The 72,089-nt window shown below is 36.4% G+C and overlaps 3 protein-coding genes, 1 long non-coding RNA gene and 1 pseudogene across 6 annotated transcripts in view; 3 read left to right on the top strand and 2 right to left on the bottom strand.

The window, feature by feature from the left end:
• Positions 1–5,752, bottom strand: part of LOC113687804 (uncharacterized) — a 6,716-nt gene extending 964 nt beyond the window's left edge. Inside the window, exons 1-3 of the mRNA XM_027205326.2 lie at positions 5,342–5,752; positions 3,765–3,838; positions 1–1,256 (exon numbers count right to left, since the gene is read on the bottom strand). The exon at positions 1–1,256 is cut by the window's left edge and continues 964 nt beyond it. Of these exons, the coding sequence (XP_027061127.1) occupies positions 1–1,246 (1,246 nt within the window). The 5' untranslated portion in view covers positions 1,247–1,256; positions 3,765–3,838; positions 5,342–5,752. The remainder of the gene's footprint in view (positions 1,257–3,764; positions 3,839–5,341) is intronic.
• A 34,611-nt stretch (positions 5,753–40,363) lies between these two features.
• LOC113743341 (uncharacterized) lies at positions 40,364–42,990 on the top strand. Of its 2 annotated transcripts, XR_003461081.2 has the most exons (4): positions 40,364–40,608; positions 41,009–41,075; positions 41,539–41,610; positions 42,836–42,990. It is a non-coding gene; the product is annotated as an uncharacterized lncRNA (long non-coding RNA). The 2 variants fall into 2 exon arrangements; XR_003461080.2 differs by lacking the exon at positions 42,836–42,990 and having other exon boundaries at positions 41,539–41,639.
• Positions 42,991–43,123: 133 nt separating this feature from the next.
• LOC113687252 (uncharacterized) lies at positions 43,124–45,484 on the top strand. 2 transcript variants are annotated; one of them, XM_072048119.1, is made up of 8 exons: positions 43,124–43,307; positions 43,417–43,487; positions 43,619–43,795; positions 43,904–44,125; positions 44,216–44,308; positions 44,401–44,487; positions 44,606–44,949; positions 45,182–45,484. In XM_072048119.1, exons 1-7 carry the CDS (start codon positions 43,139–43,141, stop codon positions 44,942–44,944), a joined length of 1,158 nt encoding a protein of 385 aa, XP_071904220.1. In that variant the 5' UTR covers positions 43,124–43,138; the 3' UTR covers positions 44,945–44,949; positions 45,182–45,484. The 2 variants fall into 2 exon arrangements, with proteins under 2 accessions (XP_071904220.1, XP_071904221.1); XM_072048120.1 differs by lacking the exon at positions 43,417–43,487 and having other exon boundaries at positions 43,158–43,307.
• A 4,470-nt stretch (positions 45,485–49,954) lies between these two features.
• On the bottom strand, positions 49,955–53,394 carry LOC113687251 (disease resistance protein RGA2-like). The gene is made up of 2 exons (XM_027204907.2): positions 50,469–53,394; positions 49,955–50,132 (listed from the first exon to the last, which is right to left on the bottom strand). Exon 1 carries the CDS (start codon positions 53,361–53,363, stop codon positions 50,520–50,522), a length of 2,844 nt encoding a protein of 947 aa, XP_027060708.1. The 5' UTR covers positions 53,364–53,394; the 3' UTR covers positions 49,955–50,132; positions 50,469–50,519.
• An 8,448-nt stretch (positions 53,395–61,842) lies between these two features.
• On the top strand, positions 61,843–65,771 carry LOC140006344 (pentatricopeptide repeat-containing protein At4g16470-like; annotated as a pseudogene).
• The last annotated feature ends 6,318 nt before the right edge of the window (positions 65,772–72,089 follow it).

The raw sequence follows: 72,089 nt of genomic DNA, 5'->3' as shown, positions 1-72,089 counted from the left end.
TCCGTATATAACTTGGGAGATAGTATTCTTCACTGTCACTATTAGACATGCTGGTTTGCTGACTTGTCCAGTTTGAGGAGTTTGAACTAAAGGATGTATCTTCTGATTCATCCTGATCCTGAATCTTTGATGGAGGATATTTGCAGTCAGCGGTTTTTCGAACTCCAACCCGATCTTTGTCCATCTGTTGTGAGTTTGAGGTTAACAATGCAGGAAAATCTTCAAACTTGTGATCCAGCAAAGGACACTGCTTGTTTATTCGCAAAGGCAAAGCTCTTTTGCTCCAAGACACCGAGGTCTTATCCACCTTGCATCTAGAATCAATTCCCTGAATATTTTCACGATTCATGTAATCTTTAGATACCCTAGATAGTTTAGGCGTTTGGCATGCTCCAGGCTTGATGATATAATTCTCCGTGCCCATTTCATTTTGATGCAGAATTTTCTCATTAATCTCTTGTTGTAAGCAGGTGGCCAAAGGTTTTGAGATCTTGTCCCCATCAGTCCAAGAACCGTTACATTTATCAATTTGAGTTGAAATTAGACAATTACCACTGGATGTTTCACTCAGTGACTCAATTTTGGCCACAGTGGGGTTGACTTTCTGACTAAATACCAAATCTGCCATCTGATGCTGCCCCTTGATTTCTTCAGATACATTTCCAGTTCTAGTTGGAACATACTGAGCCGCTGCAAGGCCAGTGCAGCTCCCAATTGTTTGACTACTAACTGGGCTTGCCATGGTTTTTGTAGGAAGAAGCAGGTAAACAGGCTGAGTAGCAACCAAATTCTGTAGCTCCATTTCTGTTGGCAAACCTGTTGATTGGCCAGGCTGCTGATACTGTGGACCAATTTCTTCACATTTTCCATTCTCCACTTCACTCAACAGGTCATTTCTGCACCTGGCACATAATACAGTCTGACGGGGTTCACTTCCTGTGACTATCAGAGATTTTGCCAATACAATAGAAGTTGACTCCACCTTCGGAACAAAATCAGTCACCATATTAGGTAATTCGTTTGGAGCTTCACTGTGCATAGGAACTATAGTATTTTCAGAAGGGGGTGAATGTCTAGAACCTCTTTTCAAATCCAAGATGCACATTTCGATCTGTTTGATGACATCTGAAGCTTCGTTGGATAATTTACAAAGATCCTTAGATTCCTCTGTGCTTACTGCAGTCAACTCAGGTACAGATTGTGATTCAATGAGAGCAGTAGCTGGCCCGTTTGAACAAGAGTCCATTGATCTAATGCTACTTGAGGAATAATCAAGATCAGTAGGTCCTCAAACCAAAGTACAACTTAAATACAGAGCAAGGTACGAATTCAAATGCTTCTAATATAAAACACAAAAAAACATTAGAGAGAAAAACTAGAAAGGGTATTATCATGCATATTATTATTCAACACCAAAAAGTTGACATAACTTGGTTTAATTGTGAAAATGATGGAAGAAAATATGCCCGTGCAAAACAACATAAAATAGGTAACAATAGAACTGAATATGAAGTGCAATGTTTAATTCAATTTCATTTTTCTTGGTCGTCAATCCTACTATTGCATATAGTTTACTTTCCAAACTCAAATATTGAGTTTCAGCATTTTTAAGCAATTCATAGTATAAATGCATCTTTTTAAATTTACATGTGCGTGTCTACACATTTGTTCTAACTTTACAGGTCTTAGGTACGTATGCTTTACCTTTCTCATATAACAAATTATTTGCACTAGGTGAAGCTAAAACTATGAAGGCGTTTAGCTAGCTGCGAAATTGCATGGAAAAAATCCAAACTTTTAGGACCCAAGTAACAAAATTATGCCCCAACTGAAAGGAACACAAAAAAGAAAAATTATGGCTCCACCATGGTACTTGTATATTCTCCATATGTACAGTAAATGTACACTGGGTAACTTCACTTGTGCGTGAGAAATGTATAAATAAAACCTCCATGATTTATCCTGGGCATTGCCTCAGAAATGTATAACTTATTCACAAGTTTAAATTGATGAGTATTCTCCATATGTACAGTAAATATACACTGGGTAACTTCACTTGTGCGTGAGAAACGTATAAATAAAACCTCCATGATTTATCCTGGGCATTGCCTCAGAAATGTATAACTTATTCACAAGTTTAAACTGATGAGTATTGTTCACTGAGCTTGGAAATCGGCCGTAGCTCTCTACTGCCTATTGTCCATAGACCGATGGGCAGACTAGAAGGTTGAACAGAAACAGTTGAAGTTAAATTAATTGTTCAAAAACAACCTAATTAATGCCCAAAACAGAATGAAAGAGGCAGCAGACGTGAGCAGAGCTGAGAGAAGCTTTCAGAGGAGTGATGTAAAATTACTGGCAGAGTTCAGTGGCTGTGAGGAAGAACCTTAGGTTCTCATCTAATTAATATGGCCCTCGGATATTGCAGAGAATTGGGAAAGCAGTCTATAGTTAGGAGCTGCCAGAGTGGGCACAAATCCATCCAGTTTTTAATGTTTCCATGTTATAAAACTCACAAGAAATACTCTGTTTGACCTACATTACCTCAAGTGACTGATATAATTAACATTGAACTTGAAGTGATTATGGCCATGAGGGGTCATCAAGCGGAAATACAAGATGTAGAGAAGTATCAATCAGGACAGGCCACAGGGGAAGATTGTAATGCATTACACTCTCAATTTCCAGAATTTGATCCTAGGGATTAGGATAATGCTAAGGGGGAGGAAATTGCAAAAGTAATATCAAGCCACTATAAAAGTTAAGCCATCAGAGAAAGAAGAGAGAAAAAATAATGTTATGATAGACAAGCAAAAATTTATATAATCTACGTCATGATCAACAAGAACAAACACTTAGCAAATAATGGAGCAGTTAAATATATATAAAAAAAAAGATAAGAAACACAAAAAACATGAAAGCCAAAAATCTAAACAAAGTTTAATGTTCTCTCTAATCAAACACATGCAAGCACACACACTTTTGCTCACACGCACGCACACACAAAATAAGAGGGAAACCGGCCAGTAGTGAAGAGAAAATGCAACTGATGGGATTCCCTATGGGGATGCTTCAGCTAATAACTAGGTTGCAGACTTAAACTAGTAACGAAGATAAAAGGTCACCTCTGGCTTTAGGCAAGAGAAATGCAACTGGTGGGATTTTGCTTGGACATTACGAAAAAGAAAAAGCTTGTGTGATTTTGTTTGGGGTTGTATGAGAGCAAAACAAGAAGTGTGATTGCATGCGGTACCCCAAACTCATTTGCAAATAATCCAGAATTTTACACAAACAGATATGAGCTGAAGGGAAGTAATCAAGTCAAATCATACTGAACTTTTCAAGCTCGACTTGCCAGAAAATATGGTTACTCAAAACTGAAGCTTGAGCACGTCAAATACCTTGTCATGCAGCTCCTTGAACGTGACTTTACTTGAGCTCAATTCCGAGTTCAATGAAGCCTTCTTCCTTATTAAATTAGATAAAAGCCAAAAATAATTAACTAGTTGCATTACAATCATCAACCATCCATTGTGCATAAAGCCAAAATTCCATCTTTCACACAATTTTCGAACAAAATATTGATTACAACTAATATACAAACCAACAGAATACTAAACTTGATACAATGGAAGTGAGCAAATTTAATATCAAACTTAGCTGCCAAAAACAAACTGAAATTCAACAATTTGCATCACTTAGCTATACATTTATGTCAATTGGCAGAAATTGAAGGTCGAAAAGAAATGAAGTTAAAGAATTACCTTAAAATACCAGTTGAGAAAGATAGAAATACTTGAGCCTTCACAAATTGCAATGAAGAAGCAAAAGTTGGAACCTAAAGTGAGCAACAAAGTAAAGTTTGAGTTTAATATGCAGAAAGCAAAAAGACATTATTAGTTTAATGGTAGAATCTTGTTCAAAAGGTAACCGGTTCAGCAAGAGAATTTAATGAATCTGACGCAGAAAGACTACAAAAGGGCAAAAAGCCCAAAACCAATATTGCACTTTCATCTGATCAAGTGACATATCAATTGCATCAAACTACTTCAACATAGTTCATTGAGGAATCTGCAACTGCAACAGCTAAATCATGAAAATTTCATCTAAAGACAGCAAAGATGGCATGCAGGACGCAAAAAATCTCCAAAAATATCATATGAGCTGTTTGGTCAAACAAAGAAATAAAAGAAAAAATAATTTTAAAAAAAAAGCACCACAAATTTAGCAATTCACAAACCAAACATGCAATGAGAAAGTTATCTGCAATTCATCTAGACACAAGGAAAGATTGCATCCACGATGCTGGAAGAGTAAACATCCGCAGAAGACCTAATTGACCAATAGATAATAAGGAATCGAACAAGAACAAACCATCACTAAAATAGCAGCCAACAGGCCAACCACGCAATGAGCAAATATCAGCAATTCATGCAAAGACGGCCAAAATTAACATGTACAATAGTGAAAAGATTAAAAGACAAAAACTTTAAAGAGCATAAACAAATAGACCAGCATAAGGAGTCGGAGATAATGGAACCTAAGTAACAATCACAGGCAAGAATAGCTCAGGCGCCGGTCTAATTTGAAAACTGAACGAGCAAAGACAAGCCACGACAGAAGAACTTATCAAACTCAACTGTTCGCATAACAGCAAGCGAGTGACAACCTTTCTATATCGTGGTTTGCCAACTCGGCTGAGTCGTAACCGGCGGGACAGGTATACCATATCCTATTCGAATCAGCTGATATTGACCGAGTTATAACCGTGTAACAGGATACCAGCCAAAATCTCAGATTCGACTCGGATATGAATTGGCCAAATTATGAACAGCAAACAAAACATCTAATAATTCACCTTTTCTTTTTTAACTTTTACCGAAACCAAACAAAACATGAACAGAGAACAAAAGGCCACAAAAGGCCTGCACCAAGCCAATTATTGTCCTACAACTACAAAGGACAAGGGACAGGAGCAGTTGCAGGTGCAACCATTTTTGGCGATTTTGATCATTTTTAACGACGCATTACTTTGGTTGCACACAGCGTAACTTTATTTGTACAATGTGTAATTTTAGTACAAAATTTTGCAGGTCCCACATACGTTGTGAAAATCGATGTACAACTAGTGACCTGGACGTACTGTTTTTTTGGCCAAAATCTGGCCGTGAACAGTTCAGAATGACCGCTCCTGCCCCTCATCCAACTACAAAAGGCCGTGCACCCACAAAAGGCCGTTGCAGAGAGTCCTTCCTCTCATGCTTTCTAGTTTTCTTTTTCAGCCAAAAAGACAAGGGAAAGGGGAAGGGGAAGATAAGGGAAGATAAGGGGAGAAACGTACCGTCAATTTCTGTGTGCTTTTGCAGAGAGGGAATATCTTCAGGTTTGCAGAGAGGGAAGGAGAAAACAGAGCAAAATGGAAAGGGCAAAGAAAGAATGAGGGTTACGGCTAAATATGGAGTGATTATTTGGAGAAGCGTACTTTCAATTTCTTCATCGTCTGGCTGTGAAGGAAGGAGAAAAACAGAGGGTGACGGCAGGGAGGGAAGGAGAAAACAGAGCGAAAGGGAAAGGGAAAAGAAGGAATCAAATCTGAAAAGGGATCAGATTCCACTCAAGAATCAAATCTAGTGCCTTTTTTTGTTAATTTTCAGTCCAAACTAAGCACACCAAGAAGAGATTTGACGTTACAAATGATCCTTTTAACTAAGATAAAAGAACATGCCCGATTGGAAAAGCACAAAAAAAAAAAAAAAAAGACACATGGATCAAAGGAAAATATGACTTCTAACATTGATTAAACGTGACAATAAGTCAGGAACAAGAGCAAAACCGGATCAGAAAGGGTAATCGATAATAGCAATCTGTGCAGAATAACAAGGAACAGCACAATGATTATTCAATGCAAAAACCAGAATTAGAGAACAATTTCTGAACAATTTCCGCAAATTTAATTACAAGATGGAAAAAATAAAGAAAAAAATTACCAGAGGAGGACAGCGGGAAACTGAAAGAAAAAAAAAAGAATTTAGGAATTTGGAGGAATGTTAAACGGTCACGAAGAACAGAGGCGCCCTTCAAATTCTTGGGAAAATTTCTTTAAAAAAGGAAACGGGAAGGTTTCAAATTTGAGAGGCGGGTATTGGGTAAGTTTTGATAAATTTGCAAGGGGTTAATTTTAGAAACCACCCCTAAAGTTTCTATCAATATCACTAGCCTCACCCAAGATTTTAGACATAACCTTGCATCCCTAATTGATATATTTCTGTAACATATTAGCCAAGTGAGATTAAAAAGTTAATTTCAAGAGAAAAAAGAAAAATTTGACCCCCAAATGCCATTTTGGCATCTTGAAACAAATGGCTGTGGAATTTTTTGATGTGGAAGAGTAAAAAGCCAACAGTCATTGCATGGTCGAACAGTTGAATATAAGAGTAAAATATAGAGCGTTTTTGAGTTTATTTGGCTTCAAATCTTATTAAGTGAGCTCAGAGTTGATGTCTCTCCTCTTATGAAAATAAAGCATCACATTCCCTCTAAAATGGCTTTTCAAGTATTGATTTTTTTACAAATCTAATTATTAGCTTAAACAAATACTATCCCCTGTAATTAGGGGTATGTAGCAATTGCTACATGTATTTCATTTTTATGTGATACTTCTTTTTTCTTTCTTCATTGTGCATATAAAAAATTTCTTTTGATGCTCAAACACATGCTTTTTTCTTCTTATTATGGAAACTTTTAATCGTCATTATCGCCTTAAATTGAAAAGTTTTTAGTATGAATTATATATAATTTCTATTGGCAACCCCATATTATGGGTTAGATGTCAATAAGAACAAAAGTCATATATTCAACTAAAATATTTCACTTTCAATTTTATTTATTTTTTGTCCAACTTTCTTGTCAACATTTAATTTCATGCTTAATTGTATATTACAATTTTCTTAGGGAAATACTTGTAAATTAATATAAAAATTTGAAATTATAGATTTAGCACAAAAATTATTAAATTTTTTTATTAATGTTATTTATTATTAGTACATCAAGAAGTTATTATTTAATTTCAAATAAGAACTAAGTCAAAGATAAATAGGTTATTAATAAAAAAAATCAAAATGACATAAGCTACATTAAAAATGAGAGAAAATGCTAAAGGAAATCAGAAGTTTATTTTGAACATGTTCACTGGAATAGAAAATAAGACTCATAGGCAGCATCAAAAAAAGAATAAGAAATAGAATAAAAAAGAACGAAAGAAAGAAAAAATTTTAAGTTAAACTTATAAGAAAAAAGCATATAGCCGATTGTTGGTCTATCAATTGGACATAACTATGAATAACAAAATTCAACAAATGAATTTGCAAGTTAAAGATAGAGAGCACAAATGCTTATTATCAACAAAAAATTAAGTCAACCAAAAAAAAAGAAATGGTAAAAAATCAACACAAAAGAGAAATGAAGAGAAAAGAATCTATTTCTTTATGTTAGCCATTTCTCACACCATAGAAATTAATAAATCCATTCCATTTTCTAGAGCATTCATTTGCACCCTTATTATCATATTTACAAATATATAAATTCTTCAAATGAATTTGAGAAAAGAAGAAAGGCAAATAAAACTTATAATTCACATTGTATTCAAAAAAAAAATATAGCCCATAGAAAAGAGAACATCAACTTCTATGGTGAGCAACTTGATTGTGTTCACCTTCTAAAAAAGACATTATTTAAACCATTTCATCCATTTAATTAGTCAAATACTTATCATTTCCTAAACAACGCAGTCTTTGCATACCGATAAAACCAAAACTTTGAGCATACTTAAGTCATTAAAATATAATACAAGGCTATCATAGTAATTTTCTTCTACTAGCTTTTGTACTTGTATCGGCAGCCAAATAATAAATTTAAACATTGAGAAATCTATGTATATAGCATACCAAACATCTTACTAATACAAATATCGCATTGTAGGCGTAAATCAAACTTACTAATATAAATCTAAGAAAAATAGATCCCAAGAGTTAAATTTCACTCACTTCAACTATAAAAATGTTTTCTCAAAAAGTGTTAAATAGCTGTCTACAAAAGATAAATATGGCAAAGTAATGAGTTATTAACGAAAAAGTTTATTAAAAACAGTCAATCCACATCATTTTGCTATAAATTTCTTACCTCTAAAGAGTTGTTGGAAATGTCAAGTTGGAAAATGAAACTACCTAAGCAAAAGAAAGGAAAAAAAAGTTAACTATTTCAGCTAACTCACCATATTCTGACTGAGTGTTTCTAAGCAATTCTCACAAACTTTAGGCTCTGTTTGATAAAACTGAATCTGAATTCTGAACTCTGAATTCTGAATTCTGAATACTGAAACAATTAATTTGCTGAATATTAAGCACTGAAAAGAGATATATGAATATCTGAATCTTAATGCTGAACATATTTATACTGTTTGATAAACATTTATAACTTAATGCTTAATAAGCTAAATTGTACAATTTTGCCCTTCTATCTTTTAATCCAAAAAGGAAATAGAACCTATGATTTAATTAGCTTAAAATTGTTAGGTATGAAAATGACAATATTTATATTTAAATCAAAGTACTATAAAAGAAGAAATATATTATGGAAAGTCCAAATATCGGTGCAAATATATTTTTAAATCAAAGTTTGATAAGAAAAGTCCAAATATAAGCAAAAGGAAGCTGCAATAAACAAGTTTTAAATTCACACCAAATTATATAGAAATTTAATTACTTCAATGGAAAAATGTTGACGCAAAACAACAAATAATCAATTGGAAATAATGAATTTGAGATCGGTGAGTACGGTAGCAATAAAAAAAATTGGGAGGAAAAAAATGACAAAAATATGAAAGAGTAGAAAGATGGAAAAAGATAAGGAGTAGACAAATGTGAGAAGCATAGAGAAATTGTAAAAAAAATCATTAAATAGAGAGAAAATAGAAGTAGAAAGCTATTAGACAGAGAATGTCAATTGTTTAATTAGATAAGGATTTTGAATGTAATTAACAAACAAGGATAGATTTGGTAGATAAGATAAAGTAGTTGAAGTAAATCTCTTGATTCTTATCAAATTAAGCATTCAGTTATGATTCTTGTGCTGAAAAAAATACATACAAATTCAGCACCACTTAATAAGTTCAGCAGAAAAATTTTTATTTATCAAACACCCAAAACATCTGAATGTCTGAATGAATTCAGTTTCAGCACTTTTTTATGTTATCAAACAGACACTTAGTTTTGAAATACAAACCCACTAACTACACAGTAAGAGAATCCACAAAATATTTCACACCTAAGGCCTTTAAAATAATAGTTAAAATGAAACTCCTGATAATTACCATCCCTTTTTCCATCTTTAATAGAATAACCTTAAAACATATAAGTGTAATTTTTATTAGAACAATGATGGAAAAGAATGAGAACATAAAAAATGCAATAATTTGTATAGTAGTGGTGAGAACTTTTACACTAAGATGCACCTAACCTTTGGGCACCATATTAGTATTTTAATTATGTCCTCCAAAGTTGGAGTACAAGAGAAACTTGTACACAGAAATTTATTTTCATCCTCGCAACATTCATATAATTGAATCGTGCCATTGATGTCCAATAAAATTTATATTAGTAGATTTTTCTAAGTATGCTTAAATTGTAATGGGATGATCTGCAAATCTTAATTAAAATACATCTTGTTCAAGAAAAATGTAATATCTAAGAATGGACATAATCATATGCAAAAATAAATACTAGTCTCTATTCAAATAAAACTTTTCAAATAATTTGAGACGCAAGTAACACACTACTTTAAGTTCTCCTTTATTCATCCACATCACAATGTTTCACTTTGGATTTGGAGTTACATTTTATGTCACAAACATTTGCGTTAGTGAACTTTTTAGTATCTAACTTGTTTTTTGGTGTACTCTAACTTTTGAAAAGCATGGTTTGGCTTTTGATTCAAAGAGAAAAAGAAAAAAGAATGATTCGTTCTGTTCTCTCTCTTTTTTTAATATGGTTTACAATTGAAGGAAAATGTTGATACTTGTATCTATAAAATTGCAATAAAGAAGGTGAATTCATAAAATCATATGCAAGAAAAGACAAGAAATGGAGTATCATAAAAGGGACAAAGAGAGCACATAGAAAATTCTTCAAAAGTAATTTACAAGAACAATGTGATATTTCTTGTAACTTACTTTTGGTGGACACCATTTTCCTTTCAGCAACTCTTGAGAAACACCTCAAAATAAAGAGAAATCAAATATATTTTGGGAAAATGATTTCAATCAAAGACATTTTCAAAATGAAAACATTTTAAATTGAACCAAATACACCATTAATGAACTGTAACATGCATTGCATGAAGTTTCACATCTATTCCTTCCCTTGGAGCTCTTTTTTTTTTTTTTTTGGAGGAGGGAGGGAAATCAAACATGTACTATATCATAGCAAAAGAATTCGACAAACTCATTAGAAGAATACATAGAGATATAATATATAGTGAAGATTCTTTCACTTTTAGTAATATGTGAGAAACAAAAAATGTGAATGTAAAGAACAATCTAATTTCCCAAGATACCGCATACAATATAACAAGATTATGTTACAGAGATTAAGGATATCTAAGTTCATCATATATAGATTTTTTTATTTATTTTTTCACCACACATATATATATATATATATATATATATATATGCCTTTTATGAGTCAAAACTGAACAACAACCCACGTAGAAGACTCCAATTAAAAAAATGAAAAGAAGACATAGGAAAGTCCAGAGCGAGAATAAACCTTTGAATCGGATGAAAACTCAACTTAGAAAGTTTCTCAATTTTTTTGGAAACAATTTTTCTATTGTTACTCGCAGGAAACAGGACATGAATCTAAAGTAGAAAATGATTTTCAAAAGAATGGAATGAAGAAAGAGTGGAAAAAAAAAGAAGAAATACTTAAAAACAATGAGAGAGATGTCAACAATCATCGATCATAGATTTGAATTGTACCTTAATTAAAAGATTATTCCTCATCTCACATAATAATAAAAACATTTTACTTCTTGTTGCAAAGACCACAAAAAGAAAAAAATATAGATAAAAATAATAAGAAAGAAAGTGAACAGATAAAGGGAGTGAGGGAAGAAGCATAATTTACAGTAACTGTGTTCTTGAAGTAGTTTAGATTATAAAGGGATCTTAAATCTTCCTCCTCTTTCTTATCTTTGGTCAATTTTCCTTTCTCTATTCCAAATGAGAGTTTATGAAAGGAGAGATCTATGATGATGAAAAGAAATTTGGAGAAATTTCCAAGTTTGTGATGGATTTCAAAAAAATTCTGTAAAAGGGGTAATTTTTGTGTGGGATTCTAACAAGTGATCTTCGCAATTAGAAAATGCAAAATAACATGAGCTCGCATTTCATGAATGCGAGCTCACCTGGAAATGGGTTTTAAAAAAATTGGTTTTAATATGGAGCTCACACTTAGTTAATGCAAACTCCTAGAAAATTAAATTAAAAAAATATTTTTTTGGAGCTCTAGTAAATTTTTATTTTAAAAACATAATTGTTTATTATGAAGTGTGAGCTCTTATAAAGTACAAGTAAAATCTTTTTATTTTGGAGCTTGCATTTAATAAATGCGAACTCCTAGAAAATTTTATTTAAAAATTCTTTTTTTGTTAAGGAGCTCACAATTTTTTTGTTTTGGCATTCACATTTATCAAAAGCGAGTTGCAAGAGAAATCTTATTTAAAATTCTTTCATTAGCAGAGAAATAAATCTTTTTCATTTTAGAAGCTCACATGAGCTCGCAATTAGCAAATGTGAGTTCCCAAAACAATTATATTCAAAATAATCCTTTGTATAGAAATAACTACACATGTACACTTCTTCTATATTAAAAAATTTGATAATTATATGGTTGGAAACACCTAATTTTATTCTAATACATTTTTGTAAAGAAATAACTACACATGTATACTTCTTTATTTACATGGGTTAATATAAAATAAAATGAAATTGTTAATATGCTAGGCCTTAACTTTCGTGAATAAAATTCTCTTTTTTTTTAACTTTCTCGTAAGAGAGTATTAAAATATTTTTCCTATGTTTAATAGAAAAAATATGAATAAGAAAGGTAAAGGATAACATTATATAAGTATATCATAAATCGTAGGTCTATGTTATTTTGCAATAACGAGAGGAGGTACCTAATTTTTTTGTATGAACTAGAGGAGATATTAGTGTATTTTACGCCTTTTATATTGTTTTGGTCATGGAAAAAGAGCATTTTTATAATTTTATGAAGGTTTTTGGTTTTGTATAAAGGAGTACCTATATGAAATGAGAAATAAGATATGCATGATTGAATTATTCTGCTAGCATTCATGGAAGTAAAGAATATAAACAGAAAATGAGATGAAAAAGTATTCAATTCGGATATAAGTTATTTATACACAACTACATCATTAGTGTGTCATCAATGCTATCCAAGTTTTTCATGAGTACCACATCCTCTGCGTTTGCATATGCTTTGTGTTCGACGTGGATAGTCTAGCATTACTGTACTGACTTGAGTAATTTGTGACTCTAGTATAGCTTCTGTGACGCCCCTACCTCTCCCTAGGGTATCAGCGGAATGCCTGCCCAACTCTCGTCAGGACTCACGCACTCATTCAAGTTTAATAAAGGATCGCAAGTCAACCATCAACTTAATTAAGAAATACTTCGAATATACAACTCCAAAACTCCCAAGTATACCATTACAATTACAATCCAAAATACCCAAATATAACGAAATTTATACTTTAGCGGTCTCTAATAACATACAAAAGTATACTAGTTTCAACCAAAAGTCGCTAGTATAGAATCTCCAACTTCCACCTCCAAAGTCTGTTAAGGAAAATAAACTTAAAGAGATGAGCTGACGCTTAGTGAGGCCAAGAAAATCAAGCAAGCAAGCAAGTAGCACCAATTAATCAAATAGCATTCTTGAAAACAACTTTAACATGAATTTTCATTTAAGTGCACAAGTAAGAAATAAACACACGTAGAAGGATACAAGAGCTCTCAGGAACTATTTCCACGTTTCGATCGATTCAAACCATCTGGGGTTGACTCTCCATTAACTCAAGTAACAACAAGACCGTAGCGCTCCACTTACTTCCTCCATCCAATATAACATCCACTCGGATTCGGAACCAAACACGCATGAGGTGGCAATATTATTCGACTATGCCAAGCGAGATCTTAAAAGATCAAATTATAAAATTTCTCAAGGTTCACCAAGCTTCTCGACCAAGCCCTTGCCGGCTTGAGTTACAAGGTTAGCCAATGGGTTGGGGCATCCCCACAAGCATGATGGTCGACGAGACAATGCTCCTATAGATTTAGAATCGTTCATAGCACTGAATCGAGATGAGCGGCACCTCCCACCCGAATAGGGCATGGTACATTCTACCGCTCAGTGCTCATGAGTGAAAACATGTTCATGTACAAGTGCAAGTCATATACATTCATTCAACAAGTATCATTTAATCAAGAGAGAGAGAGAGAGGGGACGAGGGCAGTAAAGTACTTGGCAAGTTCACGTATCATATAGCACTTGTACAAATATCATTTCAATCATAGTAACATTGAACATGCACTTGACACTCACCAAAAGTCAAGGCAAAACAAGAGCAAAGCGAGAGGTCAGACAAGCTCCTCGGCTCCCTCATGATCACCTGAGACATGTACAATCACGATTACCTAGGTACTCGACCAAGATTAAAAAGAAAAACATCTTCTTGCTACCCACTCTCAAGGTCACAAGTTCGAGTCAAGTTAAAGGAGCTTTTCTCACTAAATCATTGAAATAATACTCAAAGGGAACTCAAAGGTTGTTTTCAATTCAAGTCATGGCAAGTAATCTCAATTCCAAAAGAAAGTATCATATATATTTTTGGCACAAAAATCGAGAAAAGGATAGATGGTTTTCATCTCTCAAAACTTCTAATCTCATGCCCAAGTTTTAGAATATAAAGGAGTGTCAACATTTTCTAAACTAATGGAGTCAAAATCCATCAAAACTCCACTCATTTTCATCGTAAATGTCAAAGCTAAAGGTTCCAAGTTTCGAGTATAAAACTAGTGAAATTCTCCAAGAATTACTCTAGTTAAAACGCTTCATTTTTAGAGTTAAATCTCATGGAAATCAAGGGCATAAGACTAGGGGTTGAAGTCTATTCTCAAGTATGAAATGAGCTGCCATTAACCAAGAAAGTTAGGCAACCAAGAAAACGTATCAAGAGAAGTTTAATCCTTTGGCAAACAAGATTCAAAGTGAAGGTTTAAAGTTCAAAGAAACCTTGTATTCATCCATGAAATCAAACTTAAAACGGGCTAACAATTTCTAAGGAAAGTGGAAAGTTCTTAAAAGAGCATTTTGTTTGAAACCAGAAAATTCCAACTTTGTGCGACACCAATTGGAAAAATCATATCTCGAGTTTTGTAAGTCCAAAAATTGGAAACTTTATTGGAATCTAGATTCAATGTACTAAAACTCTCTAGAAGACACTTTTCCCATATTCAAATCTGAAATCATTCAAATTTTAGCTCCAAGTCACTGTTCTAGACAGAACAGAGCAAAACAGGCTTGCAATTTCAGTAAATTTTGGAAATTTGGAAAAATTTATAGAAATAGAATCAGCCCTTGAAATTTATACCACTGAAAAAACTCCAAATCTAATTTCAAATGCAACAAACGGAACTCAATTCAGACCTTTCTACACCAAGATACAATAGTTTTAGGAAAGCTGCTTTTTGGAACCTGGTTCACAAAATTTCTAGTTTTGGGGCACTTGACACAGTTTCAAAATCAGATCATAACTAAAGTTACACAACTCAAAATTTAGTGTGGTTTATGGCGATGAAAACTAGATTCAAAATGCTAAAAATCACTAGAAGGAACTGTCTTAAAATTCGTTTGGTAAGATAAGGAAAAAGGAGCTAAAAACTGCAGCTACACTTGTTTCTCGGATGAAAATAGTGAGGAAAATCAGTTAACTTTGCTGGTTCACTACAGCTCATAGAAAAAGAATTAGAAAGTACGTTTTATACCGTTGGAAAGCCCTCAGAGTCTAGTTTCAGATGCCACAAATGGCACTTGATTTTGACTCTTGGACGAAAAGTTATGGACTGAAACGTATACACTGGTTTGGTCTCCTAATCAGAAAATTTTACATATTGCATCCTCACTTTCCCCCACTTTAACTCAACCAAATGCAATACTTTTTGGGAGATATTTAACACCCATGAACACCAACATATAACAAGCATTATAGCACCAAAATAATAACAAAATTCAAAATTAACATGAGGGACTCAACAAGCAAAATTTTGGACAGCAAGCCTCTTCCTTTTTCAAGTTTTCTTTTCAACTTCCCAACCAAAACTAAGCCATAATTCATCAAAACAAGCACCAAACAAACAAGTAAACACACAATAATTCCTCAAAGCCTCTACCTATGAAGCCACCTCAAGTCCTCTACCTAGTGTCAAGGTTCAATGAACCCATCAACAACCCAATGATTAACTAGATAGAACTAACTAACTACTATAAGTTGAGAGGAAAATATGAGAGCTTTGGAGGATTACCTTTCTTCCAAGAGATGAAGACCAAACCACTAGTGTCTAACCTCGAAACCACCAAAGTTCCTTCCTCCTTCAAGTCTCCCTTCAAGTTTAAGTGATGAACCAAGAAAAGGAGCAAGTTTGGAGTGTGTTCTTGGAGCAAAAGTAGAAGAAGCTAGCTGAAATTTTGGTTGAGAAAGGGAGGAGGAAGAGCCGGCCAAGAGGGAAGAAGAAGATAAGGGTTTGTGTGGTAGTTGATGAAGTGATGGAGTAAAAGGAAGAAATGACATAAAGGTGCTTTGGTACCCAAAAGTAAACAAATGAATAGGAGGCCATTAGTGCTCATAATTGAGCTTAATTTAACTCACTCACATCTAATTTCTCAATTAACTTTTCTTAGTCTACTATTGATCATCCTTAATTCTTCAAGACTACTGCACTCTCGGACCGAATTTTGCCTCGAAAAATATGTATTCACTAATTCTCACTAAACGAGCCGCAGAAAAATTAAATTCACTAGCAAACGTTTTAAAATATAAAATGAGACATTGTTCCTAGCAAATGAAATTGAAAATGAATGAAATAAATTAATTGGAGAAAACGAATGATTAAATAATTAAATAAGCCAGTAAAATAAAATAAAAGTAAGTAAAATTCGGGTCCTCACAGCTTCATGATTATCGATGTTTTGATCTTTATGTGTACCTTCTGCATGTTGATCAAACGTTCATGCTCTAAATCCCTAGAAAATCTAAACTCTGATAAATCATTGGGGACCTAGTATGCCTAATGGATGTAATATCCTGCTGCATAACCTAGGTCTAAGGTGTGACTAGACTAGATGCGGCAGCATGGTGCTTAGTAGTCTGTAACCCTCCATCAAATGTGGTTTGGATGGTAGGTCTTGGTGATTGGAGTCTTCAGCATTGTCCACTACCATGTTGACCTTTGTGGACATTCCGAGGAGCTTGCCAAACATGAGTGGATTTGGATGTTGTGGAATGTCACATAGTACTGGTAAAGGGCGAAATGCAAGTCATATGAAAAGTAAATATGAATAAATAAGAATTAATAAGGGCAAACCATTAAAAATTATTTAAAAAATCTAACTATTCAACAACAGCAGTTAGTTTTGAACTTACAAGATATTTTGACCTAGTGCTATCATCCTAAAAGCTCTTTGGAAAAGCAAGGTGCCTAATTGAGTTCGAAACATAAAGCACTGTCCGCTCTTGATACTACTGACGATACTCATCCAACAGATATGTAGGATGTTCAACTATAGTACCATCTTTTACATGCGCACATGTTGATCAATCTAGACATCAATATATGGTCTATGCGCGGTGATCCAGTCTTGATTCTGTGACAGCCCTACCTTCCCCTAAAGCGTACCAAAGGGGTCAGCGAACTGCCTGCCCAACTCTCGCCAGGATTACTAAGACGGTTATACACAACTCAAATTGTTCCAGAATACATTAGCGCGCTTAAAAAAAGCAATAATCACAAAATGGAAAAAGGAAAATCGAAACGGAAAGTGAATAGTGACTACCACGTCACAATCCACCTGGATTTTAGACGAATTCCTGGCCGGATTGGAGGCAATAGCCAATCCACCGGATTCCAAAATTTCCCTGTCAATCCGGCCGGCAATCCGGCCAAGATCTGGCCGGATTTGCGAGCGGATTCTCCTGCATAGATTCCCGCCAAAATTTTTTCCTTCTTCGTTCAAATTTTGAACCTGTCCGAAACCCAACCGAATACAATTAACTTCATATAATCCTTGAAAATGGACATTTACAAACCAAATATAACACATGAACAGGATTACACACTTTTATATACCACATTCGTACATTTACAAATCAAAAGGGAAACATTTGAATCAAGGTACATTTACGGTTTCCAACCACTGAGGAGCTATACAAAATATCTAGACTAGCTCAACTCATTCTTAAAAAATCACAGGTCCAAAAGTTGTTCCCTGTAAGGAAAACAAATTTAACGAGTGAGCTTTCGCCCAATGAGGTATCATCACTCAAGCATTCAAGGATCACATAAACACAATGATACTCAATTCAAATATATTCATCAAGAGAGCAAAAACCAACACCAAGCAACAATAACGAGTAAAAGGATACGGATGGCTCTCAAGAGCTCTTTTCCTCTTTTGCCATACTTGATCTCACCTCATTGACTCCCCGTCAATGTATATAGATTAACCATAACCGTAGACTCCACTTTACTCCGATTTCCGTCCACTACACATTCTCCTTACCAGACCCGAATACCAAGCAAAACAGAAATGGTAATACTCGAGTATACCGGAATCAAGAGTCTCATACCCATAGATTCCTCAACACAGTCCCCATGGCTTGTCAATTTTCCTCGACCAAGTCCTTACTGGCTCGAGTCAATTGACTTCCAATGAGGTTGAGTTCAGAGGTAACAGTAATGGTCATTGGATACACATCCAAACGACATCAGTTCAAGTATTATCAAGAAAATTCCATGTGACATAGTAAACAGTCAAATAAGCCGTAGAGTATGAGAGTGATCAAGTACACCCTCGTCTCATCTAGCATAAGCAGTAATCACAAACAGTCCAATCACATATTTCAAGTACAATAAAGCCATGAAATAACAATCACGTGAGTAGTACACTCACCAATTCAAGCAAAGCAAAATTACAAATTTTCACCCGACGTATGCCTTGAATCACTGGCACATCCTATAACAATCAAGAAACACAATTGAGACTCGTACACGAGTCATAAACCTAATCAAAAACGACTAATGTATGGCCAAAATAGAACTTGGAAACAAAATACGGAACATGTGGTGCCAAAGGTTTAGACAACCCCTAAAGTCACACATTTCCACACAAAGCAACCCAATTCCAAAGAATCACATAGACTTAAAAGTTGGACAGCATTTCCCCTAAAATTTTAGATTTTCCATCCTACAAACAACCATTTATATTCATCCAACACAACCACAAATACATCTACAATTCATAAGCCATTCAACATACCCTATTAGGGTTACAATACCCTTTAATCTTAGCCAATCAAGAGTTCTACAACAAACCCTAGAAAAGCCCCAAATTGAAACCCTAAAACTAAAATTTTCGCACAAAACTGAAATTTTTCGCAAATAATCATATCCAACATATACAAGCTCCATTTCACACCATAACAAGCCATCATTCCATGACTAAACAACAATTATCATATAAAATCAGAAATTTCACTAATAAATCAGAAATTTAACAAACTCTACTTAAAATCATGAAGTCTTCCACAAAATAATATTTTTAGCCACTAAAAACTACTAATCTACCCTTATTAAGAACAAAGAGAAAATTTATTAGCAACTCACCTTGTAAACTCAAGAAAGATAGCAACTTAGCACCTACTCTTCTAAAACCACTCCACCACCTTCTTTAATCCTACCTTGCAAAGGATTTTTGTGGAGTAATTTGAAATTTTAATGGTTGGATCACAAGATATGAGCAAGAAATGGATTAAACAAGTTGAAAGTCTCTCTCTTCTTTCCTCTCAAGAAGCTCGGCCAAGAAGGATGAAAATGAAGATGATTTTGGGTCAATTTTTTATATTTGGTAAAGGTAAAGTAAGATGGTCAAAGTCCAAGTTGAATAAGAAAGTGACATATGTCACCTTTTGGGTTTAAACTTATCTTCGTGTCTCTCCAATGTTAATCCATCTAGGTAACCTCTAATTATCTCCTAACATCTAGTAATTTAATCCATTTATACAAAACTTAACCTTATTGGCCGAATTTATCACACTTAACGCACTAGCGGGTCCCACGTCCGATATACACTCCTGATATCTCATGAACTAATTTATACTAGAAAAATGATTTAAAAATAATATTTACTCATAAAAATTATTTAAAAATTTTTCATAATAAAGAAAATATAGAAAATGGGTGCAAATAAATAAAATAATGGCTAGAAAATAAGAAAATTTTGGGTTCTCACATTCTCTTCTCTTTAAAAAAATTTCGTCCTCGAAATTTCTTACCGTGATTCGTAAATAGACCAGGGTATTTCTTTTGCATCTCCTCTTTCACCTCTCAGGTCACCTCTTCTACCCCGTGATTTTTTCACAAAATCTTCACCAGAGGGATTTGTTTATTTATCAACTCCTTAACTTTTCGGTCGAGTAGCTGTACAGGTTTCTCCTCATAGGTGAGTGATTCATCTATCTCAATCTCCTCCGGTTGTAAGATGTGAGTTGGATCGGGGTAATACTTTTTGAGCATCGAGACATGAAAGACGTCATGAACTCGGGACAAACTTGGCGGCAACTCGAGTCAGTACGCCACTTTCCCAACTCGTTGAAGAATCGTATAAGGTCCTACGAACCGAGGTTGAAGTTTCTTTCCTCTACCCACAGTGACACTTCGTAGTGGCGTGATTTTAAGGAACACACAGTCTCCAATTTCGAACTCCAAATCTTTCCTTCGGTTGTCCGCGTAGCTCTTTTGTCGGTTTTGAGCTGTTTGGAGTCTTTGACGTATTAACTTGACTTTTTCTTGGGTATCCTCCATCCATGGAATGGTTGTTAGATTTAGAACCTTCTTTTCGCCTATTTCATCCTAATAGATCGTGTCGCGCCCCACTTTTTGAAAAATGAATGTGAATGTGTGAAAGGTGTTGTGTGAGTGATGTGTGTGTGAAGTGTGGTGTGAACGTGTGCAAAATGAAAAGTAAAAAGGCCATGGGACTTTGGAAAGCGACGATTTGGCCAAATGAAATTTTAAAAAGGGTTTTTTAAATATGAAAACGGAGTCGCCACTTGGTATAGATTTGGGGTGTACCAAGTCAACCAAAAAGTATTTTTTAAAGACAAAGTAGTAAAACCCTTTTTAAAACGACTCCTAGTCCACGTAAGCCAAAGAAAAAGGTTCGGGGGTCACGTTTGACAAAGGGGAAGGCAAGGATAGAATCCAAGGCACCCCTTTGACCTAGCCAAGGCTAGTTGCGCGACTTAACCTTACCTTTCCTAATTTTCTACCCAATATATGTTCGCGCGTTGGATATGACTATATGAATGCAATACGGAAAGAAAAATGCAATCCTAAATTCTACGATGTCTCTCGTGAGGCTTTTGGTCCCAAACCACATGAATTGTGGCGGCCAACAAAGGAAAACCCCATAGAGGTCGATTAATGCAAATGAGACTCAAATGTGCAAGTGTGGAAGTGTATGAAAGAAATTAAAAATCCAAGTGTTTGTGTGCAAGTGTATGAAAAGGTGCACGTGTGCAATTGTATGAAAATTCCAAGTGTTCGTGTGCAAGTGTATGAAATATAGTGATAAGTGCATATAGGTGTAATTAAATGCAATTTTGTGAAGTAGAAATCAAAATGAACAATAAGGAAAGGAAAATGTGAATTGAAAAGAATGAGTGAGTGATAAATGAGAATGAATGAACCTAAGGGAATGCATCAGGTCGGGTATGGGAATGACTCCTAACTTGTCGACTTCGATTTTCCCTTTGATTAGAAGGCAAAACTAGCGTGCTAAGGCTATCGAGTAGCCACACTCGCTCGTTTCCCTTATCAGGAGGGGACTCTTCAGGCAAATGTACCCTAACTAGCATGAGATGCAAAGAATCCTAAAATGAGGGAAAAGGGGCTCGAGGAGCATGCCAAATGATAAAACTAAGAAAAATGCATGACATGTAGTGAACATGCAAATACGCACTAACAAAAAGGGATGGCCTAATGAGCCACAACTAGCATTGGACTAGTGTGGTGACGTACATTCATCCATTCCATTCATTCATGGTTATGAAAGCAAGTAGACATGCCGAAACGCTCGTAAACACGTAGCACGTAGCACTTAGCATGCTCGACTAGATGCAAGAGCCTACTAAAGCAATTAAACATGTAGCAACAAAAACAAGCAACCAAGGGGAAGGGGAAATGGACCAGATGCTCTCCGAGCCCTATCTATTACAAGCCAAGAGGTGTACACATACCCCATAAAAGCATAAAGGGAAAGGGGAAATGGACCAAATGCTCTCCGAGCACTATCTATTACAAGCCAAGAGGTGTACACATACCCCATGAAAGCATAAAGGGGAAGGGGAAATGGACCAAATGCTCTCCGAGCCCTATCTATTACAAGCCAAGAGGTGTACACATACCCCATAAAACTTAAATAACAGTAAAAGTAAGTAAATGCATGCAAGGAGGTAAGGAAAGCGAAGTAGACAGGCATATTCACATAACAAGTAGGAGCACGTAGTGTCAAATGAAGTGCAAACATAAGGGATAGAGTGTACCTCCCTTGCGACGGTAATCAAATGAAGTAAAAATTGCTTCAAAATAATAAAAATGTCAAGGTACCACTTTATTTAAGAAAAATTAAAAGAAATGTGCAAAGCCAAGCTCACTTGACTCATAGAACCCCTAAAGTCATGAATTAAGTGCAATTGAAGCGAAGCATGGTAGGCAATTGAAGCAAACAAGCAATGAATTTGTAAAATTAAAACTACCAGGGACCAAATTGAGAAGCTTTTCGATTGATTGGGCCATAGTAGGACAAAGGAAACTTGGGGGGTTGGAATGCAATTATCCCTTTTATTTTCATGCATGCAATCACGTAGGAGAAAATTCTGCAGCTCACACTTGCTGCAACTCTTTTTAAACTTCAGCAACCGGAACCGAATACAGGCACATAGCTTTGTTAAAAAAAAATCAAGCCCCAAATCCCAAAATGCATAGCTTTAAACGAGGCAACAACCACATCATTGTCATCATCCAAACAGATAGAAAACTTAGAAAAATCTTATGCAAAGATTCTGCAAAAACTATGCAAGCATTTGAAACACCAAAACTGCTGCACTTTCATGAGCTCATAGCACAACTTTCTCAGCTCAAACATCAAGAATCCAAGCAATGAAATGCACCATTTTGACCTCCAAAAAAATAGCAAAGTGAAGTCACAGAAACACGATCTTTTAAACAAAACAGTTTTGAGGAGTCTTTCTTCTAAGCTTCAACAACCGAAACAAAACTCAAGTGCCCAGTAAATTTAGATACACGGCCTCAAACTAAACAGTTGGCTATCTCATTACTCTCACCTAAGCTGGCAGAAAATTTAGAAGCATTCCATACATAGATCTGGGCAAGCATGCAAACGTTTTAAGAGAAAAACTGCGGCAACTTTTCTTAATTTCATCCCCCAAGACCAGATTAAAACATATGCCTTAACCAAAGTTGTTATTACACCAGCCCCCCAACTCACATAATCAGTCTTAACACAATCTCAAAACATGGTTGGCTTAGCAGATTCAACAAGAAACAGCTAAGCCAAAAGAAAAGAAACAGCCGAGAAGATAGGACAGAAAAGCTGTGCGAAATCTGGAAAATTTTCTTGCAAATTTCTGGCTGCAACTTTGCAGCTCAGCCCATAATGAAACTCAAGCGAAACCAGAACCTCAACCATCCCAAAAAAAAATTCAGTTCTGTCTAACCGCTGCAACAACCAGAAGCCTCAAGCTTGTGGCTTGTTGCAGCAGGTTTCCATGCATGAGACTCGGCAATTTTTCTTCCTCACTTGCTGGGTTTCTTTCTGCAAATTGGCAGCCGCCATTTTCATAAGTTACTCAAATCCGTTGCATATTCAGTCTTAGAGCAAGAGAGAAAATTAAGCATGCCGAGCTAACCATCAACAGAGTGTTCAAAAGCAGGCTCAACTAAACTACCACAGTTGCAGCAGCATGAATCGACAAGAAAACAGCAAGAAAACGGCAAGAGAACAACCACACAAACCGGCAAAACTCAACTAAGCTACCGAACAAAAGAGACTCGACTAAAAAGCAACAACCACGGGTACCTAGCGTCAAACCAGTCTGACGCGAGGAGAAGGCACAGAGACCCAGCAAAGGAATCGAAGGACCAGATTTCAGCTTAGCGGATTTGGTTCCATGTGCAGACTAGAACGACAAAAAAAGAGTTAAATGTTACCTGTTTCGCCTCTTCTGGAATTGGAATCTCAGCAGGAACTTTCAGCAAGCTTCGCTGGTGGTGACGGCTGATTCTGGTGGTGGAAGCGACTCCAGTTCTTGGACAGGCGTTGTACACTACGCGGGAGAAGAAGGGTTGTGGTTATAGGTGGTTGCGATGGAAGTTGCGCCAGTTGATAACTTCTTCTTAGCAGTCGACGCAGCTGTTGCGGCGAAGGAGGAGGTTGACAACGATGGCGAGGGGGCGAGGTTCAAGTTCGGAAGGCTTTTGCTTCTGATTTCTCTACTGCCGAAACCTCCCTTTCTTTGCAGATTTCCCGTCACTTTTCTGGTTTCTCTCTATCCCTTATGCAGCCGCCGCCTACTCTCTTGCTCTCCAGAAACCCCCGTAGCCTTCTGTGTTTTTGTTTTCCCTTCTAGCAGCCGTCAATCCTTACCTCCCTCTCTCAGCCCTCTCTGGTTTGCTCAGAACCCCGTCACCTCTTGCTCACCCCCCAAAAAAAAAACCCCCTTGCGGCTGTAGCCCTTTTCCTATTTATATGGGAGCCACAACCCTAAAACCTCAGCCTTTTTCTTCATATTTACAGCTAAGGGGCTGCCAAGAGCCCCTCTTTGCAAGCTGCAAAAACGCAGCTTGCAAGTCGCGTGTTCATCTTATCCTTTTTTTTTTTTTTTTTCAACTTAATAAATGCAGAAATGATAAAATATAAATAATAATAATAACAAATTGACAAAAACCAGATAATAATAATAGTAATAATAATAATTTAAGAACTAAACCGAAAAACAACAAAAATGGCCATTTTTCCATCTTTTCACATTTTCTTTTTCATTTTCGTTCATTTTCTTTTCTCAAAAATAACTTAATAAAAATAACTAAAGTGCCCAAAGATTGAATTTAAAGAAATAAACATATTTTTGTGAACAAATTTTCCTTTTTCCTTTTTCCATTTTTCCAATCCAACTGAAGCCTATTTTTTTAATGCTTTTTTTCCTTTTTTCTTTTTTAACAAATTCTATGATAAAACTTAAAAATAAAAAATAAAACTGGAAACTAAAAACTAAAAAAAATGAACACGACAAATAAAAAACTAAAAAATGAAATTACACCAAAAATTTGGTGTCTACAGTTTGCCCCTCTTTGTCCGAGTTTTGAAAAAACTTGAGACAAAGAAGTAGACACCAAAACTTACCTGTGTTATTCGGCTGCGAATTACTCAAATGATGGGGACTGTCCCCTGATGGGAAATTTTAAAAGCGGGACTGACCCGAGATAGAAATTTAAACGAACTGAAGTGAAAATGGAGTGTTGGTGGGATTGACCCATGTTTATTGGTGAAGCAAATGCAAGAAGTGAAATGCTCACTGGCGGGACTGACCCACGCTCCAGTGGCTGTGAAAATGAAATGCTCACTGGCGGGACTGACCCACGTTCCAGTGGCGGTGAAAAAGAAATGCTAGTATGTATGAAGAGACTGTGTAAGACTTGCTCGAAAAATTATCCGAAGATTTGCCCCAGTGTGATGAATTGGTCAGTGGGTTTAAACCCAAGCCTGCCTTGATGATTGCTAGTACAAAATTCAAACCCAATGTGATGTTCGTGAAGTTGGCGGCACAGAATCCAGGCCCAACGGGATCTTGTGAATGTTGGCGGCACGAAATCCAGGCCCAACGTGATGATGTTGGCGGCACGAGGTCCAGGCCCAACGTGATAAAGTGAAGTTGGTGGCACGAAAACCAAGCCCAACGTGATAAAGTGATGTTGGCGGCACCAAGTCCAGGCCCAACGGGATCTTGTGAATGTTGGCGGCACGAAATCCAGGCCCAACTTGATGATGTTGGCGGCACGAATTCCAGGCCCAACGTGATCTTTGGAATGTTGGCGGCACGAAATCCAGGCCCAACATGATGATGTTGGCGGCACGAAGCTCAGGCCCAACGTGATCTTTGGAATGTTGGCGGCACGAAATCCAGGCCCAACATGATGATGTTGGCGGCACGAAGCTCAGGCCCAACGGGATGTTTGAGGTGTTGGCGGCACCAAGTCCAAGCCCAACGTGATTTTTAGAATGTTGGCGGCACGAAATCCAGGCCCAACGTGATCCCTGTGAGGTTGGCGGCACGAAATCCAGGCCCAACGTGATTTTTGTAATGTTGGCGGCATGAAATCCAGGCCCAACGTGATCCCTGTGAGGTTGGCGGCACGAAATCCAGGCCCAACTTGATGATGTTGGCGGCACGAAGTCCAGGCCCAACGTGATCTTTGGAATGTTGGCGGCACGAAATCCAGGCCCAACATGATGATGTTGGCGGCACGAAATCCAGGCCCAACTTGATGTTGTGATGTTGGCGGCACGAAACTCAGGCCCAACGGGATGTTTGAGGTGTTGGCGGCACCAAGTCCAAGCCCAACGTGATTTTTGGAATGTTGGTGGCACCAAGTCCAAGCCCAACGTGATTTTTTGGAATGTTAGCGGCACGAAATCCAGGCCCAACTTGATGTTTGACTTTTGAATTTTTCTGATTGATTTTTTTTTTTTTTTTTTTTTTGAGAGAGAGAGAATTTTCCAAAAATAATTTGCCCCAAGTGTAGGGCCCTTTTCCTTTCTTTCTTCTCTTTCTTCGGCATCGGCCTCCCACATCACCAGATGCTTTTCTGTCATTTTGAACCATGAATTCCTGTACAAGGGGTTCATCGAAGTATGACATGCATTCAAATTTCTTATTTGGAAAGAACAGCGTGATTGGTTTGATATCCTCAAACGTATTAAAAAACTTTTGCCCCAATATGGATTTATTTCATGAAATCTTACAAATAAAATTTTGCCCCAGTGTGGGTTCCCTTATTTGCAAAAATTCGTTCAGATGATTTCCCATTTATTTGAACAAAGAAAAGCCGCACTTTTGCCCATTTAGAAAAGAATGCACATATACAACAATGTGAAGAAACTTTAAGCGTCAAGTTTGAACTCATGCAGAAATTTCATGATGAATTCCTCGAAGTAACACCAAATTCAAGAAGATTTCTTCCTCACTTTTTAGCATTGGTGTTAGGGTAACGGGTCACCACTTTTGGTTGGCTCATCTTTTCAGAATCAATCAAGTGACTTTATTTTTGAAATGACTAAGGAAATGGGAGATAAGAATCTGTCTCATTTTTGTGCCCCAGTTGTATGTAATCCATTCAATGTCACATCTTAGTGAAAGCAAAGAGTTTGTTACCCTTATTTTCAAGAAAACTTAGTCAACATACAAGCTTTCTAGGCTTGTAACGTATGAACAGAAGTGATAGCTAAACATGTGGAAACGAGTTATGCCCTTATGATCACAAATGATTTGATGAATTTCTTATGAGCATGATCCTCACTTTGGATTGTCATGAAAGAATAAGTCAACGATGGACTTTATTAGCTTGTAATTTGGCTTGAAAACGATAGTTTAAGACTTTCAAGGATATTGCACCATAGATCGCATTTTTCCAAAATTGCCCCTATTTTGAAATCAAAAGATCTCAGACTTTGTTTGCATTTTTCTCATCACTCACCAGAGACTTCAGCGTCGATTTTTCTGCATTTTCTTGCATTTACTTTCCTTTCTTTGCTTTTTGCCTCTTTTCCCTTTCCCTCGAGCTGATGGGTTTTCACATGGTGAGTAGCGTCAACCTCATACTCAAGCAATTCAGAAATACAGCTAAAATTTTCCGGCATCAGAAATTTTCTTGACAGGGCCATTGCAAAGAACAGGAGTCAGGACTTTCGGCTTTGTAATGGTGTCAGGTGGGGTGCTTAGAAAAGTTAAGGCCTGAAAACGGATTTCAAAACTGGTTTGAAGAATCTGAGATCGCATTGTTGCGCCAACCCTATTTTAGGGTAAAATCAGAATTTGCCTCAGTTTTTGCTCAATTGAGGCTTTTCACTTTCATTTCCTTTTTCCTTTTGACTTTTCGGCCTTTTGCCATTTTTGAACTTTCACAAAATTTGCCCCAGTTTACTTTTGAACTGAGGTTCTCTTTTCTTCTTTTGCCTTTTGATTTTGTGGGTTTTCACTTTTTCGCTTCTTGAAATTTTCTTTTTCAACCTAACTTGCCCCAGTGTGGGGTTTGCGATTCTCAGGGGGTGCCAAATGAAGTATTTTATTCTGAAGGCTCAAAAAGGATAACTAGGGATAGAATGCTTGATCGGAAAAGAAGATGGCCTGACTTGTATTCCGTTCCTTACAATAACTCTGAAAGGAAATTTTCATTAATGGGAAATTTTTGGCATGTATCTGAATTAACTGATTGGGGAAGACCCTTGTTCATCCATATTTGTGAAACATAGGTGATCCACGCGGACAAATCTCTTCCTTTTCTCTTTTTTTCCCAAAATTCGGAACCCAATTGGAGTCAAATTTCCCCAATTTGCGGTTCCCTCCTTATTCGAGCATTTTTGCTTTTCCCCTTTTCTTTTCCTTTTTTAAAATTTCCCAATCTCCTTCCCCAATGCGAGGTACGATCATAAGTGCATTCGAAAAGAACCACCAATTTTAGCTCAAATGAGGACGCAAGGGATAAATGGTGTTTAGATTGAAGAAATGATGGCCAAAGTATCATTCTTACACTTCATGACAACCAGAGTAACGAAATGCTCATTGACAATCCATTCCCTTTTGAAAGTTTTCCAATGTAGGGTAGAGATCATTAAGGCGTTTATTTGGAAGGAAATTATTCTTTCATAGGCTCAAATGGGAGAGCAAGTGATAAAAATCTGTATAGGTAGTGAAACAAATGCTCAAAGTATCATTCCAAATTTTCAAAACAAACAAGAATAATGCACATTTTGCTTTCACTTAGATGTGAATTGAATCCGGTTAAACCAATGGGGATTTTTCCAAGCAAAGAATGTCCCAATTTGCAATTTATCAATCAATGTGACTGATTTTATTTTGAGGTTAAATGAAGGAAAAAAGATATCTCATTGGGCCTTCTGAATGACCTCTTTTAATTCTGAACACTCTTATTGTGAATTTTCAGGTCGGAGGTTGAAAAAATCCCAATTTAGTCTTATTTCTTAAAATTAATCATGAAATCTCCAATGAATAAGAATAAAGAATGAAATGTACATAAATATACACAAGACAATGATTGTCCAAAAAAGTTTATTGCTGAAAAAGTTTGAAACAAATTTTCTCATTCAATTACGATACAAGTGAGAAGAGAGAAACTTGTAAAGAGCTCCACATATACACTTTTTGTCTCCTTTTCAAATATACAAAATTTCCCTTTGGAAAACAATTACAACATCTCTCAGAGGGTTTTCATCGTAGGATCCGCCCAAGAATCAAATAACACTTGTAATCTTCAAACTTTATTGGATTAAAATTATCGAAGAACATTTTCGTCTTATTGAAATATTTTTATGAATGCAGGGGAGGGGGGAAACAAAAGAAAAATACCCCGAGTTAGTAGGCAAAACTGCAAAATCGGTATGCATGTCCTATGGGAGAACCCTTTTATGCCAAGGGTAGGCCTAGCATGAAAATGCAATCCTCCAGAGCAGGCACTATACAATACCTGATGGATCCAATCAGCTCATGGAGTGAAAAATAATTTTGAAAGAATTTGGTCAATTGGGGTGACGAGAGATTTGTCAAAATGAGGACAACGTCCGAATAGATTGATCACCTTTGATTTGCAAAACGCATGGGTTTGACCTTGACGAACTCCTATCGAAGAGATTGGAATTCGTTGATAAAATTTCTCAGTGAATTACGGGTCAAAAACCCTAATTGATCAAGTGATTGGATGCAATGGACGGTTTTCTTCAAAATTGACTAGATTTCCCAATTTGGAATTCGACATTGAAATCCTAATTGGTCAAATGAAATTGACAATTTATTGAAAATCGACCGGATTACCCTAAAAGGGAAATAGGTCAAAAAACGGCTCGGTTGCCCTAAAAATGGGTAAATTGGCCAAATGAATGAAATTGAATTTGATTTATTCAAAAATCGGCCGAATGACCCTAAAAAGGGTAAATTGGTCAAAAGACCCTAAAAAGGGTAATTTGGTCAATTGAATTGATAATTTATTCAAAAGCGACCGAATGACCCTAAAAAGGGTAAATTGGTCAAAAGACCCTAAAAGGGTAAATTGGTCAAATGAATTGAATGAAATGAATTTATTCAAAAATGATTAGATTGAACTAAAATTGAATGAATTGGAAAAAAGTGGATTGGATAAGATGGATGATTTGTTCAAAAATCGATTGAATTATTCGCCCACTGGGTGGTTTCAAGAAATCATTACAATGCCTTGGTCTATGAGCCTCTAAAATCAAAATTTGGCCTCTATATTTATCGTCTCAACAATGAGGAATCATTTGTGAATTTTCTTCGAATTAATGTCCTTTTACGCAAGGGAATTTTACCAATTTTGAGAAAATAGCCAAAAAGTGATTATTAGATGCTCATATTCCAAAAATTGCTTCATGAAAATGATCGGATCTTTACCTTACCTTGTGCACTACCCCTTCGGATGGTACGAGAAAGGTAAACGTGCAAGTCTCATTTGGATTACATATCCGAGACATGGGGTGGTTTATTCCTAACACGGGATCCCCCAAATGGCATTCCCTTTCTAGGGTTTATGCGTGATGCCAGTTTATTAAAGCAATGTAAATATGCAATAAATATGGCCTAGAGGACAAAATAATGCAACGGGGGGAAAGGGTCTAAAAATGAAATATATTTACTGAAAGGTAAGTGCAAAGACTGAAATTTAGACATGTGAGCTATCTAGTGGGTGAGTCACTAAAAGAGTGCCAAAGAGGCCCCTTATTGCTAAGGCACATGAATGCAATCCAAGAAAACAAAAAAATGGTTAGTGCAATTGATAGTACACATAACACATTGGGAGCAATTAAGAAAAGAAATACAATAAAGCAAGTAAAAGGGGTGGAACCCCTTCCCTCGTGCCTAATGTGCTTAAAATAGGGTGAGGCCGACTCTACCTTAGGTCATTCTGATATGGATGCATGAGGCTGGGGTTCACTAATGCCTAGACTCGATAAAGCTTCGGCTCCCAAGCCTTCAGACCTAAAGGCGAAGGGTCATCACTCCCAGGGCCTTTGATCGGTGGCTCGAGTGAACCCTTAGGTAGCGCTATGGGCGCAGAGCACACCAGCCGCCTACCCAAGGCAATCGATCCTAATCCTACAAGGCGGTGTGGGAAACGCCCACGAAAAATAAAATAAAATGGGATAAAAGCAAGTAAACGTGCACGTATGAAGTGTTCCCCTAATTTGAGGGAAGGGGTTGAGAACCACGCGAGGCTCTAAAGGTGACACACCCCCTCCCAAATGCAATGCAAGCGCGAGATAAACAAATAAACAACATCCAATCAACCAATCACACGTACGTGAGTGAGGGAAATGTTTGATACGCGCGCGATGCGAAAAAGTCCTAAAATAAAAAATGCAACCCTAATATCCAAATGCAATGCATAAAAAGGGTAGAAAAAGCAAACGAATGGCTAAGTCAAATGCTCGGACCCACTTAGGAAGTCCCCAGTGGAGTCGCCAACTGTCGCGCCCCACTTTTTGAAAAATGAATGTGAATGTGTGAAAGGTGTTGTGTGAGTGATGTGTGTGTGAAGTGTGGTGTGAACGTGTGCAAAATGAAAAGTAAAAAGGCCATGGGACTTTGGAAAGCGACGATTTGGCCAAATGAAATTTTAAAAAGGGTTTTTTAAATATGAAAACGGATTCGCCACTTGGTATAGATTTGGGGTGTACCAAGTCACCCAAAAAGTATTTTTTAAAGACAAAGTAGTAAAACCCTTTTTAAAACGAATCCTAGTCCACGTAAGCCAAAGAAAAAGGTTCGGGGGTCACGTTTGACAAAGGGGAAGGCAAGGATAGAATCCAAGGCACCCCTTTGACCTAGCCAAGGCTAGTTGCGCGACTTAACCTTACCTTTCCTAATTTTCTACCCAATATATGTTCGCGCGTTGGATATGACTATATGAATGCAATACGGAAAGAAAAATGCAATCCTAAATTCTACGATGTCTCTCGTGAGGCTTTTGGTCCCAAACCACATGAATTGTGGCGGCCAACAAAGGAAAACCCCATAGAGGTCGATTAATGCAAATGAGACTCAAATGTGCAAGTGTGGAAGTGTATGAAAGAAATTAAAAATCCAAGTGTTTGTGTGCAAGTGTATGAAAAGGTGCACGTGTGCAATTGTATGAAAATTCCAAGTGTTCGTGTGCAAGTGTATGAAATATAGTGATAAGTGCATATAGGTGTAATTAAATGCAATTTTGTGAAGTAGAAATCAAAATGAACAATAAGGAAAGGAAAATGTGAATTGAAAAGAATGATTGAGTGATAAATGAGAATGAATGAACCTAAGGGAATGCATCAGGTCGGGTATGGGAATGACTCCTAACTTGTCGACTTCGATTTTCCCTTTGATTAGAAGGCAAAACTAGCGTGCTAAGGCTATCGAGTAGCCACACTCGCTCGTTTCCCTTATCAGGAGGGGACTCTTCAGGCAAATGTACCCTAACTAGCATGAGATGCAAAGAATCCTAAAATGAGGGAAAAGGGGCTCGAGGAGCATGCCAAATGATAAAACTAAGAAAAATGCATGACATGTAGTGAACATGCAAATACGCACTAACAAAAAGGGATGGCCTAATGAGCCACAACTAGCATTGGACTAGTGTGGTGACGTACATTCATCCATTCCATTCATTCATGGTTATGAAAGCAAGTAGACATGCCGAAACGCTCGTAAACACGTAGCACGTAGCACTTATCATGCTCGACTAGATGCAAGAGCCTACTAAAGCAATTAAACATGTAGCAACAAAAACAAGCAACCAAGGGGAAGGGGAAATGGACCAGATGCTCTCCGAGCCCTATCTATTACAAGCCAAGAGGTGTACACATACCCCATAAAAGCATAAAGGGAAAGGGGAAATGGACCAGATGCTCTCCGAGCACTATCTATTACAAGCCAAGAGGTGTACACATACCCCATGAAAGCATAAAGGGGAAGGGGAAATGGACCAAATGCTCTCCGAGCCCTATCTATTACAAGCCAAGAGGTGTACACATACCCCATAAAACTTAAATAACAGTAAAAGTAAGTAAATGCATGCAAGGAGGTAAGGAAAGCGAAGTAGACAGGCATATTCACATAACAAGTAGGAGCACGTAGTGTCAAATGAAGTGCAAACATAAGGGATAGAGTGTACCTCCCTTGCGACGGTAATCAAATGAAGTAAAAATTGCTTCAAAATAATAAAAATGTCAAGGTACCACTTTATTTAAGAAAAATTAAAAGAAATGTGCAAAGCCAAGCTCACTTGACTCATAGAACCCCTAAAGTCATGAATTAAGTGCAATTGAAGCGAAGCATGGTAGGCAATTGAAGCAAACAAGCAATGAATTTGTAAAATTAAAACTACCAGGGACCAAATTGAGAAGTTTTTCGATTGATTGGGCCATAGTAGGACAAAGGAAACTTGGGGGGTTGGAATGCAATTATCCCTTTTATTTTCATGCATGCAATCACGTAGGAGAAAATTCTGCAGCTCACACTTGCTGCAACTCTTTTTAAACTTCAGCAACCAGAACCGAATACAGGCACATAGCTTTGTTAAAAAAAAATCAAGCCCCAAATCCCAAAATGCATAGCTTTAAACGAGGCAACAACCACATCATTGTCATCATCCAAACAGATAGAAAACTTAGAAAAATCTTATGCAAAGATTCTGCAAAAACTATGCAAGCATTTGAAACACCAAAACTGCTGCACTTTCATGAGCTCATAGCACAACTTTCTCAGCTCAAACATCAAGAATCCAAGCAATGAAATGCACCATTTTGACCTCCAAAAAAATAGCAAAGTGAAGTCACAGAAACACGATCTTTTAAACAAAACAGTTTTGAGGAGTCTTTCTTCTAAGCTTCAACAACCGAAACAAAACTCAAGTGCCCAGTAAATTTAGATACACGGCCTCAAACTAAACAGTTGGCTATCTCATTACTCTCACCTAAGCTGGCAGAAAATTTAGAAGCATTCCATACATAGATCTGGGCAAGCATGCAAACGTTTTAAGAGAAAAATTGCGGCAACTTTTCTTAATTTCATCCCCCAAGACCAGATTAAAACATATGCCTTAACCAAAGTTGTTATTACACCAGCCCCCCAACTCACATAATCAGTCTTAACACAATCTCAAAACATGGTTGGCTTAGCAGATTCAACAAGAAACAGCTAAGCCAAAAGAAAAGAAACAGCCGAGAAGATAGGACAGAAAAGCTGTGCGAAATCTGGAAAATTTTCTTGCAAATTTCTGGCTGCAACTTTGCAGCTCAGCCCATAATGAAACTCAAGCGAAACCAGAACCTCAACCATCCCAAAAAAAAATTCAGTTCTGTCTAACCGCTGCAACAACCAGAAGCCTCAAGCTTGTGGCTTGTTGCAGCAGGTTTCCATGCATGAGACTCGGCAATTTTTCTTCCTCACTTGCTGGGTTTCTTTCTGCAAATTGGCAGCCGCCATTTTCATAAGTTACTCAAATCCGTTGCATATTCAGTCTTAGAGCAAGAGAGAAAATTAAGCATGCCGAGCTAACCATCAACAGAGTGTTCAAAAGCAGGCTCAACTAAACTACCACAGTTGCAGCAGCATGAATCGACAAGAAAACAGCAAGAAAACGGCAAGAGAACAACCACACAAACCGGCAAAACTCAACTAAGCTACCGAACAAAAGAGACTCGACTAAAAAGCAACAACCACGGGTACCTAGCGTCAAACCAGTCTGACGCGAGGAGAAGGCACAGAGACCCAGCAAAGGAATCGAAGGACCAGATTTCAGCTTAGCGGATTTGGTTCCATGTGCAGACTAGAACGACAAAAAAAGAGTTAAATGTTACCTGTTTCGCCTCTTCTGGAATTGGAATCTCAGCAGGAACTTTCAGCAAGCTTCGCTGGCGGTGACGGCTGATTCTGGTGGCGGAAGCGACTCCAGTTCTTGGACAGGCGTTGTACACTACGCGGGAGAAGAAGGGTTGTGGTTATAGGTGGTTGCGATGGAAGTTGCGCCAGTTGATAACTTCTTCTTAGCAGTCGACGCAGCTGTTGCGGCGAAGGAGGAGGTTGACAACGATGGCGAGGGGGCGAGGTTCAAGTTCGGAAGGCTTTTGCTTCTGATTTCTCTACTGCCGAAACCTCCCTTTCTTTGCAGATTTCCCGTCACTTTTCTGGTTTCTCTCTATCCCTTATGCAGCCGCCGCCTACTCTCTTGCTCTCCAGAAACCCCCGTAGCCTTCTGTGTTTTTGTTTTCCCTTCTAGCAGCCGTCAATCCTTACCTCCCTCTCTCAGCCCTCTCTGGTTTGCTCAGAACCCCGTCACCTCTTGCTCACCCCCCAAAAAAAAAACCCCCTTGCGGCTGTAGCCCTTTTCCTATTTATATGGGAGCCACAACCCTAAAACCTCAGCCTTTTTCTTCATATTTACAGCTAAGGGGCTGCCAAGAGCCCCTCTTTGCAAGCTGCAAAAACGCAGCTTGCAAGTCGCGTGTTCATCTTATCCTTTTTTTTTTTTTTTCAACTTAATAAATGCAGAAATGATAAAATATAAATAATAATAATAACAAATTGACAAAAACCAGATAATAATAATAGTAATAATAATAATTTAAGAACTAAACCGAAAAACAACAAAAATGGCCATTTTTCCATCTTTTCACATTTTCTTTTTCATTTTCGTTCATTTTCTTTTCTCAAAAATAACTTAATAAAAATAACTAAAGTGCCCAAAGATTGAATTTAAAGAAATAAACATATTTTTGTGAACAAATTTTCCTTTTTCCTTTTTCCATTTTTCCAATCCAACTGAAGCCTATTTTTTGAATGCTTTTTTTCCTTTTTTCTTTTTTAACAAATTCTATGATAAAACTTAAAAATAAAAAATAAAACTGGAAACTAAAAACTAAAAAAATGAACACGACAAATAAAAAACTAAAAAATGAAATTACACCAAAAATTTGGTGTCTACAGATCGGTGATCGGCACTTCCTTCCGTAAAGCGCTTCGTATGGTGCCATTTGGATCGACTAGTGGTAACATTATTATAGACAAACTCCACTAAGGTCATGTGTTGGCCCCAACTACCCCCAAAATCTAAAATGAAAGTCCTTAACATATCCTCAAGGGTCTGAATGGTTCGCTCAAATTGTCCATCCGTCTGGGGGTGATAAGTGGTACTAAGGTTGAATTTGGTCCCCAAGGTTTCTTGAAACTTTTGCCAAAATCTAGACACGAAACGAGGATCTCTATCTGAAACGATACTTACAGGGACTCCGTGTAGTCTTACAATCTCATGCATATACAACTGAGCCATTTATCCATGGAATACTTCATGTTTACCGGTAAGAAATGGGCCGATTTGGTTAATCAATCGACGATCACCCAAACGGCATCATGTTTTCGTTGTATTCGTGGCAAACCTGAAACGAAGTCCATTGTTACGTTTTTCCACTTCCATTCGGGTATTTCAAGGGGTTGTAACAATCCAAATGATTTTTGATGTTCTGCCTTAACTTGCTAACAGATGAGACAAGTTTGCACGTATTGGGCAAATTTTTTTTTTCATGTTGTCCTACCAATAGGCCCATTTCAGGTCCTGATACATCTTACAACTACCTGGATGGATTGTATATTTCGACTGATGAGTTTCCTCCAAAATTTCCCTTTTTAATACTTCATCCTTGGGTACCACCACTCGATTTCGATACTTCAAAACTCCCTCGGGACTTAAATTGAAATCAGACATTTCTCCCTTTTCCACTTTTTCCCCCACTTTCGTACCATCGAATCTTCCTTCTGGGTCTCTTTAATTCTTTCCAGTAAAGTGGATATCACTTTTATGTTACCAAAAATCACTTTCTTATTGCCAAAATAAGGGTTCCATTCACTAATTGATGTTAACAAGTCCCACTCCTTAATCATTAATCCCGCAACTTGAGCCTTTCGACTTAAGGCATCGGCCACCACGTTAGCTTTTTCCGGATGGTAGTTGATGGTGCAATCGTAGTCCTCCAGAAATTTCATCCATCGCCGCTGCCTCATGTTCAATTCCTTTTGCGAGAAGAGGTATCTAAGGCTCTTATGGTCAGAGTAAATCTCGAAAGTTACCCCGTATAGATAGTGTCTCCACTTCTTCAGAGCAAAAACAACTGCAGCTAACTCTAAGTTGTGGGTTGGGTAGTTCTGCTCATGAGTTTTCAATTTTCTAGAGACAAAAGATATCACATTCTTGTTTTACATCAGCACACACCCCAAACCTTCCCTCGAGGCATCAGTATAAACAGTAAAGCTATCTATTTCGTTAGGTAAAACTAGAATGGGGGTCATGGTTAATCTTCTCTTCAATTCTTGGAAAACTAGCTTCACACCTAATATCCCACACAAAACGACCATTTTTCTTTGTCAGGAGAGTGCAATTATCCTGACAAATGACATAGAACTGCAAGAGTCTTAAGAAGAAGAATCTAAAGATGCAGTTGAAAAGGGAATTGAAGTGCAAAAAATATGACCCCAATATCAAATTGTTCAAGTGAATGAACCCAGTAAACAATCTCCAAATGAGGTGACATCTCCTTCATTCCTTAATCAATATCCTCCTGACTCTTATTCTTTAATTCCTGTTAGTGAGATTGATTTTATTATACCAGAAGATTTTAAATTTCATGATAGAAATAAGTTAAGAGTTACGATGGCAAAACATCTTGAACCAGCAAGAATGCGTGATGGAGGAGTGAGTGAAGAATTAAGACGCTTGTTTACTTGTTTGGTGTCGTCTACTAGTCCATGGAAGACCGTACTTTGTGGGTTCAAAGATTGCTCTATTTACGAAGGATATCAGGACTACATAGAAGATGAAACATTGAAACGAGTTACACGATTTTATCCTCCGTGAATAAACAGGGCAATGTCTAGTCAAAGACATTAAAGAAAGGCGCTACTTGGGAGGCAACCCAATGCTATTTATTTTAGTTTTCTTAGGTTTTTGGAGTTTTTGTTAAGTGTTAGTTGCATTTAGTGATATGTTGCTTTTGGTGGCAAGAAGCTGGCAGTTAGATGTGCCCACGCTAAGTGATCACGTTTAAGGAAGGAAGTTTGAAATTGACGGACAGAAGACTCTCCAGTAGTTAGGCGTGCCCACGCTAGATGGTCACGTTTAGGGGAGGCAATTCTCGTCTGCGATCAGAAGGCTCTATAGTAGTTAGGCGTGCCCATGCCAAGTGGTCATGTCTAAGGAATTCAATTTTCAAAAATTGGTCAGAAAACTCTCTAGTAGTTAGGCATACCCACGCTAGGTGGTCACGCTTAAGGATTTTAATTTCGGATGGTTGGTCAGAAGACTCGAAGGCAATTAGATGTGCCCACGCCTAACACAGGGGTTCCTTTATTCAAAAAAAAAAACCCATGGTTCTTCTTCTTTCTTCTTTTTTTCTTTCTTTTTCTTTCTTCTTCTTTCTTTCTTTCCCTTTTCCCCCCTTTCCCGCTACTGCCTTTGCTCGCTTTGCTGTTCGTCGCTGCTCCATCGCCACCGCACCGAGCACCTCCATAGCCGCTCCAGCCACAGTCTTCATTCAGCCGCCGCCGCTAGCCATCGTTCACCACCGGCGCTCTCCCTCTCCTCAGTTCCTCACTGCCTGCTCTCATCTCTGCTCAAACAAAGGATAAAAGAAAGAACTGACCATTCCCACCTATGCCATAGCTGCTTGAGACTCTCCATTACATGCTCAGGGAAGTTTCGTTGTCCCTTTTGTTTCGTATTATATTCTTTATCTCTTATATTAGGGACAATGTAAGATTTAGGTGTGGAGAGGGAGTAGTATATTGGTATTTTATTGAAAAAGTGTAAGTGTAGGCATTTTTGTTGAAATTTTTTGTTTGACTCTATCGAATTTTGTCCAATTTTTGCCTATTTTTATGCATACTTGTGGTTATTCCTGATAAACGATGGTTAGATGTCTCAAATTTTTCTATTGCTAAGATTTTACACTCTAACGTGTTAAGTATGACATGGTTAAGTTTAGGGGTATCTTTTTGGTGAATATTTGAGATTTTGTGACTTTTACACTTTGTGGTTAATTTTTTTAAGTATTGTAAATATTTGTCTAGCATTTTTTTTATGCAAATTGGTTCAACTATTAATCTTAGTTCTCCATGTTTAAGAAAAGAAGTGGGTTTGTGTAATTGTTAATCCTTATTTATGAATAGTATATGGCTATACTCCACTAGTATCGTTGCCTAGTAACCGAAAATCTTCACCAAAAGTGTCGACTTTCGCGTCAAAAAGCGACGATAGCTATGAGTATGTGGTTTTTAAGCGATGATGGCTGAGTAACCGGGTTCCTTCATTTGGCCAATGTCGGAGTTCACGTCAAAACGTTTAAATGGCTGAAGACTAAGCATTCTCCCTGAAAAAAAAAATCAATCAAGTGTGGGGATATTTTAGAAAAAAAATGTGCTAATAGTGAAAAATGTGAAAAGTGTTTGAATAAATTGTCGGCCCGCTGATCCATGAATTTTAATATTGAGATTTGCTTAATAGTCGAACCATTTGCTTATGGATGCTGGTTGAATATTTTATATTCTTAGATTAATTAGTTATAAATTGGAAGAGTCCTTGATCTTGAAAGCTAACGGGAAAGATATTTCTTACAAATTGCCACTAATACTTGACATGTGTTTTAATTGTATCTTGGCAATAGAAAATTTGAGCAATAGCCATTGTTTGATTTGTTGTTCTCATACTTGAGGATAAGCATGATTTAGGTGTGAGGGAAATTGATAGGTTGCATTTTTGTCATTAATTCTATGATTATTTTTCTCTTTTATTTTACCAAATATTGTATTAATTGATAGATTCTACTTATATTTGGTATTTGGTACTAATTATAGGAAGGTGGAGCAAAAAGAGATAAAATATGTGATTTTTCAAGAGTTTTCCAATTCAAAATGGAATCTACGTGGATTATTGGCGGAAGATTAGGAGGAAGTCTATTTGGTTTCAAAAAGCTAAAAATTAGGAAAATGATAGGATAGCCGGCCCGTGTGATTAATACTCAAAAGAGTCAGCAATTACCAGGACTGGAAACTTGGTTTTCATTTGACTAGTAGTTGTTTCCTTAAACAATTCCTGAGTTTTCGAAATTAGTGGCGGCAGACTAGTAGTTAATAGGTCACTTAGGTTTTCCTTTCTTTTAGAGGGAAGAACTGTGACTCGTGGGAGAGGACAGCCGCTTGGCCCCTCAATTCGCCTTGCTTTCATTAGTTTTAGAGAAAAATCAATTGTAGCCAGGCTCCATGGAGGCTGGCAGAATTTCTTCTAGGATGAGCCACTAATCTTCTTTTCTAGTCAAGGGGACAACTAAAGATTTGGTTCGACAAATACTGTGAGATCTAAATTATGTTAATTGCTTCCTCCATGTCACTACAAAAAATTATTTCTTTCGTGACAAATTTTTCATGACAAGAAAGCTTTTCGTTAGGAAAACCATACTTTTTATGACAACCCGTCAAGCAAATATCCTTCAAAAGGTGCTGCTACTTTAAACGTGTTTTTCTATTTATTTCATTGTCTAAAATTACTTTCCCCACATCAATTTGTCAGGAAAAGTTTTCATTCTCCCTCCATTTTTTTCCCACCAATTTTTTTCCCCTCTTGGACCGAAAAGGAATTTAGAAGGACATCTTGTCCTTATGACATAGACACCGGGAAATTCAAGAAGCACTTTTCCCAAATCTCTACTTTTGGAACAACAACAACAACAAAGTACACTTTCTCCAAATCTTCAGCTTGTCTTCATCTCCAACAACAGAGAACACCAACGAACTCCTCCGAACTTGTCTTCATCTCTTTCAACAAGAGAGACAACACGATGGTCTAAGGTGATGTAAAAATCAAATAATCCTTCAATTTTGTCTTGAATCAGCTCCCTTTCTCCGAATCCCCCTTCAATTTTGTCCTTAATTGACTGTGAAATGACGGTCCTACAGATCATCAGTTCAAGTTCGGTGTCAAATATTTTCTCTGCATAAAAATTGACTCATTTGTGATCTAAGTTTTCAGAAATTGTTTTGGAGAACCTCATTTGGCCCCTTAAAGTTTCAAATTTGATTATTTTCATTATTTTGGTTGAGAATGAGGAATTTAGTGCAAATTTGATAGGCTCCCATCTCCCTGATGTTCACAAAGGAACGGTTCTTGGAAAACTTGTTCTTGCGTGTGAAGAGTTGAGAATTCTGCACATGTACATATAAAATTGATTTGCCAGTTCGTTTTTGGCAGAATGGTGCAGCAGTCTGGTGCATCAGCTTTCGGAAAATTCAGGGTCAAGGATTGACTATTCTTGGAGGTGAGTCCTTGACAGGTTCAGTTCCCATTGGGCAGATATGACTTGTAAATTGCAAAATGAAATATTACTATATGAGCAAAATGGGTCCTATATTTTGGATTAACTCCAGAGTAGATCCAAACTTATGGTGCAATGTTCACATCTAGGTGTGCTAGACGCTTGTCTTGTGTCGAACATTTTTCCTGATTTATCCTTGTTATTTGTCTTTCAGTTTTTTGTCATACATGTGATGGGCAACCGGCTTTCAACAATTTTATCTACTACAATTTTCTTTGATTTTTCAATGTCTGAAACCTTGTTAAGGATTCATCTCTGATTGATCATTTAGTATGAGCCTTCAATGTGATGGCAGAGATACATGTTCAGTGTTTCTGGTTTGTCCTCTTGTTTTGTCATGAAAGTGTCTGAATGAAACTGGAATTTGTTTCCTATTTTTCTTCGTTATTTGTTTCCTTTCATGCAGACCTTGTTCTGAAAGACAAGATTGTTGTTTATGATTTGGCTGGCCAAAGGATTGGATGGGCTAACTATGACTGTAAGTTCCCATATCAAGAGCATTTTCCAGCCGTTGGCTTGATTTTTAAAGTGCCTTCTATTCATCATTTATCTGATTGGATTAAAAGGGGAAACTTGGATTAAAAGTGAAATTGTTTTCTCTGATACAGATACACTTGAAATTCAGTTTTTAGTTCAAGATTCGCAGAATTTGGGGTTATGTATGACATCTGTTTATACATGTACAAACACGAAAATGGGCCAAATGGGAGAGGAAAAAGTGGTGTTGCCGGAAGGGAAGAGTAGGTGCGGTGCGGTATCAAGTGGGGAAGGTAGTGGAATTTTGAGAGGTTTGGGTTTTAATATGGGAATAGTCACATTGACAGATTGGCACAGGTCTAATTTAATATAGGACGTGGGAGCAATTCACGCAATAATGCGACACAGTCAAGTGTATTTTAGATATTTTGGCTAAGGGCCCCTACTTATAAATTTGGAGCTGATCTCATGGATAAATATTTATGGTGAAGTTGGCTAGTTTGATATTATGTCATGGGGAGCATTAAAAATTTGTACCAGACGAAAAATGCATCAGCAACTAGCCTATATTGTTAGGGGCTTTTATCTATTGGTTTGGGTATTTGGAGTCTATGGTGAAAATGGACCATCTGGTTTTAGAGGTTTGGTTGGAATGGGAGCTTTTGGTTCTTTTTGTTAAGAGGATGGCTATACATCCATCGTGTCCAACTAAATCCATGCAAGAAATGTAGGAAGTAACATAAAAAAAAAAACAGTTTCACAATCATTAGCTCTTTCTGGTTTTCTGAAGTACTATAATATCCTTGCAAGTTTTATACCATAGGTTTTTTATGCCAGTTTTCAGTTAGCATTAGTAGGCAGGAAAAAGAAGGGAAACGTAAAGAAGTGCAGCACTTGTAAATTCTTTATCTAGTGTGACAACTTGATTATTACTCCTATTGGACAAAAAGTGATAGAATGTGACTGAACCACTATTGTTTGTCTTCCTTGCTATAGTTCCTGATCCATAACTTGACATGTTCCAAAAAAAACTAGCCCGCCATCAATTACTGAACCTAAGTAACCTAGCTAGCTAGTTGGAATGGATCTTTGAATGTTCTAAGTTTCAGAAGAAATCTTGATGATTTAATGTGGATCCTTATCCAAAGTCAATCCTGTTCACAATAAAATAGTTTTCAGTCTACCTTAGCAGAGAAATATCTAATTTCGCATTTCTTCATATTCAGCAGAACAGACCTGCATTCTCACTACCTTGATAGAGAAGATAAAGATCAACCAGAGAAAAGATTGCATAATTTGAGGTATGTGGTTATTTGGTAGCTTACCATAAAGAATGAAAAGTGTTTATCATGACTGCTAGTTTCTTGCAAATTATGTTATGGTTTACATCCTTATTTGTGTAAATCAAGTTATGGGTTATGATGTTTAATGTTTTCTATATACTATACAAGAGCATATACTTTGTTATAATTTGACATCAAAATTTTACTAATTTGACTCCTTTTTTATCATATACTTTGTTATTGCAGATGGCACCTTCCGGGAAACGGTTGAAGAGAAACTGCCCACCCAATACCAACTTGCAATCTGAACAACCACCAACTTCAAACTCAACTTTGGAGCATCAATCAGCTACCACAGGTGATGATATCCAGATTAATTCAAATAATAGTAATCCTACTCAAGCATTGGCGAATGGTAAGTGAAAATGCTGAATAATGATTTACTTATTACCATTCAATGTATGCATCCTTTTTGTGATAATTCATAATAAGCATCAACTAGAATGTTTAACATTTGTTCTCAGAACAAAGAAAGCAAAAAAAAGGCAGGGGCCCAACCACGGGAAAAGTTATCGAGAAGATGATACGAGCTAATGTAAATGCCATTCAGTACTAAGATGTGTACATATATAATATTACTGTCTATTCAAGATTTTTTTTTTATAATCAGTTTCCTAGAATTTCAATTGGGGTATACCTGAATGATGCTTCATTTGTTAATATTAGGGAGGCAAGCCATTGGAAATTGTCTTTCCTGAAGGATGTTGCAAACCAATCAAGTATGCTGCTCAACTTGCTAGTGGTATAGGTTATGTTGTAAGGCACCTCTCTTCACTGAAGGACATACGCACATATGATGACATACCAAATGAGAAAAAACAGAACCTATATGGTGGCTTGATGGTACCAGATTACACCGTTGTCTTTTATAATGACATTTAGTGTGTTAATATTTATTTTGCTGACTTGACCAATTCTAAAAATGATCTATTTCTTAATGGTAATTTATAGGGATGGTTTGACTTCAAAGATTGGGAAACTGATCCTAATGTGGAAAAGTATGTGGATGACATGCTTCAGAATAGCTATAGGCAGTGGAGGAATACTATGCACATAGATTATAAGATGTTGAAGGCAACTGGAAAAGATCCACTTACCTCATGTCCTTATGACTGGATTGAGCAAGATGAGTGGAAAAGTATGTGTGATTGGTTCAAAGATCCTATATTCAAGGTGATTGGTTCTAGTTTTGTTTACTTGCATGATCTTAATTCTTTTGTTGCCTTTTATGTTTTGTCTAACTATCTTTTTGGTATTTAATAGAAAAAATCAGAAGCCAATACAAAGAACCGTGCCATGTTACCCTATCCGCACACTGGCGGTTCAAAATCAAATCATGTTCGAGCACAAGAGATGGTATATTACTGATTTTTTATTTCCATTTTGGCTTATATTTATACTAGGAAGAAAACTAGAGCTAACTCGTGATCTTTTATGCTATAAAATAGGTTCCACCAAGTGCAATTGATGCCTGGACTGCTGCTCACATAAAAAAGGATGGCCAATTTGTGAATAATACTGCAAAATCTCTCGATGTAATTTTCACTATAGTCGGCTGATTCTAGTAACTTTGTTTTTTATTAGTAACAGGACATTTACATATATATTATACATTTAATGACTCTTTGAGTTATGTGAATCTAATATGTACAGGATGAGTTAAAAGAAGAGAGAAGGCAATGCATCGAGAATGGAGAAATTGTCAATGAAGTTAAAATTATGGAAAATGTCCTAGGAAAGAGGGCTGGTTGTGCCAAAGGGTTGGGTATGGGGGTCATACCACCCCAATCTTCTCGCAAACCCGAATCTTCAGCTAATAGAGCACTATTTGAAGAACTAAAACAGTGCAAGGAGAAGATTCAATGCTATGAGGAGCGAATTCAAGCACAAGATACCCAAATCCAAAATCTTGTACAAAGCCAGCAAGGGATACAGGAAATGCTGCAAGAATTCCTCGTTTGGAAACAGAAGCAGTGTGGAGGTTCTTCCTAGTAATGGTGAGTTTGTAGATCTTTATTCGAAACAAATATATTTATGTGCAGTTACTTACTATTGTGGAACAACTTGGTTACTTCAGCATAGTAATTATTCTTGTATTGCTTGTCCTCATGATTAGGTGGTCCTTAAGCAATTTGTAGTGATCATCCATGCATCATAACAAAAATACATCTTTTCCATGCCATTCTATTGTTTCTCTGATTTCAGATTTTTCTTGGTTTTATTGTACAGGTTTGGGATGAACGTTTGGGACTGCTTTTGGCTTTTGGCTTTTGAGTTTGGGATAAACTCAACATTATGGACTGCTTTTGGCTTTTGGACTGCTTTTAGCTCATACTGAAGAATTCCTCTATTTTGATATCATCCATCTCTAGTATGTTGTTGACCATGGAATTGAAGTCCATCTTTTGATTTTAGCACATGTTAGGTATATGGCAGTTATCTAGGGAGAAATAGCAATATTTATATTGGTTTCAAATCATGAAATGTAATGATATGTCAATGTTTGACATGGTTAACTTTTGTGGTTTGACATATTATGGTTGCCTACTAATGAAATTTGTGAAGTTTTGGTTGATATTTTGCTTGCATACTTTTATATTTTGATTGGGTGGAGTGTTTTAGTAGATGATATTATTACTTTGTTGTCACTAAAATTGCTAGGCTTAAAAATGCTAAATGGTGAAATTAGAAACTAATATATTATAGTGATGCAGCTGTCGTCAGGAAAAATAACATTGAATTGTCATTAAAGTACGTCCAGCAAGTTTCAATGCATGACTTTTCTTGACAATCGAAAATTTAGTGACAAAGTTCAGGGTCTTTCCTGACAAAGGTTCGTCAAGAATATGAGGTCTTTTCCTGACGACCGAATCGTCACGATTACCTTTCTTGATGACACGTCACAGAAAATGGAACTTTTCCTGACGAGAATTCCACTAGTTGTCAGGAAAACCTTTTGCCGACGGCGTATAGGTGACCAATCTTCTCTGACGACATTAGCGTCACGAAAACTTTTCCCGACGATATACGCAACTTTTCTTGACAAAGATTGTTGTCACTAGAAATATTTTTTTTTGTAGTGTGTATTGGTATTTATATGTTTTCTGCTTTTAATTGTTATAACTTTTGTGTATGATTGAATAGTGCATAATTTTTAATTATTCACATAGGCTATTTTGCTAATTAGAGATAGTTAGATCCGTAATTATTCGATTACCTCTGTCCCGGTAGTAACTGGCATAATTGGGTTTATGTCAGAGAAACATACGATCTAGTTTAAACAAACTCTCATAGTGTGTTTGTTAGTTAGGATTGGCTTTTTCTAAACCTTAATGCAATCTAGAAATTAAATCCTACGGTCGTACTTAGGATTGTTTTCGAGTTAGAGAAATAGTCAACGGTCGTACCTTGACTATCGATAAATTAAGGAAAGATTGGTTGTTTATCGCGTGCATGATAGCTATAACCAATCTATTAATAAATGTTGGAATTATTTGTGAATCGATGATCAGTGAATGAACTATTTCTGAAGTGTACCCTTGGTTAGAGTTTTTCCATTTATTTCTGTGAATTCATTATTTTTTCGCATTTGATTTATTTAGTTCATTAGCATTTAATCCCAAACCCCCCATTTATCTTGACTCGAAAGGAAATAAATTTCTCCCCAGTCCCTGAGGAGACGACCCTGCTTGCCACTGTCTACTAGTTAGTGAATTTAGTCAGATAATTAATTCGGGTATATCGGATTAAGCAAACTCTTCGGGAATAGGGTGAATCAAATAATCCATTGCACACCTAGAATTCTTGTTCCAGTACCTAAAATTGATTAGTGACTACTTTTGGTGGTAGTTAGGTTTTATTTATTATTATTGCATAGGTTCGGCACCTGTCACTTATCATTCTCACCAGCTTCCTAGACAAGTGCAGATTCAATATATCGATGTAATTTACATGTTTTAAGATGAGTTATGATCTGTTTCTGCCAAAATTTGATTTCAGCATTTGTTTTGAATTTTTGGACAGAACAAATAATATTGGGGATAGGATTTTTCATACTTCAATCTAGCGTAATTCTGGTACTACTCTGATGGATCCAAATTAATAAATACATAAAAATCCATAAGAACAATCAAGAAAAACACAGCGGCGCAAAACAAAGAAAAAACACCAGATAGAGGCTTCTCAATATAATATCTTTATGTGTGACAGGTGTCAAACATGTGCAATAATAAACATATACTCAAATAAAATAGAAATGTTATATATAGCGGTGATCAGGGTCAAATCCGCTGGGATTGGAAAAAATTAGTTTCTTCTAGAGGCCAGAATACAGGGGTTTTTATAAAAATGACAATAATTAAACAACTCAAATAAATATACTAAATGTCAATTTATTAAAATCGAATCAAGAAAAAATAAACTCTAGCCACAAAATAACTTTGAAAATAGTTCAATTAATTGATCATTAAAACAATAATAATTTTATTTACTTACTGATGAATAAGTTATAACTGCCAAACACGCAATGGCAATCAATTTTTCCTTACTGTATTGGTGGTTAAGGTACAACCGTTAACCACTTTCCTAATTAAGAAATAACCCTAAATACGATCTTAAAGTTCAATTTTCTAATTACCTTAAGAATTAAAGAAGCCATGTTCTAATCAATAATACATATGAGGGTTATTTTAAATTAGCACATATGTCTCCCTAAAACAAATTCAATCATGCCAGTTACCACCAGTTTAGAATAATTAAACAATTAGAGATTTAACTGCTCTAACTGATTTTAAGTTATAAGATTGAATTAACTATCGGGCCCTCTTAATATTTAAATAATATAATGATCATAAGAAATTAAATCAAAGGACATATGAATACTAGTGAATAAAAGAAATAAAAATAATCAATTCAATCTCACAATTTTAGATGAACCAAATCCTCCGTTGTTCCTTAACTAGAATAAAGTGTTTAGTTCATCGTCATGGAGAAAGTCTATGAGTGAAATAGTTGAAATTGTTGCCGAGAGCATTCTTCTAAAATACGATGAAGCATGGAGAAAGTCATGGAGAAAGGGTTTAGTTCATTGTCATGGAGAAAGTCATGAGCGAAATAGTTGAACTAGTTGCCGAGAGCATTCTTCTAAAATACGATGAAGCACCCAATAAGAAGAAAAGAAAACTTACGTACTACTACTAGTCTATTCGGCTGGAGAAAAGAAAAGCTAAGAAACGATGCTCCCTATTGTTCGGTTCTTCTTCTCCTACTCAACTACTTCTTCTTCTAAGCGAAATCAAATTGACAACAAGTCAATATTTCTTATCCGATAAAAAAGAAAAGTCCCAATAGATAAATGCTAATCTCCCAGTAGGAGTAGAGACCTCTCCATCCTGTAAAACATCTGACTCGTGCAACTTCAATTTAAATTTTGGAGATCAAGTGTCAAATTCCAAACTTCCCGGACGTACAGAATTTAGACTTTGACATGCCTATGCAGAACAGCTGGTTCACAGCTTTAATTCCCATTTCATTCCGAATCCCTACAACCAGTGCCAATTACCAAAATTTAGTAGAATCTACCAATTACGCAATATTTGATAAAATAAAAGAGAGAAACAACCACAAAATTAATAATAAAAATGCAACCTATCAATGCACCTGTACAATAATGTATCATACACAAACAGCCAGACTTGGCACTTATATCTTATGCAAAACTTCTGCTAATACTAATAAAGCATTCATACCCACATGGGCCACCTTAATAAAACCAACCAAGCACGCTAAAACCACATGGCAACATAAATAAATAGCAAAAGTTTGGTTTATATTTCTACAAGAACCACTTTGAAATTGTCTGACTCGTAATAGGTACACTACATAGCGGTTCTACCTATTTTCGCATTTTTGGCTCATAGACACAAGCAGAGGTTCCTATGTTCTCAAATGTCACAAGATGAGAAAATCGTTTAGCATAGGAACTTACGGATACATACCTCAACAGATACATGAGGTGTTTAGGAATCATCAACTTGCTTTGTTGTGTGTTCATCTATAACTTCATTTTTGTGTTTCAGATGCAAACAATTCTTTCCATGGAATGCGGTCTCAAAACATTTACAGTAGCTTAATGGTGAAATATTTAATTTTTCTTTCAATGAATTTTAGGTGTTCCATGCATTTTTTGGTGTTTTGCCCTGTGATGACATGGAGCAGGTAAATTCATGAAATTTCTCTTTTGCTTAATACAATTCATTGAAAACTCGTGGTTGACCTTTCTGATCTCCTATACCCTTTTCACAGGAGTTATTGTATAGAAAATAAAAAAATAGTTCATATAATTGTCATGTTGCTGTATATGATAATCATCCTGTGGCTGATTTTTGGTAAAATGTCAATGCCGATGGAAATTGTCGCCCTAATCTTTGCCAATATTCTATAAATTCTTGGTACCCCATTTCTTAAAGTTACATTATGATAAATGCAGGCTCTCAATCGAGCTAGTGGTAAGTCCGAAAATAAAGGTGCTGAAGCAACGCTGACAGCTGCAAGTCAATTTCATTTTGTTGAGTGGCTTTCTTCTTGTCTCTTCATTTTCTTGTCATTTTACTCCATAGAGTATTTATTTGCTATCTGGCGAATGTTTTCTTTGTGGATAGTATCTGGTTTGTGTTCCGTTTAAATCAAATGCCATCAATGAAGAACCTTTACTGTTTCTCTTTTTGGTTTGGATCCATTTGAAAGGGGTGATTTGATGAATTTCTCTGTCTCTACTGGGTTTGGCCCCCCTTCTCTCAATGTAATTTAGTAGAATGCAGACAATAGTAATGCTTGGAAAGGGGCTTCTTAAGCAGTGAGGTATCAATCATTCAAAATGAATTACTTTTTGAGTTAAAAATAGGAGTAATTTGAAGAAATCTACACAAACTTACATACAATAGGACAATAATAATTTGAAGAAATAAAGACTGGTTGTGTAACACTTGAAAGTCAATCCGGAAATTGTTAAGGATACCAACGCTTTCAACAAATAATTCTGAACAAAGCATATGGATATGGCTCTTCAACTATATTTGCAATTATTTGAATTTTACATGCACATAAGTGATAAGTTGACGTAGAGATTGATCCTCCAATGCCTCCTGCTGTAGCTTCAATTTGGGCCATCAACCAGTATTATCTAGAAAACAAAGGAGAAAAGCTAAAAAAAAAAGGATAAAAAAACAAGACATAAATGGAATTCCAAATTCAAGAGTTTACAGTTAGATATTGTTAGAAATTTAAAGCTACATTTACCAGTTAATGACTTACATCTTCTCAATAAAAAAACCTACTATAAAGTATTAATGAATATTTCATATTTTCATTATACCTATGGCTCTGTTAACACTTGATGCATTATTAAACACAAGTCATATTCTACAAAGTAGGCCTTATTTTGTTGTAATTCTATAAGTAGTAATTATTTGACTTCAAAGATGAATAGATACATAAAAAAATGTGTGAATAACCATACCTGAGCGGATTAATATTCATCAGATATGTCAACTCAAGGAATGTGTGATATCTATATCCAGTCATCTCCTGTTTTATTAGAGTAATGATCGCTCAACTTGAAACAATTCCGAATATCCAATGTTTTGAGAGACGATATCCTTCTGAGGATGCGATGTGGCAGAATTTCAAGCTTTTCACAGTCATAAATTTTTAGCTCCTCCAGACGTGGCATGATAGAGACAGCAACTTCTTCATCATCTTCACTTAAGTCTTCCCAATTTGTCCAATTTTGGAAGTAAGAGAATCGTAATTTTCTCAAATTCGGAAATGCTACTGCTTCAGTTAAGGATGATGCCTCAAAGTTTGACAATGTATCAAAAGTTTCATGACTGTTCTCATGCAGTGCTTTTGTAATTCCAAAGAATTCCTTACCCAGACATTCTAGCTTTCCCACTCCAATGAGCCCAAGTTCTTCTAAGGACGACAGCTTCCACAAGGTTGGCAATGATGAGATATTGTGGGCCTCATTGATAATTAGCTTCGTTAAGTTATTGACGAGAGACGTCGTCACAAGCCAACTTGGTAACTCGTTTCCTGGACAGCGAGTTAACGCAAATTGTTGCAAGTTTGGAGGTGGTTCCACGCTTTCAATACAACTTGGAGTTTCTATAAAGTGGACCCCATTGCTAAACAACAAAGACATTTCACGCATGTAGATTTTCTTTCCAAGTTCAGCTCTCCCAAAATCTACTTCTCCATGAATATGAACGACCAATCTTTCCAGTTGGTTCAAGTCCTTCAAAATTGCCAAATCATCAGAGTTGCTCCTGGCGATGAACTGAGTCAAAGTACAAAGTGAAGTAAGCTTCCTGAGTCCTTGTGGAATTTGAAGTGACTCAGAGGTCCCAAAATTGAAAAGGTGCCTCAAGTGTACAAGGCCTTCAATCCTTTGAGAAAGGCATGAAAGCTTTCTACACATAGTGATGTCTAAAGTTTCCAAATAATATAGATCACATATAGCTTCTGGCAGTGTCACGAAAGCATTCCAACTTAAGTCCAAGTGCCGAAGATGAATCAAACTTCCGATCTCGGCTGGGATTTCAGCTATCTCACAATCACATAAAGCCAGGGTCCTCACGCACTTCAAACTGCAAAACAGATCTTGAGGAAGTACTCTTCCACGTGGAAAAGCAAAAAAGCTCCTGAGTCTTCCAAAATCAATAGCTAGAGAACTAAACGTCCTCTCAGTGCCTAGCCACGTTAGATGACGTGCTCTTTCACTGGATGAATTTCTTCCAACGCCTTGTTCATAATCAACTCCATCAAGTACATGACATAATTCATTTTTTGTGAGAAATTGTGCAAAATCATGTACTATGTCATGCATCTTGCACATTGTAAAATCATGAACCAGAAAGAACTCAACTTTTCGTAATTCTTGAAAAAGGGAACGCATTACCAAATTGTTGAAGTACTCAAGGCCCACCAGCTCCAAGCGCTCACCTCTTCGCCTTGGGCGGACATAACCTTGTGCTATCCACATCCCAATAAGCTCTTCTACAAATATCGAATGATCCTTAGGAAAGACAGCACAATAGGAGAAGCAACGTTTCAGCTCCGGGGATAACTCGTTATAGCTTAAATACAAAAGAGGGAAAAGTTCCATAGTTGCTTCCTCCAATTGCCATATCTCACTATCCAAAATATTCTGCCACTGCTGTATGGTATCTTTGAACCGTAATAGGCTTCCCATAGTCTTTGCAGCAAGTGGCAAGCCCTTGCATTTTTTTGCAATTTTTTGCCCAATGCTTTCCACTTTCTTACACCACCAAATGCTATCCTCTGATCTTCCACCAAATGCTATCCTTTGCATTATTAGCCAACAATCGGAGTCAGAGATCAGGCTTAGGCGGTGAGTATCAGTCGATCCCATCACTCTGGCCACTCTTTGACTCCTGGTTGTCACCAAGATTACACTTCCGGAAGCCCCATCCTTAAGAGAGTCTTTGAAAGGTTTCCACTTTGAATCTTCCTCTGTCCAAACATCATCTAGGACAAGCAGGAATCTCTTGCCGGAAAAAGTTTCTTTTATACGTTGGATCAAAGGATCCAACTCTGATTCTTGAGAACTTTTTCCAGCATTCTCAAGGATAGCTTTCGCAATCCTTTTCTGGTCAAAAGGATCAGATACACAGATCCAATTTCTAAGTTCAAAGTGATTCTTCACTTTATGATTATTGAAAAGTAGCTGGGCAAGTGTGGTCTTTCCACTACCCCCGGCCCCTACTATAGAGATAACTTGAACCCCCTTTCTTCCTTGACTACTACTCTTAGACAAAACTTGGTCAAGTAAAGCATTCTTATCAGATTCTCGACCATAGATCTCTGATTCGTCAATGATTGAGGTAGTCATAATTCGCTTAAAATCTTGAGAATCAGGGATCCACCCACTTTGAATAAACTTGAATTGATCTGCCTCTTTCAAGGTTAATTCTAGCTGTTCATTTATTTTCTTTATTTTTTGAGCTATATCACTACGCACAGGAACTTGTTTGAGACAAGAACAAAGGGATGGGATGAGGCAACGAACCTTGATCCACAATGTTGGCTGCAATCTGGCATTCTGGTCAGTTCCTTCATTCTTTGCTCTGTGAATCTTGAAGTTCCATTCGTCCAGCACATCATCCATCTCATATGTTATGTCCTCAAGCTTTTCTAGCCAAATTCCAACACTTTTGTCCTTCAGCCTTCGTCTCTCTGCATCATGCAGCACTTCTTCAATGGTTGCCAACTTAGAGGAGATATTGGCCACCTCTTCTTCAACCCCCATCACTAGGTTGACCTTCTCCCCAAACTGCTTCACGAGAACATCACTCAATTGATCAATTATCTTTGGAACAATCAATTCAGCCATTGTTTATGGTTGTTAGCTGAGAATTTGTGTATTTCGAAGTGGAAAACTGTTTGTTTGTTTAGAATTAGGAACAACAAATATGATCGGGCATTTATAGATTGGATGGCATAAAAAATTCTTGACTTTGATGCACACTCAATTACAGAATAAAGCATTCCTTATTCTAGCGTTTGGAATCAGAAAACATTGACGTTAACCTTGCACACTAGAATAAAGAGAAAAGCAAGGTTGTGTATCCCTCTTTTTTGTTGTTGAATTAATTGAAAAGCGTAAAACATGTGAAAAAGTGTAAAACAAATTGTCAGGATTCTTATATTTACAAAACGAATTGAAATTAAATATGAAAAGTGACTAAAATGCAACGTGCGACCATGGTTTCTTATCGTATCTTTTTCTTTTTTCTTTTGGATAATGTTATTTGTCATAAAATATCTACTATATACTTTATAGGTGATCTATATAAAAGGGTCATATAACAATAGCATGCCATCTATTAAAGGGTTGTTTTTGTTTATGTTTGTTAAGGATTTCTTTTTAAACATTTTAACAAGTGCCCATTGGATACTCTAACCTCTCGTTTCATGTGCGAGAATGCTCATAATGGAAAGATCTTTGCATCTGAAATGGTGGGGAAAAAATTATCATTCTAGAGTGTCTAGTACACAAGTTAGACTGGAATATTCATTCATTTTCTAGTATTTATTATAATCAGTATTTAAATGTCAAAATAGAATATGATTAATAGAAATTTGACTTAGTTACCCATGATTAATTTATAGGACATGATATGTTTTATTACTTTTGTTTTATTTGTTCTACTATATTATATGTTGATTTACATGGAATTTTAAAATTTTTAGAATAATTGAAAATTGATATTAAAATTTTTCAATTGTAATTCTTCATTCATTCTACCATATAAATTTTTATGCTAAAACTAACAATTGCTTAGGATTTCCATGTAGCAAAAGCAGCTTGAGGGATATATATATAAATATATATATATATTTCTTTCTTTCTTAACGATTCCATTTCACTACTAAACTTTTTTCTTTTTTCTTTTTTCAATTTGAAGATAAAAAATTTAGAAGCTAACTTTGGATTACTTACTATGCTTTGCAGCAAAGCAATTCTTTGTCGACTTTGATACTGTGAATGAACAATGTAACTGACTCAGATGAATATTTCAACCGTGCATTCAAGGTTTCCCTCTTATATGAACCATGACCTCAGAATCACTTGCATGATTTTCAAACAAAATTCTGAGCTATAGAAATGAGATGGAAACCATCCACCATGAAAGTATTCATTTCCTTTCGAACAATGAAGGGATCTTCTTCTAGCCTTCTTTTTATTATTCTTTTCTCTTTTACCATATCCATGCTAATTTCATTTTTACGTGCCAGGCTCATAATCACATTTCACCTAAATATATGCTCATGAGCCAAATTTTATTGTGTACTAAATTCATCATACAAGTTTAACGATCAATATTATGTCATGATTAATATTTATTTCAGTTAATTTAGACTATGTATTTATCATTTAAAAAAGAAGCCTTACTCGCAATTTAATTTGTGAGACAGTGGATGAAGTACAATAAGTTTTGGTATTTATATATTAAACGGCATAAAAGATTCGTTACTTTGATGCACACTCAATTAACCAATACAGCATTCCTCTTGATCTATTTTAACAACTCATGTTCATATTCCAGTTGTTGGGAATCAAGCAACATTGGCGTAAACCTTGCACAGAAGAATAAAGGCAAAAGTAAGGTCGCGTATTTCTATGCAAACCATATCCATGATTCTTCTTAATCTATCCCATTTTCTGTAGTTGAGTTAATTGAAAAGTGTAAAAATCTGATGAAAGTGTTGCCAATGACCACTTTGGGACTTGTTAGAAGGATCTTATTACACTTCAAATCAGGATTCTTATCCTTTCATGAAGCACTGTCAGATTTGTGGAATGAAAAGTTTGTTTGGTGCACCAAGTGTCAATTTTCCTAAATAAAAGGGAATGTCTGTCTATATATATATATATATATATATAGTTCTTATTTTAATTAGAGTTATTTCTCACTTCTACATAACATGGCTAATTGATTAGTATTTACGAATCAATTAGTTACAATTTCTTGGGAGAAATTTTCTCGCCGAGAACTATTTGGAGTAATTAGCCTAGGAGGCCTTAGTTTAGTTGTTAAAATTGAGACCCCAAGAGTTAGAGATTCTGGTTTCTAATTTCCCTACCCCTCCCCGCTTCTTATATATTCTTATATGACAGGAATAAAAAATCCAGCGATGGTCAGCACTGTTTCCTCCCCATTCGGCCATCCTGTCCGCGCATCGATTTGTTTCTCTGAAGTTATGGTAGAAACATAGCTGATGGAATGTTGTCAACAGCTCTCTTCATATAATTATACAAAGTAAATATTGAGAGACTACAGATTTCCATTGATGCAAATTGATATTGCTTGATTTTTAATATGACTCTCACTGTTGCTAATATGATTTTCGTTGATGCTAATTGAGTACAACAAAATCATTTTCATTATGTACACATGAACCGGTGAGGAAGGTTCTTGGCATGAAGCGGGATCAGCCTGCATTGCAGAGCCAAGTTGCGGCATTATTCATAGGCTTTTTCCAAGGTGCATTATGGGAAATCCTTAAAAGGATGTTTGGGATCAGGAGCATGCGCGGATTTACTATTAGGAATTTGGAGTGTCACGGTAGTTGTTTATTTCCTTTAATTTGTTGCATAGAGAACCTTCTTAATTAATCCGTAAGATTGGTCTCATACTTCCTTAACTTAATCGGAGAAGGACCAGTATAATTGGGCTTGCTGTACAATTAATACAGTTGTTGTATTTTTTTACAAGGTATTGCGCATTTACAATTGTGTTTTTATTAAATCATTGAGTTGGTATACAAGAACAAAAATTATGTGCATAATAAAGAAATGTGAATATACACCAAATCTTGTAAAATGTTTAACAAGTCGCACAATTGTACGAAAAGCCCAATTGTACTTCCCCTTCTCCGACTTAATCTGTGGTATTTTTTAATTTAAATAGAGAACCTTCTTTGTACGTATGATTGGTTTCATACTTTCTTAACTTAATCTGATATTATATATATTCAATATCAATGGAGAACAAGTAGTTTTTCTGGCCCACTCCTCTTCCGTATTCCGAAACAAGCCCACAGTGCTACAATACAGTATTCCACCTAGCAAATTTTGGGCCCGTTGTAAGATTACAAAAGTAAATAAGGATTGCATGGAACATATAGCCCTTCTGTAATCTTTTTAAGGATAATTTCAAAAACTTTCTTTGAAGGTTCTGAGTTCTGACACTGTCACCGACCTCTCCTAAGGTTTTGAAAATTATACTAATCTTCCTTAAACTCTCAAGATTTTGATCGCAGAATTAGTCTGTGTTTAAAAAAAAAAGTACTATTATAAGAGTATTTTGAGTAGTGAGATGATAATTTTGTTCCATGCATATCCTTTCATAATTGTCCTCAAGTTGTATCCGTAAAGATTGAAACAATAATAAAAGTCAGAGGGTACAAGTAAAATTCAAAAAGATGTAGCAACAACCACCTAAATTAACAATGATCTTTACAGCAACTAATGCAAACTGCAATGACCATATTTTCTGCCCTTTACGGCTACATATAAAGGATACGATTAGCTCCATAAAGCTATCAAATTATAAGTATAAGCATATAAATCTGGAGGAAAAAATTAATTTTTTATTTTGATTGGCAAAGTAAAAGTAAAGTATTAGTATAGAAAAACATACGAGATTTAGTCAACAAATCAGGAACAAAAGCATGAATTAGTTTTGTCTCTTCAAAAAATTCAACAAAACAAGCTAGTCAAAAATTCCTTCTATTTCTCTTGCTCATAAAATCCATCTATGCAGATTATATTAGGTTATTCATCCTTATCATTGTCAAGTGATATCAATCATAAAATATTGACATCAAGAGTGGCCAGTTACATAATTTTAACCATAAGGACTCATGCTGCAGGCCTGGAGCCTAAATTCTTTGGCAGGTCATTAGTGGTATGCCATGAACGTTCTTCAATTGGCTTCATGATAAAGGCCCATTTCATTGTATTCGATAACAAGTAGCCCGCGTGAATGGTTCAGCGGCAACGCCTCTCACCAGTGAACCTTGAAGTCACAAGTTCGAGTCTCCGCTCCGCTGGATTCCTCCGCGCACTTAACGTGTTCGGGCCGGGTTGGGGCGCCGGCCCCGAGCCGCAGGGGATTAGTCGGGCCCCGTAAGAATTGACCCGGACACCCCTGTGTCGACACAAAAAAAAAAAAAAAAAGAGCCATCCCTCCAATACTTTCTTCTGTTTAAGCATTCCTTAAAAATAAAAGAAATCAATCATCCCTGCTCGTCGCTCATCACATAATGAAAGAAATTCAGATTTTGACCTTCAAATAACTGCACCTCGATCTCAAACCAGCCAACTTTTTCGTTTGTGATGAAAAGCAGTTTTCATCCGCCAAGAAAGGGGTGATTTGCGAGTGGTTCAGGTACAAGAGGGAATCGCACTGGAGAATGCGACCCTCAGGTTGGTCGCATTCCACCTAATTTTCTTCGTGACAAAAACTAATTGAAAATTAAAGAGGGAAAAGGTGGGCCCTTTCATTTGCGAAATGCAACCTGCAGGTGTTGACATTTCACGAATGCGGCTCCCCATTTTGTTCTTTAAAAATTAAATAGGAAAAAATATGGGCGGTCGCATTTGAGAAATGTGACCAGCAACTTGGCAACCGTTCATCGTTTCTTTACAGAAAAAAATAAAGAAATGTAAAAAAAAAAAAAAAAAAAAAAGTAGATAGTGGCTAAGCAGATGAATTCTTTGTGTTAAGGCAAAAAAAAAAAAAAAAAAGTTGGCTCTTAGCTTCTACTGATATGATTAACAAAACAAAACAATTAAAATTTTGGATCTACAGTAGGCAATGTAATTTTAATGTAGTATACAATTAAGGTTTGTTAAAAAGCTTTGGTTGGTAGGTGTCAATTCCACGATTCAAACAAAATGTAAATGAAAATATAAAAAGTGAAAGTACAAGTTTCATTAGCCAATACCTTTGAAAATATTAAAGTACATTTTTTAATGATTGTTGTAATCCAAATAATTGCATTATTTTAACGATAATAATTTGTTGAGACAAAAATTGATGAATTAATTGAATAGTAATTTATTTATTTGATTTACAGACAGGCACTTGAATGGAATAGAGAATTGTAGTAGATGAACATGTATTGCCCTCAGCAGAGTTTTGTTTCTCATGTGTGCAGGGTTGCTTTTGCATCCGTGGTGGAGCAGGAACCGGAAGGTGTTTAATAAGCTACTGTATCCTCCTACTGATCATATGGTTCATATCATACTTATGGATATTTAGGGATGGCACCGGGGGCGGGTGCCCGTGGGGTATCAATGGGGTGGGGGATGGGGCAGGCGGGGGCAAAATATTCCCCCCCCGCCTTAAAACGGGGCGGGTGATGGGGCAACATACACCCGCCCCATCCCCCGCCAATATATATATATATATATATACATACAAAACAACCCTAAATTTCTTAGAACTGCACCTTCACATTATCTGCTGGCTGCCGCACAGCTGGACCTTCCACCCTCTTTTTTCTGCGTTCTTCATACATGCACCCAAGTACGTGAAGCGGAGTCAGCCGTCTTGCGTTCTGTGGCACGCACGCCTAGGCCATGAAGATGATGAGCGGCCTTGGTTTTTATTTTTTATTTTTAATGGTCTGAACAATTGCAAGCTGGGGATAATCATTTACCCTGACTCGGGAGTCGCCGCCACTTCTTCAGCTTATCAGCTTTCAGTTTTCCTCAACCAGGTAAGATTAAATTTTTTTTTCTTTCTTTTTTGCTTGGAGGTTAGAATCTTCCTGCTTTTGTTTCGGTATTCTATGCAAAGGGTTTGTTGGGTTGGGTTCTTTGCTATGAACTGAAAAAAAAAGGGGTGTTTGTTTTCTTGGAACTAGAGTATAATTATGAAAACGGGTTCTGTCTTGTGCAGGAATTATTGATTTGATTTGATTTAAATGCTGGGATAGACCAGAACTACTGTGGCAATTCCTAATGCGAGGATAAATCTGTTTCCTAACTTTAAGCTTGCCGTGTTGTTCTTCTCATGCCTTGAATCTACGTACTTTAATCTGTTTCTTAAGATTTGGTTTTTTTTCCCGCAGGGGACCGCGGGGCAAACGGGGCAGGGGGTGGGGGGCAAAGGGCGGGGGATGGGGCGGGGGACGGGAGGAGTTATTTGACAACGGGACTGGGACGGGGGAAGGATCCCCCGCCCCATTGCCATCCCTAGGGATATTCGTGGCCTAGCAAGGGTCAAATTGCAGGACAGTTATGTGGTATCACTAATTTACCCCCGCAGCCGGCAAGTCCACCACAACTTATTTAAATTTCATCTTCTTGACTCACTAGAGCCAATACTTACCAGTGCCTAATTACCCCAAAAAAAAAAAAGTACTTATTTTTTGAGAGAAAATTCTTTAAAAGAATCTGATTAGAAGTCCAGCAAGGTTTAAGGTATCTTTTCAAAATTACCTGCACCCAAATTTCAATTTCCAATTTAATCAGCAATTTAAGTAACAAATCAAATAATTCCATTTTGGTTTTTTAGCAACAGACCTGATATTTCATTTCAAAATTATCTGCCTGAGAAGTGTGCCACCGAGGATTTGATGCCGTTTGGTTAATTATCCTTTTAATGTTATGCAGTGCTTTCTGACCACCCTTCTCTTGCCTTTCTATTTTTCTTGGTCCGATTACTCTTCAAGTAATTAGAAGAATAAATTGTTTGACCTAATCTATCGATTCATTCTAAATTGTTCAACATGGATTCTGTAGAAAAACCACTTATACATGTTTAACAATTAATCTTTCATTTGCTAATGAAGTCATTAAGGACGTCAAGTTTTATCAAAACATGGGCTAACCCTTTCCAAAGACAGCTTCAAGTTAATCAGAATATATTTGATGTTTTATTTTTCTAACCCATTTTTCCCCTTAAACTGAAACAAACAAGTTTTGTGTGCTCAAGGTCTCCAGCTTCAAAATACAAAAGAGTTATTGTAATCCGAAAGACAGATGACTAAATGACCAAATTTTTGTGCAAGCGGATGAAAATATTTCTTGCAGTTCTTGCTGCTAAAAAAAGGAACCAAAAAAAAAAAAAAAGAAAAAGAGCTAAAGGAAAGAGAAAATTAGATGATAAAATGTACTAATCAAGTATTTATTATATTGTTTGTTTGGTGATTGACTTTTATTAGATAAGTAGATTAATGGTGCGTTTGATAAAATTAAAAAGTTTGAAAACTGAATTCTAAAATTTAAAATCTGAGATCAGAATTCATTAATTTATTGAATTATTAAATATTAAATTTAATATATTTGAGTGTATATCACATTCAACGAATAACTTATCATTTAATTTTATGAGCAAGTTTTGTTCAGAAAATTTAATACTATTTCATTAATTCAGATATTTAATTTTTTGTTATTAAACGATTTGAATATGTTAAAATCTGAATTCATTAAATTTAAGTAATGAATTGAGTTATCAAACTGAATCTAAAACTTGTTAAAATTCCCAAATTCCAGGCTCCAAAGCCCAAAGCCCGAAATCCTTTCCCAAAATCCCCGTTAAACAAAGTCACCAAATTCACCAGTTTTCCAGAATGCCCTCTTTTTTCCATCGAATCTTTTCTCCTAAAAACACCAATAAGAAATCATCGGTTTTTGGCTGTTAAACCCACAACCTAGTCGCTGTTAAACCCACAACCTAGTCATCAGCAACGTCATCATCATTGTCAAATTCGAAGCTTGAAATCAGAAGCTACTTCTGCTGCTGCTTCTTCTTCTTCTTCTTCTTCTTCTGGTGAAAATTCACGTGATTGTGGGACCCATGTTTGCCGGAAAAGCTTCCACTCTTCTCAAGAGGCTTAATACCGAGAGCAGAAATGGAAAGTAAGGTTCCCCTCTCTTTCTTTCTTTCTTTTTTCCCTTTTTAATTTCATAGTTGTTTTATTAATTACCATATCTTGATTACCATTGATTGTGTTCTTAATAATCTTGCATTTTTTAGTTAGTTTGTTGGATTTGTGGAAACTGAATGCTCTGACGTATAAAAACTTCATAAATTTCTGTATTAGTACAGCAAAAATATCTATTTTAATTTATTTTTTCTGTATAAGTTGTACTAATTTATGTGGGTTCTGTGCTGACGATGAATACAAGTTTAAATTGGTTCAGTTATACGTGCTTGGGTAAGAGCCATATTGATAATTCACCGTATTAATACACTAAAACCTTTTTTTTGGCTGTATAACTTTTACAAATATACGTGGGTTCTGCATCAGGGATGGACACAAGTATATAATTGTTTATATAGCTGAGGTAAATGGTATCAATGTAGGCCATGAGAGTACTTTTCCTGTAGTGAGTGTTTTTATGTATCATAAATGACTAAAGTTTAAAGTTTGGTCTATTGTAAGACTCTTGGAGGGTTTTCAAAAAAACAACTTGAGCATATTATGTGATTGTAATTATTGGTATTAATACAATTAGAATGGATAATTTTTTCCACATCCTGTTCCTCTTCTTTGAAGAAGAACAAAGGAAATAGAGTTATTTTAGCTGTCAAATTAAATCATCGTTGATGACATTCCCAGTTTTCAAGCTGATGCTAGAGAGATTACCCTTCACTTGGATGAGATTTTGAAGGATCTCTGTTTTTCAGGAAGAGTAGTGGAAGCTGTTCGGATGTTATGCCATGCACGGGTTCAAGTAGAATTGGAAACTTATTCTCTTCTTTTGCAAGACTGCATCTTCAGGAAAGATTCTAGTTTGGGAAAAAAATCCATTGGCAGATGATAATCGTTGGATGTGCTTCCAATGAATTTCTAAATGTTCAATTGTTGATTTTATGTGCAAAGGCAGGAGATCTTAATCTAGCTCGTATTCTTTTTGATAAGTTACAAATGAAAAGCTTGGTCTCATGGAATTTGATGATTGCAGGCTATGTGCAGAAAGGTTTGGAAGAGGTGGGCTTGAGCATGTACCATAAGATGAGAAAAAATGGTTTGATACCAGACCACTATACTTTTGCATCAGTCTTTAGGGCTTGTGCTTCTTCAGCAATCCTAGAACAAGGCATGCAAGCCCATGCTCTGTGGATCAAGTGCCAAATTAGTGGAAATCTTGTAGTTAATAGTGTCCTCATGGATATGTATTTCAAGTGCAGTAGTCTCTCTGAAGGGCATCTTGTATGTTAGAAGTTTTTAGATAGAAAGCTTGTTACCTGGTCAGCTCTAATATCTGGATATGGAAACCATGGAAGAGTGGTAGAGGTTATAGAATCCTTTCACAGGATGTTAGATGAAGGTTTTAGAACCAATCATGTTACATTTCTTCCAATTCTTGCTGTTTGTAGCCATGGAGGTTTGGTGAACAAAGGCTGGGAGTACTTCACCTCAATGACTAGAGATTATGGAATTCAGCCAAAAGGAAAACATTATGCATCTATGGTTGATCTGTTAGGGCGTGCTGGCAGGTTAACTGATGCTTATGACTTTGTCATGAATTCACCTTGTAAGAATCAGCTAGTTGTATGGGGTGCTTTACTTGGAGCTTGTAAAATTCATGGAAATGTGGACTTGGTAAAGATTGCCGAGAAGAACTTCTTTGAGTTGGAACCTAGAAGTGCCGGAAAGTATGTTGTCTTGTCAAATGCTTATGGTTCTATTTGTTTGTGGGATAATGTGGCTGAGATTAGGAGTGTGATGAATGAATCTGGTGTGAAGAAGGAGCCTGGTCATAGCATGATTGAAATTCAAAGGGAGGCTCACTTTTTATTGATGGAGCATAATACTCATGAGAAAGCTGGGGAGTTATATCAGTTGATTGAAGATCTGACTCGTGTCCCAAAAGATATGTGGTATCTTCCTGATATAAGTAATTAGATTCACAGATTTAAAGTTTGAGGAACGCAATCGCCTATGCAACAGCTAATGCTATAGGTCGAATGCTGCTTTTGAGGAGGGGAGAACTTCTGAAAGCTTTAAACTCAGCCTATACTTCATCCTCAGTGTCATGCATGATAATTTCTTATAATTAGAGAGGGAGATAAACATTTTTATGGTCATTATATTTCCTCCAATGGTTAGGAAAGGCCTATATGTCAACTCTGTAGGAAAGATTCGGAGAGATCTTCGCCATTGAATTATATTGAGGACCTTTTGGAGATTGAGTAAATATTCAGATCATATTGAGATGATGCTGGAAATTGTTCAGGAGTCAAGCTTCACAGTGAATGTCTGAACCTTTTTTTTGAATGTATTGGAGTTAGTACATGCTGGCATTTGGCACGTCATATCCATTAAAATGCCATTTCTTCCTTTTTTTTCCGATGACTGAGAAACTCAGACTTTTTCGTTACTAAAGTTGACCTGCGAGAAACCTTCAAAAGCCGGCAACTTTTGAAGGCTCCCGCAGACCTTAATAAACCCAAACCCCAAAATGCCATTTCTTCCACTTGAGTTCTTTATGTCTGTAAACTAAGAAAAAGGGAGAGAAAATACTCTTCTTCATCTCTTTGGACTACACAATATACAAATATATATACACAAGTGTAACCTAATTTAGATCCTAAAATCATGCTAATCTAAATCAATCTACTACCTAATTAATATATGATACTATAATCATATGATACTCTAATCAAATCTTTCCTAATATTTACAATAGCAAATATTTCCATAATATCAGATCACATATCTTCAACACTCCCCCTCAAGATGGAGCATAGATGTTAATCATGCCCATCTTGCCACAAATGTAATCAATTCTCGGACCATTTAGAGGCTTAGTGAAAATATCAGCTAACTGTTCTCCAGTTCCCACATGACTGGTTGAGATCAAGTTTTGCTGGATTTCTTTCACGAACAAAGTGGCAATCAATTTCGATACGCTTTGTTCTCTCCACTTGAAAAATAGTTTTGCATCTTCCCTTAGCCAAACCTTCTTTTCTTCTCCATCAACGGGTGGGTCATCAGTGAGATGATCATCTTTATCGATGCTGCGCAGATATATCCGAATAGTTTTACTCCAATCCAAAAAAATTTTTCCACTCAATTTGTGTTCAGTAATTTTTGATGTTGTAGGAATAACATCAGAAATTACTGTTTTCATCTCTCTACTGCTACCTTTCATATCTGTCATTATAATTCACACAAGAAAGACCTAAAAGTGACTCAATAGGGTCACGTCAAAAGACAAACTGATAACAGACCTAAAAGTGACTCAATAGGGTCACGCCAAACTCAATAGGGACACAAGAAAGACCTATAAGTGACTCAATAGGATCACGTCAAAAGACAAACTGATAACAGAGTCTGAAGCTCTGATGCTATGTAAACTAAGAAAAAGGGAGAGAAAATACTCTTCTTCATCTCTTTGGACTACACAATATACAAATATATATACACAAGTGTAACCTAATTTAGATCCTAAAATCATGCTAATCTAAATCAATCTACTACCTAATTAATATATGATACTATAATCATATGATACCTAATTAATATATGATAGGGCTAAGGACTTCTTAGCAAATTAGACAATTTGATCTTGTTGCAACTTTTAGTTACCATTTTTGCAGTCAATTATTGCGGCAATGTAAAGTTCATAAGTCAAGTTCATTCATTTCTGCTGTCTGGCATTCTAAAGTTCTAGATTCGATCCAGTACGCATATATCATTGGTGGTTTGTAAAACAGATTCTTTATTATCTGAATTCCTGATTTAAGTTGGGTGACTGTCTTTTTATCTTCAATTAATAGGGCATGCTTAATTGAGGCTTGGTAGGTGTTCTGAAATTGTTATCTGATTCGTTGCTGGAACAATATGAAGAGGAATTCAACATGTTCTATTGAAATTTTGAAAAGACGAAAAAGAAAATTCCTTACCCTCCATTTCATTATTGTCCATTGAAGAGAATATTGAAATACACATGATGGAAATTGAACCAAGCTTCAACCGAGTAAAGAAATTCTAAATTCTGGTCACCTTTAGTTGTGTTTTGGGTTTTTTTTTTCAGCTGTATTTGTCTTTTGGGTGCATTTAGTTTATTCCTTTTGGTATTTTGCTGGCAGCCTTTGGCATCAAGGTTGGCATTTGAAGATCATGTTTTCAATTCCCATAATGATGTCCAAGGATCTCCTTTACACAAAACTTGATATTGATACTGCTATTCGTCCTGTTTGAACTGTAACATCTGGATAGAATGGATATTTAGTGGATGTAAACATTATCTCTATCTTTCTCATTCTTTTCTAATTGGTATCTTTATGCAGAAGTGGTGCAGTTATAAAATCAAATAAAGACACTAGATATGTATTGGATTGAATTGTTACACATGATGGAGAAAAATTGCCATGCTGGCCCTTGGCGGATCTTTCATCATTCAGACAAAAGCTTGGTACTGAAGCATATGAGAAGGTATGCTCTGTTGAAATTGACCTTGTGCCTGAGAAATAGTGCTGCGTCTTGGACTGGTATTAACTAGCTGAGCATGCATATGATATTTGGTTTGCCATATACTATTTTGCAAGAATGCTAAATGACGACATTTTTCTTGTCAACCAAGATGGATTCAACATATTTTAAAAGGAACATATAACTTAAACTAATTTTTCATGGGACCATTATGACAGTCCTATTTTGTAGTACACCACCATCTTTAGTAATTACTGTGACCATGATTACAGCTAGAAGTTATTGGTGTAGACAAAGCACAATTTTTTGAAGACCTGTATGATTTTTGCTGTGAAGCTGCTGACAGTGATAGCAAGACTGTAATAGTTGCTGGGTTTGATGGTGATTATCGTAAGGTACTCCTACATTTTGCATGTGGATCTATCTAGTCATCCCAAATAGTTTAGGTGGATGCTTTCTTTTCTTATGGCATGAGTTTGTCCACTTCTCATTGAACAGTAGATATTTGTTATGCATTATTTAAACCTCTTGAAGTTTAGTTTTCTGATGCTTGGAAGTTTCATCCCTTGTTGACCTCCCTCTTTTGTTGTTCAGGAGAAGCTTTGGATCTGTGCTTCAACTTATACCCCTTGCGGACTCTGTAACCAAGTTAAATGCTCGGTCTGAGCTCTGGGGTAAACTAGCTTTCTTTACAGTGAGAAAGATAGAGAAGACTGAAACAGAACTAATTGCTGCGGCTGAAGTGTCCATGCCCGCATGTCGAAAACACTGTGAGTGGACAAGTGGTCAAAGAAGCTGCAAAGACAGTGTTAGAATCTCAAAGGTTTCAGTGTGGTGCAGTTGTGTGGTTTTGTACAATAGAGTTGGAAATCTCAGGCCAGAATTTTGCATTTGCATGTGGTGTCTGATTGCAGAATTGGTATACCCTTGCTTGTGTATATCAAATCTCAGTGGTCAGCAATAGCTATATTTAATGGGTGATTTGTGCTCCTTAGATGTCTCCATTTTCATAAGGACATGTACCTTTTCTATGTTACTCATGAACTGTATTAATATATGATTTTACTTTCTCTTTTTGTGTGCTATGAATGTTGAAAAAGCGGAAACGAGGCTTCTTGTGCCGGATGATAGTCAGACTTGGATTCATTTTTCTCAACTTTACTTAAAATATTATGCTTACTGAACAATGGCTACATATTTTTATTTCTAAATTTTGATGTTATGTTAATTTATAATAACTTATCCTATATTATGGTAATTCTTGTTTATATTCTATTTGTCCTTTTTGTGTGAGTTACAAAGAATCTACAAGTAATGTGTAGACCAAAAAAAAAAAAAAAAGGCCTCGGGACCTCTAGGTATTAAGTTCAATCTTGGCCTCTTAATTTCATCCTTCCCTGCTAGGGAAAAATAAAAAAATTATTTAGTCAATATTGGAATAAAATAAATTGGTATTGATTAACTTAAATTAAATAATGAAAAATCAACTAACATTTTGGCCTACAAATTGCACTAATTTTATGTGGGTCTTAAATCAGATTAAAGGTGCAATGCCCATTTATTTTAAAATGGATTAATTGATCATATCAACTCACAATGAACTATTTGGACTAGCACATTTGTTTGAGTTTGTTTTTAAGTGGGTTTTTTGAATTCCAAACAGCTCAAGTTGAACGGAAAAATCTAAAGGATTTTTTTTTTTCAAAACCAACATATTTCACTTTTTTGCACTTCAAGATGGTTTGCCAGAGACGCTAGGCCTCTTGGTGATTCCATATTTTTGCACTTTTAGATGGTTTGCCAAAGACATTAGATATCTTGGCAAGGGATTTTGGCCATTGGACTAAATTCAAGTTTCAAGTCAAATCAAATTGTGTGCTCGTGTTGAATTTTAAAGATTGAAAAATTAATTGTTCGAGGTGATATCATCAAACTAAATGTTTTTAATGCTTGAATTGTAGAGAACGCCTTTTTAATTGAAGAGCAAACATTTGACCATTCGATTAGATTCTCTTAAAGAGAAGAATGTGAGGATTGTTTTCTTAATATTTATTTAAAGATTGAAACAATTTGCTAGTTAATCTTTTTTTTTTCCGGAAGAAATAAATTCTTATTATAAGGAATCAAAAGTACATAGAGGGAGACAACACCCCCAGCCTGCCTGAATGATTAAACAAACCTATCGTTTATATCTACCCCTACGGAAACTAGGACAACCCCACCTATCCAAAGTAACATCTCTTCTATCCAAGTGGGGAAGGTCAAGGAAGGAGTCATAAACTACCGACTTCCCCAAATCAGCTCCAAACTTCGAAAGTCTATCCGCAGGTTTATTCGCTTCTTGAAAGCAATGTGAAATCTCTTTGTAATGATGGCTATACTGCAACAATTCTTGTAACCCCCGCTGCACAACTCACAGACACTTAGCTCTCCCTTGAATAATCCGGATAAGAACCAACGAGTCAGACTCCAAGTGTACATTGGCCAGTCCTCGAGCTATACCTAACCGCACCCCATGTAGTAGTGCTTTCACTTCCGCTTGTAAACTAGTCATCTCCCCAAAGTAGCAGGAGAATGCTAATAGGACCCTCCCATCACTATCCCTGATCAGACCTCCCCCTCCACTCCTCCCAGAATTGCCCCTTGAGCATCCATCTGAATTTAACTTCACAACTGTTGGTGTTGGGCATCTCCATCTAACCGACACCACTTTCACAGACATTCTCAACCCAGCTACTGCCTCAAAGAAACTAGGCCACGATGAACAAGGAATGCTAATATCTCGAAACTAAATGCCAAAATTCTCTTGAATCTCAATAACAATACGATCACAAATTTGTTTCACTGTCAATAACCTGCCTTAAAAAACACACTTATTTCTCGCTTTCCATAAGTTCCAGCAAATCAATGGGGGAAAAATTCGAAATAACAACCTAATATAAGGGCTCTTTCCAGATTTCAACCACCAATTAATCACCTTATGCCTTACCGTGAAGGTTTCACCAAACCCGCCAATCAACACTTCAAAGAAATCCCAGACCTGTCTAGCAACCTCACCAGTACAAAAAGTATGGTCAATAGTCTCTTGAGAAGGACACTGACAGCAAAAACAACGAGACGGGCCGACTACACCAAATTTATACAGTACACCCATCACCGGCAGCCTACCATTCATTAAGCGTACCATAAAAAATGAAATTTTCAGTGGTAAGACCCGATGCCATAAACAAGAAAAGAGTCCAGAAATATTATCACCTTGTCGCACTACCTGATAAGCTGACTCTATAGAAAACTCCCTCGAGGTACTTGGAGCCCACACCATTTTGTCCCCTTGATTCGATGAAGGCGGACAGCATCCAAGACGCTCCGCACACAGTGCGTCGGCAAAACCTTATACAACCTCTACACATCCCAACAACCTTGAACCAGGAAATTTGCAACTGGTTGTTCTTGAAAAATTTCCATTTGTTTACATAGCAGCCCTGATCCTAGCCAATTATCATGCCAAAAACTTGAATTTCCACTACCCACTACCCATCTTATATACCTCTCTGCCACCACTTGACCTTCCAACGTCCTCCTCCAAGTAGCAGACTACCCTGGGCACGCCTCTGAGTAACAAGGATGCAAATTCACATTATACTTCAAATGCATGAACTCTGCCCATAATAACTGTCTCAGCCTGAACTTCCACCACAACTTCAAAGAAAAAGCATCAAAAACATGCCGTAACGACCGTAAATCCGCACCTCCTTCTCCATAAGGCTTACACAGCTGGTCCTATTTGATTCAATGCAAACGTGGCCCAAAATCTGATGCACCCCATAAAAAACCTGCAAAAATACTCTCCAGCAGACTGAGTACCCCCTTCGGAGGATTGGAAGCCGCAAGAATATGTATAGGCATAGAAGAAAACACACTCCGTAGCAAAACCAACTTGCCGTCATACGATAATAATCTCCCTTTCCATGATACCACCCTATTCACAACTGAGGTACATAAAAACAAAAAATGACTCTTCTTCCGTCCACCAGAGTATAAAGGGCACCCAAGGTACTTTACTGGGAACGATTGTGCATGAAATCCAGTGATTTGGGTAACAATGCGTCTTCGCACCCCCAAGAGACTAGCATGAGCCAAAAAGCAACTCTTATTATGATTGATCTTCTATCCCGAGATCATCTCATAATCCTTTAACGCCTTCATAATCAGCTGTAACGACTTCTTCAGTCCACTCCAAAAAATAATAACATCATCCGCATAAGCCAAATGGGTAACCACCGGACAACCTATAGTGGAGTCTTAAAAGGCATGAAACCCCGCTGCCCAGCCAACGAATTTAGAAGTCGAGATAACATCTCGGCACCTATGACGAAGAGAGATGGTGAAAACGGATCCCCTTGGTGAATACCCCTACTAGATTTAAAAAAACCCTGGGACGATCCGTTAATAATAACTGAAAACCAAACATTCGAAATCAGCCTCCAAATCATATCTATCCAAACCTCACTAAACCCAAACCTCCTGAGCACTTGTAGCAAGAAAAGCCAGGACACCCTATCGTACGCTTTGGCTATGTCAAGCTTTAAGACGATATTACCCCCTCTAGTGGACTTCCCAATATCAGACACTATCTCTTGAGCTAATGAAAATTGTCAAAAATCTGTCTACTCTTAACGATTTGCTAGTTAATCAATATAATGGTTAAAAAAAAAAACCTCGCTTGTGCTTGGGTGATTGGATATGTTAACTCTCTATAGTTTTCGAACTTGCAATTTAGCCCATACGGTTTTGAATTAAAGTGAAACATTACATTTGCAATTATAGTTAAAAGATTAAATTAGTAAATTAATTATTGAAAAATGACATATTAAAAAAGAAAAGTCTAACCTCGCTCCTTCTTGATTGATACCAACAGCATGCCAAATCCACTATGCCTTTGTAATTTTTTCCCATTGCCTTCCTCTACCTTTTCTTTTACTCTTCCTCCACTACCTCCTACTCCAATAGTGTCGGAAACCCATTGTTCCTAGGAAAGTAAGAGAGTAGAAAAGAAACTTTAATTGAAGAGAGAAGAAGAGGAATAATTAGTGCTTAATGAACATAGGAAAATCAAGAAGAATATATGTAGTTGATTGATTCAGAGTATTCTTGACATTTGAAGAAAATTCATTCTGACAGAAATATTATTTGTTCCTTTTATTAAACAGAAATACAATTAAACCACTTTATTTACTTTATCAAAAACCATCACTTTAAAACAATCTTAAGTACTACCATCACATCACAAAAGCATAACTCCTAAAAATATAAGTTTCAAAAATAAAAAAGATACTTGTAAATAAATACATTAGCACCAATTCAAATTTATATGATCAAAAATCAATTTTTTATGAACTCTATTTTTTTTCCAATATCTTCTCAACTCATGACCCAACCCTTTAAGTTGTACTAAATCGTTATAAAAATGAAATCAAAATAACCAAAAGAAATCGCACCTAACTCTAATACAATCATGCAAGAAAAAAAGATAAACAAAATTCGCTTTACGGTAATTTACAAAAAAAAAAAAAAAAATCGCATAGTCACCCAAACAAATACACAAGATAGAAAGTTGGAGAAAGGGGAAAGAGAAGAAAGTGACTTTTATTTCTTTTTCTTTAAGTTTTTTAAGTTCCATTTATTTGGTATATGTGTTATATATGAAGCGATATAGTCATTTTGCAGCTATCAAGGGAGGGAAATGATATTTTTAAAATCATAGAGGTACTAAGTGCTATTAAGAGGAACCTTAAGGGGGGTTTCTCATATTATCCGTATCAACACACACACATAAATATATATATATAATGAAATTTAAATTTAAAATTTGAATTTGATTCTCCACACTCCAATTGTCTTCCCATGTGCCTGTTGACACGTGGGACACTAGACTATTTTGCCATGCGGCTGAAGCCCACTGGCCAACTTGGACATGTAGAACCCACATGTCTAAAAAGATCAGATATTAGGCTAGGGAAGTATATACATATATATATATATATATATATATATAAGCAAACAACAAAAAAGTCCCCTGTAGTATAGCTATTTTACAGAAAACCCCCCTATAATTTCAAATCATACACATCGGTACCTCATGGTTTGAAGTAAA

Source organism: Coffea arabica, chromosome 5e, assembly GCF_036785885.1.
Source record: "Coffea arabica cultivar ET-39 chromosome 5e, Coffea Arabica ET-39 HiFi, whole genome shotgun sequence".
Classification (NCBI taxonomy): Eukaryota; Viridiplantae; Streptophyta; class Magnoliopsida; order Gentianales; family Rubiaceae; genus Coffea; species Coffea arabica.
The sequence above is the reverse complement of the archived record's forward strand: the minus strand, read 5'-3'. Positions and strand labels throughout refer to the sequence as shown.

Coding starts and splice junctions, on each gene's coding strand:
- LOC113687252 (XM_072048119.1), top strand. CDS start 43,139: ATGGCACCTTCCGGGAAACGGTTGAAGAGAAACTGCCCACCCAATACC. Junction 43,796..43,903: donor ACCTATATGGTGGCTTGATG/GTACCAGATTAC, acceptor GGTAATTTATAG/GGATGGTTTGACTTCAAAGA. Junction 44,126..44,215: donor TCAAAGATCCTATATTCAAG/GTGATTGGTTCT, acceptor GGTATTTAATAG/AAAAAATCAGAAGCCAATAC.
- LOC113687251 (XM_027204907.2), bottom strand. CDS start 53,363: ATGGCTGAATTGATTGTTCCAAAGATAATTGATCAATTGAGTGATGTT.